At 46.7% G+C, this 71789-nt stretch overlaps 1 protein-coding gene and 1 long non-coding RNA gene across 3 annotated transcripts; one reads left to right on the top strand and one right to left on the bottom strand.

Moving 5' to 3' along the window:
- Nucleotides 1-25711: 25711 nt before the first annotated feature.
- LOC130212001 (uncharacterized) lies at nucleotides 25712-32025 on the bottom strand. 2 transcript variants are annotated; one of them, XM_056443080.1, is made up of 7 exons: nucleotides 31962-32025; nucleotides 27926-28471; nucleotides 27594-27843; nucleotides 26949-27506; nucleotides 26653-26831; nucleotides 26320-26568; nucleotides 25712-26220 (listed from the first exon to the last, which is right to left on the bottom strand). In XM_056443080.1, exons 4-7 carry the CDS (start codon nucleotides 27226-27228, stop codon nucleotides 25927-25929), a joined length of 1002 nt encoding a protein of 333 aa, XP_056299055.1. In that variant the 5' UTR covers nucleotides 27229-27506; nucleotides 27594-27843; nucleotides 27926-28471; nucleotides 31962-32025; the 3' UTR covers nucleotides 25712-25926. The 2 variants fall into 2 exon arrangements, with proteins under 2 accessions (XP_056299055.1, XP_056299056.1); XM_056443081.1 differs by lacking the exon at nucleotides 31962-32025 and having other exon boundaries at nucleotides 26949-27244; nucleotides 27926-31884.
- A 1179-nt stretch (nucleotides 32026-33204) lies between these two features.
- LOC130212003 (uncharacterized) lies at nucleotides 33205-33694 on the top strand. Its single transcript, XR_008835218.1, has 3 exons — nucleotides 33205-33323; nucleotides 33406-33592; nucleotides 33664-33694. It is a non-coding gene; the product is annotated as an uncharacterized LOC130212003 (long non-coding RNA).
- Nucleotides 33695-71789: the final 38095 nt, after the last annotated feature.

The raw sequence follows: 71789 nt of genomic DNA on the forward strand, positions 1-71789 counted from the left end.
GCCTCAAGCCCCTCCACCGCCCCAGTTCTTTGAAGGGGTGACGTTTACAAGGTCCGTAAGCTACTGGAGGTCCGTAATAGGGGGAGGGGCAAGCAATTCCTGGTAGACTGGAAGGGTTACGGTCCTGAGGCTAGAAGCTGGATAGCTGCTTCATTTATCGAGACAAGACTCTTATCCACGACTTTTACAATCAGCCTGGGCCATCACGAGTTGGCCCTAGAGCGCAGGGTACTGTTGTGCACCGACAGATATGCTAGAGAGGTTCATGACATTTATGTTCGCTTTCTCTCATTCCAGGCTTCCTGATTGTGTTCACCTGTCATCACACCTGTCTCCTATGCTCATCAGTGTCAGCCCGCCCTGATTGGTCCCACCTGTGTCTTGTTACCATGTGCTTAAATTCCCCTGTCTCCCAGTGTTCCTTGTCAGTTCGTCTGGTCTTTTGCCATGATCAGGTCGGGTTATGTTGTGCTCTTGAAAAGTTTTTGATCCCTCACTACGTGAGCGCTTTCATTTTGTTCACGGCAGAACCGAAAAATAAAGTACTTACAAATACTTTATCTCTGTCTCCCGGGTCGTGCAATTGGGTCCTACTTCCTAAGTGTCTGAGATCGTAACAATGTGTCTCTGCTAACAGGCCACGTACCACACTCCTTCAAGGTGGCTGTTATTAAACCTCTCCTGAAGAAGCCCACTCTGGATCCAGAGGTATTGGCTAACTACAGACCGATCTCTAACCTCCCCTTCCTCTCCAAGATCCTTGAGAAAGTGGTCGCAAATCAGTTGTGCGACTTTCTACAGCATAATAGTTTATTTGAGAAATTTCAATCAGGATTTAGAAAACACCACAGCACCGAGACGGCACTGGTGAAAATTACAAATGACCTCTTAATGGCAGCAGATAAAGGACTCCTCTCTGTCCTGGTCTTGTTAGACCTTAGTGCTGCATTCGACACCATTGACCATGACATCCTGTTACAGAGACTGGAGCAGTCGATTGGCATTTCAGGCACGGCACTAATTTGGTTTAAATCCTATTTATCAGATCGATCTCAGTTTGTATTTGTAAACGATGACGCCTCGATAACCACCAACGTTAATCACGGAGTTCCACAAGGTTCTGTGCTTGGACCAATTTTATTTACCTTATACATGCTTCCTTTGGGCAATATTATCAGGAAACACTCCATAAACTTTCATTGTTATGCAGATGACACTCAACTATATTTATCGATAAAACCAGAGGAGAGCAACCAACTCTGTAAAATTCAAGCATGTCTTAAAGACATAAAAACATGGATGACCTGCAACTTCTTGATGTTAAACTCAGACAAAACCGAAGTAATTTTAATCGGCCCTGAGCACCTCAGAGATCAATTATCTGGTGATGTGGATTCTGTAGACGGCATTGCCCTAGCATCCAACACCACTGTAAAGAATCTTGGCGTTATCTTTGATCGGGACTTGTCCTTTAACTCCCACGTAAAGCAAATCTCAAGGACTGCATTCTTTCATCTACGTAATATTTCAAAATCAGGCACATCTTGTCTCAAAAGATGCAGAAAAATTGGTTCACGTTCGTTACTTGAGACTGGATTACTGCAACTCCTTATTAGCAGGCTGCTCTAATAAATCTCTTAGGTCTCTCCAGTTGATCCAGAATGCTGCAGCTCGTGTTCTCACTAAAACTAAGAAAAGAGATCACATCACTCCTGCACTAGCTGCTCTGCACTGGCTCCCAGTAAAATCAAGAATCACTTTTAAAATTCTTCTCTTAACCTACAAAGCCTTGATTGGTGATGCTCCATCATATCTTAAGGAGCTTGTCGTACCATATTGCCCCACTAGAGCTACGCTCACTAAATGCGGGACTACTTGTAGTTCCTAGAGTCTTAAAAAGTAGAATGGGAGCCAGAGCCTTTAGTTATCAAGCTCCTCTTTTATGGAACCAGCTTCCAATTTCAGTCCGGGAGGCAGACACAGTCACCTCGTTTAAGAGTAGACTTAAGACCTTCCTCTTTGACAGAGCTTATAGTTAGGGCTGAATCAGGTTTGCCCTGGTCCAGCCCCTTGATATGCTGCTATAGGCTTATAGCTGCCGGGGACGTTTTAGGATGCACTGAGTACCTATCTCCTCTTTTTCTCTCCTTAAGGATGAATTTTCATCTCTCAATCACACGTTACTAACTCTGCTTTCTCCCGGAAGTCCTTTTGACTTTCGTCTCATGGGGTCATCGGACCCTATGAGACGGCATAGATCCTATCTGCCTGATGGATCGTCTGGGTCGTGGAATTCCTGCTCATGACTACGCCACTGTCCTGTTGAGACTCCGCCCTCCTCCTCCCCACCGCCATCTGCCTGATGGATCGTGGAGGTCTCCATCGTGGAATATGCCTACTATGAACTATTCATACACTCTGTCATATTCATTGAATGTATTTTAACTCTAAATCTGTCCTTCTGTACACATTACATCTATTGCATCTGTCCATCCTAGGAGAGGGATCCTCCTCTGTTGCTCTCCTCCAGGTTTCTTCCCTTTTTTTCCCCCTGAAGGGTTATTTGGGAGTTTTTCCTGGTCCGATGTGAGGTTTTGGGGCAGGGATGTCTATGTGTACAGATTGTAAAGCACTCCGAGACAAATTTGTAATTTGTGAAATTGGGCTATACAAATAAACTGAATTGAATTGAATTGAGGTGGTTCAGGTTCCGCCACTCCTTGGAGCACAGGACGGGGGAGATATTGATCATGGAAAGATGGACAACAGCCGAGGGGAAGGTGTCGAAGGTTATCCTATGAAGTTCCAATATGTCCCTGCCCACCTGGGCGTGATCCGTCGTCGACCTGTCATTAAGGCCGAAGTGTAATATAACTACCCTGACGTGTGGGGAGATGGGAGTTTTGTATTTTAGCAGGTGGGTAGCCTGGGCAATCTTTGCCCCCGGGAAGCAGTCCACTTGTACTCTCTTGTCGTCAATGGGTGGGAGACGGTCCATGTTCGAGGCTCCTAATATAAGTATCGGCCTCACTGGTGTGAGCGACCAGTTTCGAGCCTTGTCGCCCCGGTGCTCATGCCTTTGGAAAAGATTTTTTGGTATGGGGGGTTGGTGGTCCGGGATGGGAATCCCCGTCTTCGGGGGTGGTTTTGTGCGTTTGATGGGGCAGAGTCCGTATTTCATAAACGTATTGGTCACGGTAGGTTGGTTGTGGGAAGGTTTTAGTCTGGTTGTACCCTGGGCGGTTGCTTCTGCGTAGGTTCTTTTAAGTGTCGAGGGGAGGGGGGTACTGGGGGGAGGGGGGGGTGGGTGGTTGTAGGGGTGTCCTGTTGGGTCGTAGTCATTGAGGTAGGAGATGGTGGGTCGTGGGTCTTCTGGGGTGGTTTTGTGGGTAGTTTGGTCCGTTTGATGGGGCCGAGTCCGTGTCTCAGAGGCGTATTGGTCACGATAGAATGGTAGTGGGAGGGTTTTAGTCTGTTAGTACCCTGGGCGGTTGCTTCAGCGTAGGTTCCTTTATGTGTCGGGGGGAGGGGGGAGGGTCTTGAGGGTGTCCTGTTGGGTCATAGTCATTGAGGTAGGAGATGGTGGGTCGTGGGTGGGGGGTTGGTCCTGGTTCAAGGATGTCGCGGTAGGGGGTTGGTCCGTCGGTTTCATCTGGGGGTCCTCTTCAGTGCTGGTGTCAGGGAGAGGGGACCTGGACTCTGTAGTTGCTTCGGGGCGGGTTGTGGGTTGGGGTCGCTCCGTGGGCACTTCCGGCAGTGTCAGTAGGGGGGTCCCCTTAGGGACGTCCTGTCGTGTCGTGGTCACCGAGGTTGGGGAGGGTGGGTCGTGGGTAGGGGGTGGGTCCTGGTCAATGGGTGTCGTGGTAGAGGGTAGGTCGTTAGGGTCCATGGGTGTGATGGTGGAGGGTTGGTCGTCCGAGTTCCTCCGGGGGTCCCTCCTGGTGCTGGTGCTGGGGAGAGGGGACCTGGAAGTTGCTGCCCCTCTGGGTTTGTGGCGGGTCTTGGATAGGGGTCGCTCCATTGGTACATCCATCAGAGCCCGCAGGGGGGTCCCCTTGGGGACCTGGTAAATCCTCAGGCCCACGCCTCTGAGGTCGTCCATAACTCTGACCATAACCTCCTCGTTAATCCTATATTTGCCAACGGCCCAGCCAACCGCCACCTGCCAAGCTCGCTGGTGGTCGATCTTGACCGGACGGAGCAGGTTAGTTTTAACCCCCATGATCATATCCTCATAATGTTTTTCGAGTATCTGCAGGTTTACTTGGAGCCAATTGGAGGCGTTGCCCCGGAGTAGGGTTGCCGTGGAGGCTGTCGGAAGGGCTGGTGAGGCCACCTGCGCCAGGAAGTTCCGTATTCCCCTGAAAGATGGTGGAACCTCATTGGTCCTGGATCCTCTTCTCATTTGCATGAGATGGTGGTGTCCCCTGAGAAGGTTGAAAATCAGCCTGGTCCAGATCTGAAAGTCGGTCCTCGGGGTCTGCATGCTTGATCTCCTCGTATCCGTTCTGCGAATATAGATCTTAGTCTCATTCATATGTTCCATTGCTTCAAGGTTATCCCTTCGTCCATGATTTAGGCCTCCGATCTGTCTTCAGCCCCAATTACCCACTCCTTAATTTTGGTCTAGTTTCCGCATTTTGGTTTTTAAGTTGTGGGGGTGTTATGAGGTTGTGGTAATGGGGTTAGGGTATGTGTTTAGGTCTCCATGCCTAGGCCCTCTACAGTGCTTACGCACTGCCAGCTTCAGCGTATGATAGGAGACCCCGAATAATGCACGGGCCGACGCATGTCACTTAGTCTGCCCCTGCCGGTAGAACATTTAACCCAGGGTAGAGGATCGGGGTTGGATTCTCTAATTGGTTGAGCGTCAGGATTTAAGGGTTAGGGCCATTATGGAATAATCAGGAAGAAGAATTTTTAGGCCGATTCCCGGGTCCGAAGTTGTTGGAGTTAGTGATACAGTTTTTACGGTGAAGGTCTATGGTTAGGTTTAATTTTCGGGGGTAGAAGTCTACGGTTGTGGTTAGGATTTAAGATTAAGGGTTTGGGGTTAGGAAAAGGGGTAAAGTTAGGGGTTGAGGTAAGGTTTAGAGTTAAGGTAAAAGGTTAGGGTTAAGGTAAAGAGGTCTAAGGTTGTGGTTAGGATTTAAGATTAAGGGTTTGGGGTTAGGAAAGGGGTAAAGTCAGGGGTTGAGGTTAGGTTTAGAGTTAAGGTAAAAGGTTAGGGTTAAGGTAAAAGTTGAGGTTAAGTATGAGGGGTAAGGTGAAGAATTGGGGTTAGGTTTAGAGTTTTAGGGTTTAGAGTCGTGTTTAGGTTCTTCAGTTTGAGTTTTAAGATTGGTTCTTAAGGTTAGGGCAAAGGTCGAGCTCTAAGGACACGGTTAATGTGTTTTAAGGTTAGGTAAGGGTCAACGGGTAAAGTTGAGTTTAGGCGTGTATAGTATAACTGGTGGAGACTCGGAGGTTAAAGGTTAGGTGGATTGGTGTAACCAAGCAGGAAGCAGAACTGTAAGGGGGGGGTGTGGATACACCAAGAACCCTTACTCACCTGGATAGGCGAGTCTGCAAACCTACCCATCACTCCATTAAGTGGGAGTGTCAGGAGGTGGAGAGGCCTAATTCAAAATAAAAGTATAACTTAAAGGTAAATTGGAGGTAAGTATGAGGTAAGTAGCTCCTAGTCTCAACTTGAAAATGTATTCACGTTTGACTCTTGTGAGATTGCAGCGGTTAATTGTTCGGTAGGCGAGAAGGGAAAGGTTTTCTTTGAAATCTGTTTCCTGGTTTGAATGAGGCCTTTGGTCTATATGGCTTTGGATAATGTTCTAAAATTCAATATAATTGTATTGGACTGCGCTTTCGTTGAAAGGGAAATAGAGCGTATAGTTTGGGAAAGAGTTCTTACTAATTATATTTAAATAATGCCCGTAGTCAAATGATAGGAAATTGTGGTAGTTAAATAACTAAATACTTATTTATTTAATTATTAAATTATTAAATTAAATTTAATTTAATATTATTTTTATTTAATTGTAATTAATTTTTTTAATTAATTTTGGGCCGTCAGGAAGGGTTTGTCATCCATCAGACGATGTTTATGACAATAGGCCCTTATCACATCATTGGCCCCTAATTTTTAACCCCTTCAGACCCTCGGTTTTATCAATTATATCAATTCTTAGGGGAGATTAATGCTATTTTTAGTGAAGTACCGAGTCACGGAATTCTTCGGGGCTCAGTTAGTGGGTCTTGTTGCTGTCCTTTATTATGGGCATTTTGGCATGGACCAAGATGTCCTTCAGGTTAGGGTTTCTCTTGTAGGCCGAAACTATTCTCATGGTTCGTTTCGCCTGGGTGTTCTCCAAGATTCTCTCGAGGTTTGGTTTGGCCATTTTGTTAGTTTTTATGGCGAAGGAAGAGTAGGTGGCGACAAAAGGGATAACGGTTATCCCGTTGTCAGTCCTTGTGTGAACCTTTGGGTTTCTTGGTCTTCCCTGTGTCCTCCTCTGAATGTTCCTAAGAGTCGTCCTGTTGTAGCCCCTCTGTCTTAGGGCGTTAAAAAGGGTGAAGACCGCTTTTTCGTAGTCTGGTTTTTGGGAGCAAATTCTCTCAAAGCGGATTAATTGAGATTTTATTATTCCCTGGAATGTGTGTGTGGAGTGGAAGCTGGAGCGGTGCAAAAGTGCGTGTGAGTCTGTAGGTTTAAAATAAACCTTAGTGTCCAGTCTGCCTGTAGTGTTAAAGTCGGCCCCCTTGTAGGTGGTGACATCAAGGAAATCAATTTCCTTAAGGTTAGTCACTGCTTTAACCTTGATCGAGGGGTGGTGGTTGTTCAGTGTGTCCAGGAACATTAGAAACTCCGACTCTAAGTAAGGCCAGGTTCCCCATATGTCGTCCAGATAACGGAAGTAATGTGGGGGTCGCCTGGAACATTGGGGAAGAATAGTTTCTTCCCACGCGGCCATGTATATGTCCGCGTATGCGGGGGCAAACTTCTTGCCCATCGCTGTCCCTTTGGTCTGAAGATATTGTCTTCCGTTGAATTCGAAGTCATTTTTAGTCACTCAATTCCAGTAACCTGAGAATGTATTGGTCTGGTCGGGTCTTGTCTGGGAACTTGTTAAGGGTTTCCCTAATGGCTTTCATGCCCATCTCCGTGTCAATGTTTGTGTAGAGACTCCACGTCCATGGTGAAGAGCATGCAGGGTTCTTCCACAGAGATGGATTTGACCTTTTGTAGGAAGTCTTAAGTGTCCTTAAGGTAACTGTCGTGTTGGTTGGAGAGTGGGTTTAAGTAATAGTCTAATAATATCTAATAATCTAAGTATCTATTTGATAACTCTCACTACCACAATCTGATATTATTGGTCGTCCTGCAGGTGTTATGAATGGGACTGGCCAGGTTTCCGGGGCTTTGTGGATCTTTGGAAGAAGGTAGAATTGTCTTTTGCGCGGTTTTGGCGTGCTAAGGTAGCATCGTTGCTTTACCGTTATTACTTTGTCACGTACCATTGCGTTCAGGATTTGATTTACTTGTTTAGCTGTCTCCCCGTAGATTGGGGTTTCCAGCGGGATGTAGTGCCTGGTGTCATTGAGTTGTCTGAGGGCCTCCTGGATGTAATCACTCCTGTCGAGGATGACTGTCGAGCCGCCCTTGTCCGCTGGTTTGATGATTATGGATGTGTTTTTCTTAAGTGCTGCTAATGCATATATATAGTCTCAAAAAAAGTGTATATTTTATTACATTGTTTTATATATATATATTGCCATGATGTATATTCTATTACATTGTTTTATATATATATTGTTAATACTTTTTTTTTTTTTTTGTGTGGATATTGTATAGTTTATTCTCATTCTTATTCTTTTTTTAGTCTGCTACTGTTGTCGGGAGTTTTGCACATAAGAATTTCACGAACCGATTATACTTGTATAAAAGGGGATGTGACAATAAAAACTTGAAACTTGAAACTTGCCTGTCTTTCCTCTGGGCTCAGGTTATCCTTATCCTGTTGTCGAGGGATGTCCCTCATCGTGGAGCGGTCTGCCTCGATAAGGTAAAGGAGATCAAGAGGGAGCGTTGCTAATTCTGGTTCCCAGACTGACTGTGGTTGGAATGGTGGGGGTTTTGTTCTTGGTTGACCGCTAAAGAAGGTGTGAAGTTTAAGCCGGCGATGATACGTTTTTAGCTGGGTTAGTGACTCCTGTTCTTGTTTGGGATTATTCTTGGAGGTTGGGACAAATGAAAGGCCTTTTTCTAGTAGTTTTTGTTGTGCCGGGTTCAAATGGAATGAGGTTGAAAGATTAATGACTGAGTTGTGCATCGTTATGGTTGGAGCTGCGGCAAGAGGTGTTGCTTCTCCAATGCATCCAGATTTGTTTACCCGTCTGTTGAATTAGACAATTTACTAAAGCAATATGTAAATTAGGATTTACTAATATACCATAACTTCATACATGTTGTTATAGAATGTGTGTTATTGTTTAATAATTTACAATATTGTTTGGTAAGTGTCTGTGTATTATTACCTTCGCATTGAAAATGCCGGAAGGTTATGTTTTGATCGCCGTGTATTTATTTATTTATTTATTTGTATGCGTGTTATTCGCAAATCTCAAAAAGTATTGAACCGAATCGCATGAAATTTGGTGGGATGATTGTTTATTATCCGGGGACCAGTTGATTAGATTTTGGGATCGATCGGGTCAAAGGTCATGAACAGGTCAAAATCTTTCGCAGAACTCAAAAAGTATTGAACCGAATCGCATGAAATTTGGTGGGATGATTGTTTATTATCCGGGGACCAGTTGACTAGATTTTGGGATCGATCGGGTCAAAGGTCAAGGTCAAAGGTCATGAACAGGTCAAATGTTCTTGAATTGCCTGAAATTTGGTGGGATGATTGGTTATTATCCGGGGACCATTTGATTAGATTTTGGGATCAATCGGGTCAAAGGTCAAGGTCAAGGTCATGGAAAGGTCAAACTCTTTTTTTACCATAGCACGATACATTTTTGTCCAATTGGCATGCAACTAATGCCAAAATGTTCATAATTCAATGCCCAATCTTGTGATATGCGAAGGTATGCGCTCTACCGAGTGCCCATTCTAGTTGTTTAATGCATTGCTGTAACACACTGGTAAAGATGAATCTCTTTGTGTGCCAAGAAAACAGATCAGTGGCAGCAAGGAATCCCCCCCCCCCCCCGGCATGGAGAGAGCCCCTGAAGGAGACCCCATTCATGCAGTGGACCGCATGTCAGAGGGCAAATGGTGGCCGGAGTGATGACATCATGTGGATATGCAAATCTACCAACAGCCAGACGGCTCGGCCAATGAGCGAATTGGGGAAAGGTGTAACCAAGACAATGTATCCAATGAGAAGTGGATATTTCCCCTGGGGCCGGACGCCCGGGAAATACAAAATGAACTTTCGGATGCTGCCGAGACACTTTTTTAGGTGGAGCGAGAGACAGTTAACTACAATTGGTATAGCCAGGAGTGGTCTGTGGATTGTGAAGCCTTAGAAGTCCTCGGCCGAGAATTTATACTCTGTATCTGAACAGTTATTAGTTATTATCAACGATTGGTAATACTTTTTATTAAATACATTTTATTAGAACTTTTCGACTCCGGACATTTACTTCGGTTCAGCACCAGGGGGTTTCTGAATACTTAACAGTTTGGTGACTGCCCGACGTGATTCCTTGGTCTTTTGGACCGGGGAGGAACCGAGTTGAACATCTGGAAGGATCACTCTCCCCCACTCACACGAGGCCTCTTAAAAAGGGTAAGCAGAACCCATTGTTTCAAACTGAATTCTGCATAGTTTATCATAGACAACATTAGGTGTGAGTGGAGAAGAGGTGGTCTCGAAAGATAAATAAATTGTTAGTGTTAAAACTAAACGCATAAATCTTGAAATAACTGTTGATGATCGGAGTATAAACTGTTGCATGCTAGAGTCCTTTTTATAGGATAGAGTCCTTCTCGAGGGGATAGGGTGTCCTTTTTAGAGGATATGGTGACCTTTTTTTGAAAAGGATAGAGTGTCGTCGTCGAATGTACTCATTTATTAAACAGGGACATTAAGCCCCTGGTTTTGCTGAGTGGGTGTAACATAAAGCTTGAGAAGTCTGTGCGGGGAAGAGTTACGTTTTTTAAGACGACGGTCTGACTTATAGTCTCCTTAGAATCTGCATGGGTGACGAACGAGATAAAAACCACAACCCGAAGGAGCTGAGCTAGCATTAGCTGGCAAGACGCTATTGAAGCAGAATAGTTACCAGCGCTCTTCGCTGAGGAAAGAACGTGTAGTTAAAAAAAAAAAAAAAAAAAAAAAACCAGCATGGCGGAAAACAGGAAGTAGGACCGAGCGGTCGAGAGAGTACAGCACCTAGAATAGGAAATAGCGCCCCTGGGTGGTAGGGAGTACTTATTACAACGTACCCCCAGTGGGCTTAGAGAGTACTGCAGGGACTAACCCTCTATAGCACCATCGTGTGTCCACATTTTGAATTACAACAAGAGCGATAATTTGCACCACTGTGTCCAATTTAGGTATTACAACTTACCAGACTGTACTCAACTGTTTTTGCCATAGCTGACACACACACTTTAGCAACTAAACTGATGCTCACATACACCATCACATAAGCAGAGCAAGTTTGTTTGCATAAGCATATTTTAAGGTGCTTCTGTCAGAGAGTACAGAAACCCACTCACAGCTTTGGCCACACGCTTGATCTTGTTCTTACTTATGGCGTTGACATTGAGCATTTGAACGTCTTCCCACAGAATCCTCTTCTGTCAGACCACAACCTCATAACTTTTGAATTTATACTACCGGAGTGTACTCCGTTAGTCAAAAATTTCTACACCAGATGTCTAACTGACAGTGCTGTAGCTAAATTTAAAGAAGCGATTCCTTCTGTATTTGATTCGATACCACGTCTCAATATAACAGAGGACTCCTGGTCTAACTTTAGTCTGTCCCAGATTGATCATCTTGTTGACAGTGCCATAGGCTCTCTGAGAATGACACTGGACTCGATAGCCCCTCTGAAGAAGAAGACAGTGAGGAAGAGGAGGTTTGCTACCTGGTATAACCCTCAGACCCGCAAACTGAAGCAAGCGTCACGAGCTTGAACGCATATGGCGTTCAACTAATCTCGAAGAATCCCGCTTAGTTTGGCGAGATAGTCTTAAAACATATAAGAAGGCCCTCCGTAATGCCAGAGCAGCCTATTACTCAACAATAATAGAAAAAAATAAAAACAACCCCAGGTTTCTCTTCAGCACTGTAGCCAGGCTGACAGAGAGTCACAGCTCTGTGGAGCCGAGCATTCCTATAAACCTCAGTGGTAATGACTTTATGAACTTCTTTAATGAAAAGATTTTAACTATTAGGGACAAGATTAATATTCTCTTGCCCATAACCAGTGCCAATCTGTCCTCAAGTGGAATGGCCTTGGAAACCGCTGTATGCCCTGGTGTATATTTGGAGGGATTTTCTCCTATCAACCGTGACCAATTATTTTCAACGGTTTCTACTTCGAACACGTCTACCTGTCTCTTGGACCCCATCCCGACGAGGCTGCTTAAAGACGTTTTGCCTTTAATTGGCGGCTCTCTATTAGATATTATCAATGTGTCTCTGCGAACAGGCCACGTACCACACTCCTTCAAGGTGGCTGTTATTAAACCTCTCCTGAAGAAGCCCACTCTGGATCCAGAGGTATTGGCTAACTACAGACCGATCTCTAACCTCCCCTTCCTCTCCAAGATCCTTGAGAAAGTGGTCGCAAATCAGTTGTGCGACTTTCTACAGCAGAATAGTTTATTTGAGAAATTTCAATCAGGATTTAGAAAACACCACAGCACCGAGACGGCACTGGTGAAAATTACAAATGACCTCTTAATGGCAGCAGATAAAGGACTCCTCTCTGTCCTGGTCTTGTTAGACCTTAGTGCTGCATTCGACACCATTGACCATGACATCCTGTTACAGAGACTGGAGCAGTCGATTGGCATTTCAGGCACGGCACTAATTTGGTTTAAATCCTATTTATCAGATCGATCTCAGTTTGTATTTGTAAACGATGACGCCTCGATAACCACCAACGTTAATCACGGAGTTCCACAAGGTTCTGTGCTTGGACCAATTTTATTTACCTTATACATGCTTCCTTTGGGCAATATTATCAGGAAACACTCCATAAACTTTCATTGTTATGCAGATGACACTCAACTATATTTATCGATAAAACCAGAGGAGAGCAACCAACTCTGTAAAATTCAAGCATGTCTTAAAGACATAAAAACATGGATGACCTGCAACTTCTTGATGTTAAACTCAGACAAAACCGAAGTAATTTTAATCGGCCCTGAGCACCTCAGAGATCAATTATCTGGTGATGTGGATTCTGTAGACGGCATTGCCCTGGCATCCAACACCACTGTAAAGAATCTTGGCGTTATCTTTGATCAGGACTTGTCCTTTAACTCCCACGTAAAGCAAATCTCAAGGACTGCATTCTTTCATCTACGTAATATTTCAAAAATCAGGCACATCTTGTCTCAAAAGATGCAGAAAAATTGGTTCACGTTCGTTACTTGAGACTGGATTACTGCAACTCCTTATTAGCAGGCTGCTCTAATAAATCTCTTAGGTCCCTCCAGTTGATCCAGAATGCTGCAGCTCGTGTTCTCACTAAAACTAAGAAAAGAGATCACATCACTCCTGCACTAGCTGCTCTGCACTGGCTCCCAGTAAAATCAAGAATCACTTTTAAAATTCTTCTCTTAACCTACAAAGCCTTGATTGGTGATGCTCCATCATATCTTAAGGAGCTTGTCGTACCATATTGCCCCACTAGAGAGCTCGCTCACTAAATGCGGGACTACTTGTAGTTCCTAGAGTCTTAAAAAGTAGAATGGGAGCCAGAGCCTTTGGTTATCAAGCTCCTCTTTTATGGAACCAGCTTCCAATTTCAGTCCGGGAGGCAGACACAGTCACCTCGTTTAAGAGTAGACTTAAGACCTTCCTCTTTGACAGAGCTTATAGTTAGGGCTGAATCAGGTTTGCCCTGGTCCAGCCCCTTGATATGCTGCTATAGGCTTATAGCTGCCGGGGGACGTTTAGGATGCACTGAGTACCTATCTCCTCTTTTTACTCTCCTGAAGGATGAATTTTCATCTCTCAATCACACGTTACTAAGTCTACTTTCTCCCGGAAGTCCTTTTGACTTCCGTCTCATGGGGTCATCGGACCCTATGAGACGGCATAGATCCTATCTGCCTGATGGATCGTCTGGGTCGTGGAAATCCTGCTCATGACTACGCCACTGTCCTGTTGAGACTCTGCCCACTCCTCCTCCCCACCGCCATCTGCCTGATGGATCGTGGAGGTCTCCATCGTGGAATATGCCTACTATGAACTATTCATACACTCTGTCATATTCATTGAATGTATTTTAACTCTAAATCTGTCCTTCTGTACACATTACATCTATTGCATCTGTCCATCCTAGGAGAGGGATCCTCCTCTGTTGCTCTCCTGCAGGTTTCTTCCCTTTTTTTCTCCCTGAAGGGTTATTTGGGAGTTTTTCCTGGTCCGATGTGAGGTTTTGGGGCAGGGATGTCTATGTGTACAGATTGTAAAGCACTCCGAGACAAATTTGTAATTTGTGAAATTGGGCTATACAAATAAACTGAATTGAATTCACATAAAACCATTGAAGGTAGCGGCTGAGAACATTCATTTAAATAGGATTGTAACTTAATAGTTTGAATCATTTTTATCTAGCTTGGTGAATGACTTTGATTTGATTTTGGATGAATGAATGCTGGGTTGACTGCTGCATTTTGTTTGATGAATGTTTTTGATTGAGATAAAGTTTAAAACAACTTGATGCATTGATTTGTTTGTTGTTTGATTGAGAGATTGACGATCATTTTAACAACAATATAACTGAATTGCAGTGACTGTTGAATTGCACTGCACAACCTTTTTCCCCTTACCTAACCGTATTTTGTACAATCGCACCACATTTGCATTTTAGACACAGTGTAAAAAGGTTTCAATTTCCAAATTTTAATTTTTTAGAAGTTTTTATGCATTTACATCTCCTCATATTAAGTCTATCAGTACCTGATCTTCTCAACAATGCCGGAATCTGCTTCAACCGACACTCCAGGCACTTGGATCGAGAACGTCCTCCAGGCTGCTATGTATATGGTACAGCAATCAGACAGACCGAGTGACTACAAGACGCTGAGGAAGCACGTTCAGCAATGGCATGCAGAGGGTTTACTCGACATAACAACCCAGGACGGCCCAACAGAAGACCAACAGCTGATGTTTATGAAGGTGCTGAAGCTGCGACACAAAGCAGCGCAAGAACAGCAGAAGGAGAAAACTTGGTTCAAGTCCCGATCGACAGACGTCGCCAAGACTGGTGATGCTGTGGTCCAGGCGAGACGCCTGCTACATGAACTAACGGTGCAGGAGGACAGAAAAGCCAGGAAACAACAGGGCCTGCAGAAAGGAACAGCAGCCCCGAACGCTCTCAAAGAAGAAGCTCCCCCGACTGAGACCCTGCATAAAGAGGCAGCCCCGGAACCAAGGCCATCAAGCCCAGCCCCCACCCCCTCCATCTACCCCAATTTAGATCAGTACCCTCCCCCATACGCCACACCTAGGCGTGAAGCCCCCCACCTTATGGCCCCAGTAGTTGAACTCAAAGGAGGCAGAGTTGAGTTTGAGTACAGCACAGACCTTACTGCAGACAGCAAAGGAACCACAGACCTACTTAGCATGGTCACACAGCTGCAGAAGGATTTAGCTGAGTCCAGGGCAAGGGAGCGACAGCGAGAGGGAGAGGAGGAAAGAGTTAGACATCAGGAGGAGGAGAGATGGGAGTCTAGGCTTTTAGAGAGAAAGAGAGAAGAAGGAAGCCCAGAAAGATCATCTTATTGTGCCCTCCCCGACCAAGATCGTCCCCATAGACAAAACTGGGAAAGTGAAACCAGACCCCTCCCCAACTCTTTAATGCCACTAACCCAGCGCAAATGGAGTAATAGTGCCCCCTTTTCCCCACCTCCAGCTGCGACCCCCCTTCGCAAACACCCAGCCAACCTAGGCTACGCAGCAAGAGGGGGAGCCAGATCATCGATCCAGGCCCCTGCATCACCCCCCCCTCCACCTGAAGAAGATCGCCACCTGCTTAACTTTACTGGCAAAATAGCCCTACCTGAATGCTGGAGCAGAGACAAAGGCCCTCAAGGAACGCAAAGTAGGCTCCGGGGAAGATCTAACATCAAGTCCGGGACTACAAGTTCACATGCACAAAAGTCAGGCGAGGAAAGTGAAAAAGAGGAAAGCGAAGAAGAGGAAAATAAGACCCACTTACAGGCCCCAATCCTGACTCTGGCAGATGGACGGAAGCAATACCATCCATACACCCCAAAAGACATCCCCTTAGTGCTGGAAAAACTGCCCCCGTTGATGTCAGGAGGAGCCCCTTGGATAAGAGCCCTCAATGCAGCCACCATGGGCACGTCACTGGCTGTGGGTGACATGAGAGCCATCCTGGTTCAGTGTTCCAGCCTGTTAGAAATGCAGGATGTGCAGAGACAAGCTGGATGCGAGCGGCACCAAGATGGTGTGGAGATGGCAAATTTGGGACCAAACCTGTTTGACGCTATCAGAGCCAAATGGCCCTTTCATCCTGACCTCGCCAATTTAGACAGCATCAAACACATCCCAGGAGAAGAAGCTATGGTCTACCTAAAGAGAGCAGCAAACGCATGGGAAGCAGGCACAGGATCCAGACATGACCTGAACCCCGCCACCATGGCTCTATGGAAGAATGCCGTGGTTCAGGGATTACCAACACCTGCGATGATCAAGATGAGAGAAACAGCTGGACTAAAGAATGCCACTATAGAAGTCTGGCAAGAGCACATCACCCTCCAATTACAGCTCCAGCAGGAAAAATCTAAAGAGGATGAGGAAGGAAAATTAAAGATGGAGCTGAGGCTGTTGAAGATGCAGTTGGCAGAAAAGGATGATGCTGCAGCGAAGAAAAACGTTAAGCCCCATAAACAAATGTCAGCCATGGAAGACATCACACGAATTGAAGAAATAGTGGAAAGAGCTCTGGCAAAGAAAAACGATGCCAAGAAAGAAGACCAGCAACAAGAAGAACCTGTCCCTTGGACGCCAAGTGGACCACCCAGAAGAGGAGGCTTCCGAGGCAATGGAGATGAATACGACCAGACATGTTACAACTGTGGCAAAACGGGGCACTGGTCCAAGGAATGTTACCAGCCACCTCGACGAGGAAGAAGTTGACTGCAACATGCATCCACCTTGAGTTTTCTGAATCAAAGGTTGTTTCAGAAAAAGGAGGGATAGAAGAGATAGCTGAGGTGCTACAGCTCAAGGGGCGAGCAGGTTGCACAAGGCAACTGGGATCCCTGTAATGTGTCACGAGCTCGAGGTCAACACAGAACAAGGCGTTCACACATTTTTTGACCTCAAAGTACATTCTCCATGACGGCCACAAAAGATGGTCTCAAGTCAGAGATTGAAAGCAGAAGATGCAGAGACAGTTGTGACTGGTACCGAGATGTGGCGTTCGAGGAGTGATCAGGTCTGACTGGCACACAGCTTTGCAACCAAACACTTAACTCATTCAGAAACAAGTACCTACATGAAGAAATATATCTAGAGAACACATTCAGATTCACAGGAGCAGACTATCGCCCAGGGAGGGGATAGCAGAGTTCATGGTGTGGCTTTGGAGAATGTTTGGGAAATGAACTAACCAGAGTTAAGTTTTTCTTTGAGCAGGTAACCGGAGCCCCACCAGGAGCCAGTGGACTAAGTCCAGGCGAATGGGGTGCTCTGGGGTCATTGCAAGGACCTCAGAGCACCCTCGGTGTAAGTGGTCTCACAGTGACACCATTTCACATTTTTGTAAAAATGTTCATATTTTGTTTTATTCTGAGACATTAGAGCGAGAGTTAGGACTGCAACATAGGAAGATGTGTACAGACATCGACTCTCACTGCTCACTGTCTCCTGTCATTAATGGCACCTCGATGTGCAAATGTTTTGTTTTTTCCCCATAAGCTGTTTTAGGGGTTCGAGCACGAGAAAGGAGGGTGCTGGACAAATACCTGCCTGCTATCAGATCCTAGTAGGATTTGAATATTTCTATGCCCTAGTCAAGGGCCACATATAGGATCAATTACATTTATCATAACCAGTAAAGATAAATAAAGTTAGATTGGATAAGTAATTGAGACTCTGTTGGACGACGGATGGCCATTTAATAGATGATTCCTCCCACACGGGGTGAGAAGCTGTTCCTCCGACTCAGTTAAAGATTGCGAATTCAAGCCTAGAAAGTATTAGATACTTATTAAATATAGAAATTAAAATATAGACAATTTTTCATAGTCAAGTGTCACATTCTGTATAGAGCCGGCCTAGTGGCCGCTGTGTTGTGTTGTGTTTTCTCATTCCCTTCAACAGCTACACCTGACGCTCCAGCATCGTCCATCGTGTGCTGACTGCCTGCTGTGAGGACCTGCCATGAGGAGCTGCCCACAGGAGCATCAGACACCATCATCACCTGGCTCAGAGAGACTGAGGAGCAGACGGAGAGCCATCCTGAGGACCCCTGCGAGGCCATTCGGAGCAGAGGACAGAAGCAGAGGGTTCAGATACCTACTCGTGATGGTTGACAGATATACTCGATGGGTTGAAGCGATCCCCTGCAGGAAAGAGGATGCAAAGACTGTTGTGAAATGGCTAAAGAATGAGCTGATACCAAGATATGGTGTTCCGAGGAGAATCAGGTCTGACAATGGCCCCCAGGAAACCGTTCCAGGAGTCCGAGAGAAGAAGAGACCGCGGAGTCAGACATCCCAGATGTCAGACAGAGCCCAGAGTGGAAACCATACTTCATAATTCTCTTTCACAGCGACCTGCCTCTCCATTACCAACCTCCATCTGTACCTGCTGTGTTGGCCTCACCATCAGATGAGCTCCGCCCACACCGAAACAGGTAGTATGAACAAGATGCCATGCGACTAATAACTTGCTTGCTCTGATGTGTATTTCCAAGATAATTAAGGAACTGGAGACATGGAGGATGAGGACTGAGGAGAAGAACATTTTGGAAAGGAGAAGGACAAAGCAGAGACCGAAGCAGAAACTGGAGAAGGACACACACACACACACACTGAGATAATGCAGGACTGAAATCTGTTTTATAACTTGAAAAGTAGAAACATCTACCTCTGAGACTTTAGGATTGGAATTAAAACATTGAATTGAACCACAAAGAGAAAAATACTTCATTGTAATGATAAATAATAATTCACTACATAAGATGTTTACACTATGGAATAGTGTAAAAGGAGGGATTGTTGAATTAGACAATTTTCTAAAGCAATATGTACATTAGGATTTACTAATATACCATAACTTCATACATGTTGTTATAGAATGTGTGTTATTGTTTAATAATTTACAATATTGTTTGGTAAGTGTCTGTGTATTATTGTTTAATGCATTGCTGTAACACACTGGTAAAGATGAATCTCTTTGTGTGCCAAGAAAACAGATCAGTGGAAGCAAGGACCGGTTAGTGGTTCTACGGGAGGCAGGGGGCTGTTTAGGAGTCCCAGGGTCGATGTTAAGGCCCAGGATCCGTAGGTCCTCTGTGGAACTGCTAAAAACCTCTGGGTTGATCCTTTTGTACCTCCTGTTGTGGCAACCCGGGGGACTTGGAGGTGAGAGTCGGTATAAAATCAGGAGACTCAGAGACGTAGCGCAAAATAAAGTGTATTTTAATAAAACGTATAGGAGAAGGGGGAATGGGCATCTAACGGCAACAAAGGATTCTTCCCGGTCGGGGTCTTTGGTCTTAGGTCTCACACCTGGTGTGAGACGTTCCGATCTCCTGTATGGGCAGAGCAGAGGAGAGAGGTGAGAGGGTCCAGTTACCTCCGGTCTGTGGCATCCTCTCCTGAGGTTCCAACGTTCCTTCTTCTCTCCTGTTCATGCAGCTCTCCCCTGATGCCTTCCAGTGGAGGGTAGATATAGTCTGTGTCTCTCATCAGCTGATGGGCTGCAGGTGTGACCACTCCCATGTGCCAATTGGCTGTAGCACCTGCACTGGGAAGTACGCCCCGTGGATCACTTCCCCCAACCTGAGCTTTGGGATCCGCCTCCTGGGCCTTGTCTGCTCTCCTTTTCCCCCTGGTCTGCCATACACCCCCTCCACTAGCTCCAGGTGGCGGCGGGGAGCGTCAACCAAACAGCATTCATATCTCCTTGACAGGGCATCTGCATTTCCATGGGCTTTTCTGGACCTGTGCTCAACAGAAAAATTAAAGTTTTGCAACTCCAAGAACCACTGTGTAACCCGTGCATTAGTGTCCTTGGCTGTTGACATCCATCTTAATGGTGCATGATCCATTATCAGGGTGAATTTTCTGCCGAGGAGGTAATATTTTTGCTTGGTTAGCGCCCATTTAATTGCTAGACATTCTTTCTCAACGGTCGAATAGTTCCTTTCATGTTTCAGAAACTTACGGTTAATGTAAGTCACTGGGTGTTCCTCCCCTCCCTTGACCTGGGACAGCACAGCTCCAACCCCTGATCCTGAGGCATCTGCATGGACAACGAACGTGTCCCCAAAGCTTGGTGTACTTAAGACCGGCTCGGTGCACAAGGCTTTCTGAAGGGTTTCAAACGCTTCGTCCGCTTCAGCACTCCAGAGTACATGGTGCGGGTAGGCATCACATTTTGAGATTTCATTTACTTTCCTAAAATCGTTGCAGAATCTCTCAGTGCCGTCCGGTTTGGGGATTAGGACAATGGGGCTTGACCAGGCACTATGAGATTTCTCAATAATTCCCATTTCCAACATCTTTCTCACCTCTTCTTTGATGGTCTTCCTCTTTGCCTCTGGGATGCGATAGGGCCGAAGCCTCACCTTCTTTCCTGGCTCGGTGATTATGTCATGTTGGATCACATGGGTGCATCCCGGAAGGTCGGAGAACACATCCTGGAACTGACTGGTCAGCTCGAACATGTCTTGCCGGTGGGCCGGCCCCAACTGGGGGCCTAGAGGTACCTGTGAAGCAACAGGATTGGGGACTTCGACAGTAAATGTTGGTAGCGGAAACATTGTCAGGGGCGTGCCATTTCTTTAGCAGATTGATGTGATAGAGTTGGCAGGGTTTCCTTCTCCCAGGATGTCTCACCTTGTAGTTGACCTCGCTCACCTTTTCGACCACTTCATAGGGCTCATGCCACTTGGCAAGGAACTTGCAGTCGGCCGTTGGCACCAGGACCAGTACAAACTCACCGGGCTGGAACTCCCGCACTTGAGCTTTCCGGTTGTAGATTCGGGCTTGAGCCCGTTGTGCTTGCTGCATATGCTCCCGCACTATAGGCCATATTTTACCCATCCTGTCTTGCATCTGGTCCACATACTCAATCATAGAGCGGTGGGGTGATGGCTATTATTCCCAGGCTTCTTTAGCCAGATCCAGCAGGCCCCTGGGTTTCCGTCCATACAGCAGCTCAAATGGCGAAAACCCTGTGGAAGCTTGGGGGACTTCTCTGATTGAAAACAAGACATAGGGGATTAATTGGTCCCAGTTTTTTCCATCTGCATCAATAGTCTTTCGCAACATTTGTTTTAGGGTCTTATTGAAGCGTTCTACCAGGCCATCCGTCTGCGGGTGGTACACTGATGTTCTTATTTGGCTCACCTTCAACAGCTTGCACATTTCCTTCATTACCCTTGACATGAAGCAGCTTCCCTGGTCCGTTAGGACCTCTTTTACAATGCCTACTCGACTACACAGGAGGAATAGTTCTTTGGCGACAGCCTTAGCACTTGCGGTGCGTAACGGGAATGCCTCTGGGTAGCGGGTAGCATAGTCCACGATGACCAGGATGTAACGATGTCCCCTACTGGACTTCGGCAGGGGTCCTATGATATCCATGGCCACTCTCTGGAAGGGAACATCAAATAAAGGTAACGGGATCAAGGGATTCTGATATTGTACCTTTGGCGCAGTCTTCTGGCACTCCCGGCAGCTTCTGCAGTAATCCTGGACAGCCCTCTTCACGCCTGGCCAGTAGAAGCGGCCCAGGATTCTGTCATAGGTCTTCTCTACTCCCAGATGAGCTCCCAACAGGTGTGAATGGGCCAAGTACAACACTTTTGGAAGATAGCGTTTAGGGACCAACAACTGTTCAACAACAAGTTCCCCCAGCTTAGCTACCCTATATAGGAGTCCCTTTTTCACAGAGAAATGGGGGAAGGGGGTAACACTCACCCCTTCTGCAGGATTCCCCTCGATCACCGTCAGGTTCTGTCTGGCTTGTTCAAGGTTGGGGTCTTCCAACTGTGCGGTCCCAAACTGTCCTGGGCTGACAGCATTTTCCTCTTCGGCCATGGGGAACTCAGAAAACACTTCGTTTGATGAGGCCTCAGTCGGTGGTGGGTCCTCCCTTGCTGGGACCTCTGCTGGGGACTGGACTTCCTCGTCCGTTTGCTCTGCTGATGAATCAGTCGGGCTAGATGGTGCTGCACAGGCATGTAGCAATTTGGTATTCTGGGTGCTCCGAGGTCTGTTTTTTCGGTTTCTCCTGTTGCTCGTCATCCTGTCGGCCCACAAACGCCAGAAAATGGGGCAGCATTGGTACCGGCAAATTTTCTACCACTCCCGCCATGACTTCAAAAGTTCCCCTTGTGGTCTGAACCTTAATGTGGGTGGTGGGATAATTCCGCGAATCCCCATGGACACAGGAGACTGGAATAGGGGGCCCCCGGGTGCCAGTTGTCAGCCCGGGTCGTAAGAGAGTGACAGCACTCCCCGAGTCCAGTAGGGCTTCTGCATCCTGGTCCCCTATTCTGACGGGAAGTTTTGGGGCCCTTGCGCCCTCATGGGTCCAGCAAGTGGTTAGGTAGCTGCCGGCCCCTCTGGCCGTGAACCTCCTCTCGCCCCCTGCTCGTCACTGCCCCTTTGCTGGGGGAGGGACGGGCGGGCGCGCCCCTCTGTGCCCGTTTGTGCGGGCGCGGCTGCCGGTGGACTCGACCGTCTCCTGTGCTGCCCGCGTCAAGCGTCCGAGTTCATGGGAGCGTCTGTGGGGCCCTAGGTTGGTGATCGGGGGAGATCAGGGTGGGATTCGGCCGGGACCTTCTTCCGCCGCGTCGGGGTACCCGTCGAACAAGATACCGTGAGCCTCTGCTCTCTTTGCCGGAGCCAGAGCCACACTGCCGTCCTCCGGGGCAGCGCCTCATTCGACCACGACCTCAGATCAGACGAGACAACCCGCTGAATTTAAGCATATTACTAAGCGGAGGAGAAGAAACTAACAAGGATTCCCTCAGTAGCGGCGAGCGAAGAGGGAACAGCCCAGCGCCGCAACCCCGTCCGACGGGCGGATTGGGGACATGTGGCGTACGGAAGATCGCTTGCCCGGTGTCGCTCGGGGGCTTGAGTCCTTCTGATCGAGGCTCATCCCATGGACGGTGTGAGGCCGTCGCGCCGGGGGCCGGTCTTCTCGGAGTCGGGTTGCTTGGGAATGCAGCCCAAAGTGGGTGGTAAACTCCATCTAAGGCTAAATACCGGCACGAGACCGATAGTCGACAAGTACCTTAAGGGAAAGTTGAAAAGAACTTTGAAGAGAGAGTTCAACAGGGCGTGAAACCGTTGAGAGGTAAACGGGTGGGGCCCGCGCAGTCTGCTCGGGGGATTCAACTCGGCGAGTCAGGGACGCCGCTCGGTGCTTGGGAATCCCCTCGTGGGACCTCTGCACTCTGCTGGCTGGCCCTCGCCGGGCGCATTTTCTCCGGTACTTTTAATGACATTTTGCCTGTTGTGTACCCAGGAAAGGTGGCTCAAGTCCTGGGTACTTGCATAGTAAAGTGACAATGGTGCTCCTGGTACTTTTAGTGACATTTCACCTGTGTTGTACCCAGGAAAGGTGGTTCTAGTCCTGGGTACTTGCAGAGTAAAGTGACCATGGTGCGCTTCTATTGTCCCTGGTACTTTTAGTGACATTTTACCTGTTTTGTACCCAGGAAAGGTGGCTCAAGTCCTGGGTACTTGCATAGTAAAGTGACCATGGTGCTCATTGTCTTCTATTGACCCTGGTACTTTTAGTGACATTTTACCTGTTTTCTACCCAGGAAAGGTGGTTCAAGTCCTGGGTACTTGCATACAGGGTGTCTACAGGAATAAACCAGTGAAATTTAAGACTTTTTAAGACTTTTTAAGACCACGTCTAAATAAAATTTAAGACCTAATTTACGATGGAAATATACATTAATCTAAATTAATTAATTCAAAGTAAACACACTGATGTCTGTTCAAAATTAACAGTATGGTGTAATGCAAAAGGATAACACAAATGTCATTGCTGTTGTAAATTATATTTATTAATACATTTTCAGAACATTTAAGTCCCATGAACAAATGTCTCTAAAATTAAGTAAATATATTTAAAAAATACATGCAACATAGTTCCTTTTGAACAAAAAAATCCATAAAATAACAAATAACATTTCCAGCTGCTTTTAAAATGCAAATTAATTTACATAATAGAATATATGTGTGTGTGGGTGAGTGAGTGTGAGTTCTCATGTCTCTATGTGATGGATGTTTGTGCACAGGTTCATGTCTACTCCTGAGCTTTTGTGAATATACTAGGAAAACAATCCTTTTCAAACTGTATTGATATAAAATCTTCCAGTTGACATTTGGTCCATTCTCCTGGAAAAAAGAAAGAAAAAAGGCAGACATTAGCCAAACAACAGTCACCACATCTCTTATGACACCACTTCAGATTAATGTCAGACTGGATAAATAGGAATGAATACTATTTTTACAAATTAAGCAACGTGAGCCATCCCTTGAGCCTAGTGAACACTATGTAGACATATTGACAGGTAAACACCACTCTACTTACTACCATTCTATAACTATTTTTAATTCGTCTAATTAATGTGTAGTGCGCCTATGCATAGCTGTTATTAACTTGACACATGAGTAAAGCTTAACTATATGAAACACATACTCATATACAAGAGGATAGTTAATACATATATTTATGTTAGACTTACTTTGAGGTGCTGAAGTAGGTCCTGGGCGGTGTCATGGCCCATGAGCTCCACAGGATCCTGACTGGACGTGGTCATTTAACCAATAACGCACATGAAGTCCAGCTGTCTGCTCGCAGTGGTCTGGTCCAGAGTCTCGTGGAACAGAATGAAGAATGCACTGCAGCGTTGGTCTTCGGTGATGAGCTCTTTGTTGCAAGGCGCAGGATTTCCTCCGGTGACCTCCAGCGTTGTAGTTGACGTCGTTGCCGGCGGCGGAGCAGGAGCTAGCGGCGGAGCTGGAGCTAGCGGCGGAGCAGCAGCTAGCCCCGCGGGCTGCTGGCAGCCTTCGCTAGTCTCTGCTTCTTGCTCTGCACGTGAGATTCCACCGCTGGAAAGTCTCGCGACACATAATGCAGATTCAGAAGCATTTCACCCACCGGGATCAGAAACACTCGTTCTTTTCAAGCCGTTGTTGAACTTGCATCCTGCCATGTTTTCTAAAGTAGCCGATGCGTCACGTTGTAGGGGATTGATAGGACCGAATATGCGGTGCTCACCCGTGTGCGCGCATCACGGCAGAGCTTCGATGCCGGCGCGCGCATCGCTCTGTCGCGCGAGCTGAGAATTGTTTGCGGGGGGGGGGGGGGGGGGGATTTCACCCTGTTATAGGGGAAACACTGGAGTTGATACGCGTGTCTTCTTGTCTGATCAATACGCAACTGTGAGGTGCGCGAATGGACCGAGCGGACAGCTGCTGATCACTCAACAGCCCGACCTGCACAAATAGACGGTGCTTGAGCACGCCAACATATTTTTTGGGAGCACCGAAGACCCATTTTGACCCAGGAAAACACCTGGACATGACACCCAAAAAATTTAAGACCAATCCAATCTGAATTTAAGACTTTTTAAGACTTTTTAAGGACCCGCGGACACCCTGTGCATAGTTAAGTGACCATGGTCCTCATAGTCTTATATTGACTATTACAGTGAATGTACAGCAGGTGTCACTCAGTCTTCTATTGACCCTGGTACTTTTAGTGACATTTTACCTGTTTTGTACCCAGGAAAGGTGGTTCAAGTCCTGGGTACTTGCATAGTTAAGTGACCATGGTGCTCAGTCTTCTATTGACTATTACAGCGAATGTACAGCAGGTGTCACTCATTGTCTTCTATTGACCCTGGTACTTTTAGTGACATTTCACCTGTGTTGTACCCAGGAAAGGTGCTTCAAGTCCTGGGTACTTTTATAGTTATGTGACCATGGTGCTCAGTCTTCTTTTGACTATTACAGCGAATGTACAGCAGGTGTCACTCATACACTCAGTCTTATATTGACTATTACAGAGAATGTACAGCAGGTGTCACTCATAGTCTTCTATTGACTATTACAGTGAATGTACATACATAAATAACTGGATTATAGTTTACACCAGAGGACTCTCATATCGTCTAAACAGTAATTGTGTATGAATAATCATGAGGACAGGTGATTGATTACAAGACATCTTTTACATTAATTCAAAACACACATTTATTTCAATATATACATATAAAACACACCACACACAATATAACACATTAACAATAACACTATGTAAAATTTAAATACATATAAAACACACACAATATAACACATTAACAATAAAACTATGTAAAAAAAAAGGAAGAGATGAAAATTAACTCTTTATCTCTTCCGTTTTCTTTGATTATTTGTCCATTTCACCCTTGCCCGTTGAAGGGGACTTATTAAAACAACAAGCTTCCTCGCCATTCTCATTGGCTGGACCTCTTCCTCCTCCTCCTCCTCGTCAGTGGAGTCCCGATTGCTGTCTGTTGTGCAGGTGTCCCCCGGCCTCCGGGACCCTCTGTGCCTCGCCAGGCCAGTGGCATGTGGAAAGGAGGAGGAGGGGGGGAGGAGGTGGCAGTCACCTTCGCAAATTGTTCCCTCATCTGCCTGGCTTGCTTTCTGTCCAGCATGAAGGCATAATACCGGTCGGCCGTTGCCGTATCATGGCACATGAATCGGGCCAACCGGTTCCGCGAGCCTTTGTTGAGGATGTTTTTTGCCTGGAAACAGTAAAAGAGACAGAAACAATGTGTCAGTCAAGCAAGGCAATTGTTTTTGTACTACAGCATCACAGAGAGAGACTGGAAAACTACACTTACATGTCCCGACACCGCAGTTCGGATGTCAGTAAACGTTGGCCTTCCAGGCAAGCCCATCTGGGCCCAGGCTGTCTGAAAGTACCGGACCAGATTTTTGACTGGCCCGGCACCCTTGGTCACAAACACCCTTTGATTTTTCGGGCCCAGATTCTTTCTGACTTGGATCCACTTCTCCAGCCAGGAGAACGCATCACAAGTCAGAAAGATCTGGGCCCCTCCAACATCTTTATTTGTTTTGTGCTCGTCGATCTATAACACACACAAAAAAACATGAAACATTTTTCCAATAAAACATAGTTGATGAGGCACTTCATTGTAGAGCTTGGTACGTACAGTGATGACGAAGCCAGTTTCGGTAGGGAGAAGAGGAGCCTGCCTTGCTGCCTCAACCTCAGGGACGGTCATATTCGTGAGTACCCCCGGCCTGTGTCCATAAATGGACATTACGAAGGCCGAGAAGTACCCGTAAAAATCGTCCCTGAGGTTGTAATTCCCCTCTGTCATCATCTGGGCTGAAATGAGGATAGTGCGAGAGAGAGAGAAGGGGAAGGAAACAGTTTCAGAACTCTGTAGGGAGACACATTTATTTACGTCGTCGATATATGATTTAGGTATGAAAACGTTCTTACTCAGCAACTCCGGGATGACCCGCCTGGCCCTCTCCTGGCACCTCCTCAGGCTCTGCCGGGAGACAATGCTCTCCATCTTCCTGGCCTTCACTTTCAGTTGATGGGTCACAATTGAACAGGCCAAACTACTGACCTGCTTCTGGACCATCCTGAGAACAGATTTAAATTGGCCCCTCCGCAACCTACACTGCTTTGGCGGGGTGTCCTCAAGATACCTGAGGAACTGGATGATGTTCCTCAGGTAAAAGCTTATTGTTGTTATTTCTTTGCCCTCTGCCATGAGTTGATCAGTGTATCTGTAAAAAGAAACACTGTAATTTAGTCACCGTTCACATCATGCATGTGTAATAGCCACTTAATTTGCATGTGAAAATGACACTTACTTCTGGATGCCAGGCAAGTCGTCCAAAAAAAGCCAGTCGGCGAGGTCGCTCTTCCCCACAGTGAGGTAAAAGAGAAACAACCTCACACGACTGGCTTTTGAGACAGCGTTCTCTGTTTGTTTAAGTATTGGGTGAGTCCCTTCCTGGAAGTTTTGATAATTGTCCAGAAATAATTCTGTTCAAAGAAAAATCATTTTTAATAATTTACCATTGAAATAAAATCTTAAAACAGACACACACACGATGCACTTTCCCCTCTTACCAATACTGGGAGGGAGGACCAGGTGCCTCATCACAGCCCCTCTGCCAGTCCCCTTAAAGGTGGCCCGCTGCTGTGCCACCTGATGGTCCTCCGGGTGCTCCTCTGGCCCGTGGCTTGGCCCTGCCTCCTCCACGTGCTCCTCTGGCTCGTGGCTTGGCCCTGCCTCTTCCACCTCCTCCAGCCGCTCCTCCACCACATCCACCTCCATCGCCACCTCCTCTCCCCGGCTGCCAGCAGCACCTTCCTTCATCTATGGAAATAAAGAAAAGAGTGATTAATATTATTTGGACAACCAATATGATGCTGGTCAACTTCCAGCCAGGCGCACTCACCTCTTTCACAATCCTCTCATAGCGGCGGAGTTTTCGGGACTTTATTTTGATCGTTTTGACGCGGATGAGAGCTTCCCTCTCAAGCCTCTCTATGGTGGCAAAGGCCACCTGGAGCTCCGCCCTCCCAGCCACACATTCTGGTCAGAGGCAGACCACACCCGGGTCGACACCCTGCAGCTCCTCATGGTCCCTCGAGTTAATGTCGAAGTCCGACACCATGCCAACCTGAGGGTTTGTGGCCCTCAGGTTGGCAAGGAGCTGGACCAACATTGTCCTCTTGGCCACTTGCTCCTCAATTATCATCCAGTTTCGGGTCAGCTCCGGGTGGCCATCCTTAAGATGTTTGTCCAGTCTTGTGCTGCAGTAGTTGCAGCCCAAGACTGGACAAGGGGCCGTGCGGATGTTGACCCGTCCGGAGGACAAATTGAGGAGCAACCTCCTCATCTGTATTGCGAACGAAATGCACCCTCCTCAAATGTTGAGACAATGCCTTGTATGCACCAAGGCACAAAGGGCACAGCGTACTCTCCTGTGGGGGACTCATTTCTGAAAGAAAAAAGAAAATAAACATCTTAAGTTAAACAAGTAGGAAATTATGCATTAGGCATGACGTAGGAGTGGAAAATTACCAGTCAGGTCATGGGTCAATTGGCCCATACAGATGGCCTTGCAGGGAATGTCCACCAGGTGTCACTCACTGGCCCACAATTTTCCCTGGTACTTTTAATGAGATTTTACCTGTTGTGTACCCAGTAAAGGTGGCTCAAGTCCTGGGTACTTTTCTTGCAAATTGACCATTGTAGCAAAATCGCTAATTAGCCACATGCTAAACCGAAAAGACCCCTTCCGTAGGGTCTACAGCTTAGTGCTTTTAGTATGTTAGTCACGCCACCCTGGGCAATCTGGCGTTTCAATTTCAAGCATTTTGGACCATGTAGCAAAATCGCTAATTAGCCACATGCTAACTTGTAGCCAGCCTTCTAAAGTGAATATTGAGAATAAAAAGACGGGGCCAAGGACCATGGCCTCACAGCTTTGACTGATGTGTACCCAGGAGATGTGGCCCAGATCCTGGGTACTTTTCTTGCAAATTGACCATTTTCCTCCCATAAAAAGCACTATAATTAGCAATCAGGACGGGGACATTTGCCATACACGGCCGGCCCATACAGTGGTTTTGTAAATGTCCGAGAATAATTCCAAGGGAAGTTTCTCAAATCGGGACATTTGCTAACCACTTGCACGGGCCGGCCGAGTATGACAAATCAGAATTGTATTTGTTTACACCTACCTGGAATTTGTTCTGGTGTATAGGTGCATACAGTGAACATAAAATGAACATAAAACAGAACATACAAACACAATAAGTACTACAATACAAAACAAAAAGCAGGGCAGGAGTGCAAAAGTGCATGTGCAATGTACAGTGTGCAAAGTAGTGTGTGCATAACACAGGCTTGAGGTGTGGGGGAGGGGAGGTGACCACGTCAGGTGGGGGTCCGGGCCTTGTTCATGAGGCCAACGGCAGCCGGGAAGAAGCTGGTTTTGTGGCGTGAGGTTTTGGTCCTGATGGACCGCAGCCTCCTGCCGGAGGGAAGGACCTCAAAGAGTTTGTGACCCGGGTGGGAGGGATCGGCCACAATCTTACCTGCCCGCCTCAGGGTCCTAGAGGCGAACAAGTCCTGTAGAGATGGCAGATTGCAGCCAATCACCTTCTCGGCAGAACGGATGACACGCTGCAGTCTGCCTTTGTCACTGGCAGTGGCAGCAGCGTACCAGATGGTGATGCAGGAGGAGAGGATGGACTCAATGATGCAGGTGTAGAAGTGCACCATTATTGTCTTTGGCAGGTTGAACTTCTTTAGCTGCCGCAGAAAGTACATCCTCTGTTGAGCTCTTTTGGTGAGGGAGCTCCCACTTGAGGTCCTGGGAGATGATGGTGCCCAGGAAGCGGAAGGACTCTGCAGTGTCGACTGGGGAGTCCCTCAGGGTGATGGGGGTGGGTGGGGCTGGGTTCCTTCTGAAGTCTACGACCATCTCCACTGTCTTCAGAGCATTTAGCTCCAGGTTGTTCTGCCCGCACCAGGTCACCAGATGATCAATCTCCCACCTGTAAGCGGACTCATCCCCCCCAGAGATGAGCCCAATGAGGGTGGTGTCGTCCGCGAACTTCAGGAGCTTGACGGACTGGTGACTGGAGGTGCAGCTGTTGGTATACAGGGAGAAGAGTAGAGGGGAAAGAACGCAGCCCTGAGGGGAACCGGTGCTTCTAGTCCTGGAGTCAGAGACGTGCTTCCCCAGCCTCACGCGTTGCCTCCTGTCAGACAGGAAGTCGGTGATCCACCTGCAGGTGGAGTCAGGCACGCTCAGTTGGAAGAGCTTGTCCTGAAGCAGAGCCGGAATGAGTGTTGAAGGCAGAGCTGAAGTCAACAAACAGGATCCTGGCGTCGGTTCCTGAGGAGTCCAGGTGCTGGAGGATGAAGTGTAGGGCCATGTTGACTGCATCGTCTACAGACCTGTTGGCTCTGGAGGCAAACTGCAGGGGGTCCAGGAGAGGGTCAGTGATGGCTTTGAGGTGAACCAGCACCAGACGCTCAAATGCCTTCATAACCACAGAGGTCAGGGCGACGGGTCTGTAGTCGTTGAGTCCAGTGACTTGTTTTTTTGGGGACGGGGATGATGGTGGAGGACTTGAAGCAGGCTGGTACGTGGCATGTCTCCAGTGAGGTGTTAAAAATGTCTGAACACCGGAGACAGCTGATCAGCACAGTGCTTCAGGATTGATGGAGAGACAGAGTCTGGCCCGGCTGCTTTGCGGGGGTTCTGTCTCAAAAAGTCTGTTGACGTCTCTCTCAAGGATGGAGAGTCGTCACTGTGGAGGGGGGTGGGCAGTTGATGGGCTGGGGCTGGAGGGAGGTGTCACGGGGGAAGGTGTCAGGACTGCTCCATTGTCCATCAAAGCGACAGTAGAACTCATTCAAGCTGTTGGCCAGGCGTGAGTCGTTAGTGGAGTGGGAGGTTCTAGGCTTACAATTGGTGATCAGCCTAAGCCCTTTCCATACAGAGGCAGAGTCGTTGGCTGATAACTGGTGTTCAAGTTTCTTCGAATACTCACGTTTAGCATCTCTCACCTCCTTCCTAAACCGGTATTCCGCCTCTACATATCCGTCTCTATTCCCACTCCTGAACGCCTCTTCCTTCTCAAGTCTCAACTTCTTGAGTTTCACTGTGAACCAGGGTTTGTCATTGTTGTAACTCACCCTGGTGCGTGATGGAACACAGCTGTCCTCACAGAAGCTGATGTAAGAAGTCACAGCCTCCGTGTACTCGTCCAAGCTGTCTGAAGCAGTCCTGAACACCTCCCAGTCTGTGCAGTCCAAGCACGCCTGAAGATCCTCCACAGCCTCACTGGTCCACTGCTTTGAAGTCCTGACAACAGGTTTGCAGAGTTTAAGTTTCTGCCTGTATGCAGGAATCAAATGGACCATGACGTGGTCCGAGAGTCCCAGTGCAGCGCGGGGGACGGCGTGGTAGGCTCTGCTTACTGAGGTGTAGCAGTGATCCAGAATGTTCTCCTCTCTGGTCGGGCATTTTATAAATTGTTTGTATTTGGGGAGAGATTTCCCTTGTTAAAGTCGCCGAGGACAATAACTAGGGAGTCCGGGTTAGTCCGTTCCACACATAGTATCCGGTCGGCGAGCATGCGTTGTGCCTCTTGCACGTTCGCTTGCGGTAGAATGTAAACACCGACCAGAATGAATGAGGCGAACTTGCGGGGGGAGTAGAAGGGTTTGCAATTGATGATAAAATATTCCAGATCAGGAGAACAGTATTGTTGGATCGCTGTCACGTCATTGCACCAGCCACAGTTAATATAGAAGCAGATTCCTCCGCCTTTCGTCTTTCCGGAGAGTTCCGTGTGTCGGTCCGCTCTGAAAAGTTGGAAGCCAGCCAACTGCAGCGCGGAGTCTGGTATCGAACCACACAGCCTCCGTGAAGCACAGTATGGAAGATAAGGAGAAGTCTCTGTTCTTACCAACTAGTAGCTGGAGTTCGTCCAGCTTGTTACCCAGTGAACGCACGTTGGAGAGGAATATTCCTGGCAGCGGTGTGCGAAGTCCACGCCGGCGGAGATGCACCAGCACGTTCCCCCCTCCTCCGTCGTTTCACTGTATGTACAAAGGTACAAAGGTCACCTTTGACCAGAATGTCCAAAATTTCGGCAGATGAGGCGATAAAAGTCGGTAATAAGTTCTCAGGGGTTATGACCCTGATGTTCATGAGCATGAGGGGGACTATCCATGTGGTGGGTATTTTGTGGTTCAATGTTAATTACTCATTAACTAACATATTTGCCTGGTTAATAATAAGTAAATAAATAATTTTTAAATGCCATTTTTTGGGTTAATATACAATGCTTTCTATTTAATTAAATGACTTATTTTTTAAATTGAAGTGTGTTATATGTAAAGCCAGAAAAATGCACATTTCTAAAAACACACGAGGGAGGACCACGGAGCTTCTTCCGCTAGTTTTTGCTAATTCCAATTCAGCTAAATAATTTTGCTATTAAATATGTACATTTCTGTTCCATTTTAAAATGATTCACGGAACAATTAGATATAAATCGTTGAAATAGGGTGTTTAAATGAGAAAAGTTGTTCTGAGGAGAGGGGGGGCTATTCCGTGGTGGGTAGAAGACAAGATGGCGGAGCGAAGATTCCATGTGGTGGGTTTTAGACAAGATGGATACTTGTTTAAATTAAGATGTTTATTTTCTTTCAGTTTTTAAATTAAAATGTTTTATATGTGAAATAATTTCCTACTTGTTTAAGTTAAGATGTTTATTTTCTTCTTCTTTCAGAAATGACTCCCACAATCGATTCTTCAATTTGCCCGATGTGCCTTAACAGCAACTGAGGAGGGCACATTTGATAAAGAATGTAGAGGAGCGAAAACTCCTACTTAACATGGCAGGCGGGCGGGTCAATATCCGCTTCGCCCATTGTCCAGTCGTGGGCTGCAAATACCGCAGCTCAAGACTGGACAAGCACCTCCAGGAAGGCCACCCGGAGCTGACCCGAACCCGGATGGCCATGGAAGTAGTCGCTGCCAGGAGGGCGGTGCCGGTCAGCTTCTTGGCTGTCTGAGGGCCACAAACCCTCAGATAGCCATGATCTCAGATTTTGACCTGGAGGTAAGCCAAGATGACGACATGCAGGGAGTTGATGACGTTGACCCGGGGCTGGTCTGCCACAGAGCAGAATGCGTGGCTGTGAGGGCGGAGCTCCAGGACACATTTGCGACAATTGAGAGGAAGGAGAGGCAATCTCTCCTTATCAGCAAAATAAAGGTTCTGACCAGAAAACTCCGCCGATATCAGAAGGTGGTCAAAGAGGTGAGTGCAGCTGGATGGAAGTTGAACAGCATCATGCCGGTTTTCCAAATAATATTAATCATACACTTCTTTTTTTTCTCAGATGAAGGAAGGTGCAGCCGGGGAGTGGAGGAGGTGGAGGAGCGGGATGAGCGTTTGGAGGAGGATGAGCGGGTGGAGGCCGGGCCAAGCAGGGAGGTCGATGAACAGAGGGCAACCTTCAAGGGGATGGGGAGAGGTGCGGCCATGCGGCATCTGGTCCTCCCTCCCAGTATTGGGAAATGGAAAAAGTACATTGTGTGTGTATTACGATTATATTTCAATGTTAAATTATTACAAATGTTTTTCTTTCTTTGAATAGACTCTTTTGTGGGGGCATACCAATCCTTCCACGAAGGAAGCCACCGAACAAATAAACAACTGGAAAATGCACTATCAAAAGCCAGTCGGGTGAGGTCGTTTTTATTCCACCTCTCTGTGGGTAAGAGCGACCTCGCCTCCTGGCTTTTCTTAGATATGCCCGGCATTCAGAAGTAAGCGACATTTTCATATGCAAATTAAGTGGCTATTAAACAAGCATGATGTGAACGGTGACTAAATTGCAGTGTTTCTTTTTACAGATACACAGCTGAACTGATGCAAGAGGGCAAAGAGGTCACCACAATAAACTATTACCTCTGCAATATCCTGCAGTTTTTGACATACCTGCAGGAGACCCCACCAAAGTCATGCAGGTTGAGGAGGGCCCAGATCAGCGCGATAACAAGGGCGGTCCAAAAGGCTCTCCAAAACCTTGCAAGGCCAATTGTATCGCATCAGCTGAAGGTCAAGGCTGCTAAGATGAAAAAGATTGTATCCAGGGCTAGCCTGAGGAGGTGCCAGGAGCAGGCCAGGCTGGTCATCCCCGAGCTGCTGAGTAAGACAGTTTTCATACCTAAATTATATATAGACATAAATAAATGTGTGTGTCTCTCCAGAGTTCTGAAATTGTTTTGTTCCCCTTCTCTCTCTCTCTTGCACTATCCTCATTTCAGCCAGGATGGAGACAGAGGCCGACTACAACCTCAGGGACGATTTCTATGGGTACTTCTCGGCCTTCGTCATGTCCATTTTTGGACACAGCCCGGGGGTCCTGACGAATATGACCGTCCCTGAGGTTGAGGCGGCCAAACAAGATCCTCTGCTCCCGACCGACACCGGCTACGTCATCACTGTACGTACCAAGCTCTACAATGAAGTGCCTCATCAACTGTTTTATTTTAAATGTTTCATGTTTTTTTCCGTGTATTATAGATTGACGAACATAAGACCAATACAGATTTTGGGGGGGCTCAGATCTTCCTGACATTCGAGGAGTTCTCCTGGCTGGAGAGGTGGCTCGAAATCAGGAAGCATCTGAGCCCCAAAAATCTGGTGTTCGTCACTAGGTGACGGGCGGTGAAGAACCTGGTTAGGAATTTACAAACGGCCTGGGCCCAGATGGGCCTGCCTGGACGGCCCACCTTTACTGACATCAGGACGGCGGTGTCTGCACATGTAAGTGTAATTTTCTAGTCACCCTCTGTGATGCTGTCGTACAAAAACAATTGGCTTGCTTGACTGACAGGTTTTTACTGTCTCTTTTTCTGTTTCCAGGCCAAAAACGTCCATGATAAGTGCACCCGAAACCGGTTGGCAACCTTTATGTGCCATAACACAGCAACTGCTGACCGGTTCTATGCGCTTGTCATGGACCGCAGCCAGGCGAGGGAATTGAGGGGAACATTTGAGGAGGTGACAGCCTCCTCCTCCTCCCATGCCACCAGCAAGGGGGGGGCACCGAGCGCTGCAGCAACGGTACCAGAAGGCGGCCGACACCTCAAGCGGGCACAGTGGCGAATCGGCTGCAGGGCAGGAGGAGCCCACCGCCAAGCGGCAACAGCTTGAGAGTCAGGCAGAGGAGGAAGAGGACCAGCAAGTTGTAAGGAAATATTCCTGCTATGAGGCTCTATAACAGATCACCTCTTGCCAGATCATAGTGCAATAACTATAATAATAATAACAACTTCATATCCACACTATGTTGATCTGCACTTCACACATTTCATTTGTTTGCACTACACACACATATACACACTGCATTTTGCACACTGTCTATATTTAATATTTTTTAATTTGATTTGATATGTCATTGATGTTGTGTGTTGTGTATGCATGTGTGTTGTATATGTACATATATTTTGTTTTGTTTACTTTGTATGCTTCTATATCTTTTATCCCTGTTTTATATTTGTGTTTTGTTTTTATTCTTGTGTGTGGTTTATTGGTGCTGCTACTTGTAACGACAAATTTCCCCTTGGGGATTAATAAAGTATCTATCTATCTATATGCAGTCTTTAAATAAAAGTGAATCAGTTGTGTGAAAACAAGCCTGAATGTGGTTTTGTTTGTGCTTCAACAGATACCCAAGGGATTAAAAAAATTTGGTGGTCATGATAAGCCCCCTGCAACGGGCAAAAGAAAAAAGGAGAAAAATTCCAAAAAGGAAGAGATGAACATTTAATCATCTCTTCCTTTTTGTATTGTAAATACTATTATATTGTGTGTTTATTTTATATATATTTGTTTAAATGTGTGTTTTCAATAAATGTAAAATATATCACCTGTCTTCATGATTATTCGTACACAATTGATGTTTAGACGATATGAGAGATGTTTTTAGTGGTCACCTTAATAAGCATGTACCTATGATTTGGGCTACCTTTCCTGGGTACTCAAGTGAAATCCACCTGGGGAAATTACCAGGAGGATTGGATTACAGAGAATGTCATCAGACAGACTGACTACCACCTGCTGGACATTACCTGCAATGCCGGCCCAGGAGTGACTACTTGGGTACATGTTAGTCAAATCCACCTGGGGAAAGTACCAGGAGGATTGGAGTACAGTGACTGTCACCAGGCAGACATTCCATCCTAGGCCGGACCAGGAGTGACTATCCTTGGGTACATGTTAGTCAAATCCCCCTGGGGAAAGTACCAGGAGGATTGGAGCACACATTCCATACAAGGCCGGACCAGTTTGGGCGGAGGGGCCTTCCGACCGGCGCGGAAGGACGGGCTGCAGTTCCACAGAAGGAGAAAGCCTTAAGAACCGCACTCGGTTGGGAGTCTTGAAAGCGGGTGGCCTACCCACTATACAGATCCCTTGGCCATCCCCATGCCAATCTAAAGAAAGGTGTGGACGGTGTAACCAAGTGGGAAGTCTGACGAGGGATGGCGAACCAGTGCCTGGGCCAAGTGGATGTGGGTGCCCAGGCATGTCATCAACTCGGCCTGTTCACGGTAGCTCTGTGGGAAATATCGCGGACCATGACTTTCCGAGAGCCATGAAGGCTCCACTCCACCTACCGACTAAGACAAAAGATACGTGTAGTACCCCCCTTCCAGTGTTCCCCTAGCAATGGCAGTACACCAGATCTAAGCACCTCAAAAATGTTCAAATGTTGTATCTGTGCGCATGAGTTCAGAAAGCAAGTGGGTCTGTCTCTGCATGAGCGAAGCAAACACTTGGGGGCATACGGGGTGAGAGTCGGAGAGGAGAGTAGGAGACGAAGTGGAAGCAGGAGAGCCCTCTGGTCGTCAGACGAGATCAGCAAGCTATCTGCCCTAGGCCTGGAGGTATCAAGACAGCAATCTCTCCATATTGCTCGGGTCTTAGGTACGGGCAAAACAAGTGAACAGGTAAGGACAAAGTGCAGATTACTGTATAAGGCCACCCAGGATGAGGAAAGGAGTAGACTGTCTGCGACTGCACTGGGTCGAACTTCGGTTGTGACACCTAGGGCAGAGAGCCCACCTTCACCACAGAGCTCAGTCAAATCTACGCTCGTGGAAATGATGAATCTCCCTGGACGAACAGGTGGTCAGGCATCGAAACTCCAAGTTTCTTTAACTGAGGATGATTGCTCTGAGGAGGCGATTACATCTGCAGCCTCAGCCCTGATTTGAGATTGGGAGGAAGGGTAGACACGGTTCGGCCGCTGGCCTGCACGATTAGAAATCCTCTCCAGAGCGGGTAGTCGTAGTACAAGTAGGAGGACCTTACGAAGGTTTCTGTACCATCTACGTGGTGCTGACAAATCAAAGTTTGCCAAGTTTGTCCTGGACGGGCAGCTTGGATCACTTTGTCCCATACCAGTTCCCGAAGTAACAGCGGTGTTCAGGGAAAGATGGGGTTCCGTCAGGCCGTTCCTGGGGCTGGATGACTTTGAGGGCTGTCGACAACCATCCGTTAGCCCATCTGATTACCCCCTCTGAAGTCTTGGCAAACTTCAAGAAAACCGCTAACCGAACCTCCCCAAGTCCTGACGGTATAACGAAGGAGAGGCTTCTCCAATGGGACAGGAGTTGATCAGGAACTCCGACAAGGAATGTGTTACGCTGATAAAATGTCAGGAAGGCAGGACTTCTGACATTAAGGTCAAGGTAGGAGTGAAGCAAGGCGATCCGATGTCCCCGCTTCTATTCAATATTGCCCTGGATCCACGGATCCAAAACTTGAAAATGAGGGTCGAGGGTTTGCCACCGATTCGGTTACTACGATGGCTTTTGCGGACGATCTCGTGATATTGAGCAGATCACTGGAGGGCATGTCGCACAACCTGGCGATCCTGGAGAGGTTTTCTGAGCTTACTGGAATGCAAGTGCAGCCCGGTAAGTGCCACTCGTTTTTCATCAATGCCAGCGGTGGTAGTGTCTCCATAAACAACTGTCTACCTTGGAGGTTGGCGGGGAGGCCTATCCATATGATCGGGCCTACAGAGTCGGTCCGATACCTTGAATTGAGATAAACCCGTGGCGGGGATCTTCTCCCAGGACTGGGTTGCAAATCCAAAAGCTGGATTGAGGTAATAGGAAGCGCGCCTGATCCCATCGAGAAGGTGTCGTTACTATGGGATTATGCCCTGCCTAGGATGATCTTTGGAGCGGATCACTGTATGGCCACTGTGAAGACTCCGACAGAAGTGGACAGGAATGTGAAGAAAGCGGTGAAAAGGTGGCTACACCTGCCTAGGTGTACCACTGATGGCCTGATATATGCGGGGATGCGGGATGGCGGTCTAAGCGTCCCAGCTTGCAGTAACAATTCCAGCCATACAAGCCCGGAGGATCCAAAAGCTGTTTCACTCAGATGAGGAGACAGTTAGATGGAAACTATGGCTCAATGCGGGAGGGTCACTGAGCGAAGTTCCCAGCCTAAGCGCCCCGGAGGTGGGGAATAGAGGGGAACAGAGTGAGGTGTCAGACTCCCCTGTGGGGGGGAGTGCGGAGCGATTGCCGCAAGACCCTAATGCAAGGTCGAGGGGGCGTCTAGTGCCATGCAAATGGCGCCAGGTCGAGTTCCGCAGGTGGACGGAGATGAGGTCTCAGGGCAAGGGTATACAGTCGTTTTGTGGTGACAAAATCAGCAACTGCTGGCTTTATGGTCACGGCCAAATCGGTTTAAGCCAGGACAGTTTTCTGCAGCCCTACAGCTAAGGGCCAACATGTACCCTACGAGAGATCTCCTTGGCAGAGGGAGAAGGGACACTGTCGATGTTTCTTGCTGGTACTGTCGGGGTCCTCCCGAGACCTGCTCGCACATATTGGGGGTCTGCCCGAAAGTCGGATCAAGAGGCACCACTCGTGTGAGCTCCTCACTGTCGAGGGAATCCTTGGTTCCTCCAGAGTCAGGGCCCTTCAGGCTTCTGTCAAGCCCAGAACAGTGCAGTCTTTAAATGAAAGAATAATTACTTCCCAAGCACTCAGAAACCTGGGTTCTTTTTCTAGATTAAGAGGGAAGTCTCACCATGAATACCCGCAAGTTTGGAAGCAGTGGCCCCAGGGAAAGGCCCCTAAAACGGGGTATGAAAGTCAAAATGCGGCTTCCGTTCCCTTGTACCTCACTTCCGGACATCCAGCCAATCACCGTTCATTTCCTCCCATAAAAGCCACATCCGTTTCCGTGTTATTTCTTTTCAACCGGTGCTCTTCGAACACAGAAGGTAAGGACTAATGCCCAGTATTGCAACGTATTTTCTGGAGGAGAAATGCACTTCCACACCAGCAAAGCAATTTGCCCGTCAGCCATGTGCATTTCAGTGGTGGTGTTTGTGGAAAAAAAGTTACGGACTAAAACTAACTAAATCGTTTAAACAGTTTCTTTTCTCTTTTCTTTCAGTAATGACTCCTCCACATGAGAGCTCCATCTGCCCTCTCTGCCTCCGTGTCTATTAGGCACTAACACAACACCTAAAGCGGGCACATGTTGTCTTCAATGTGCATGAGAGGAAGCTGTTGCTTAGCATGGCCTCCGGACGGGTGAATATCCGGCGGTGCCCTTGTCCAGTCTCGGGCTGCAACTACCACAGCACCTCCAGGATGGCTACCCGGAGCTGAGCCGAAACCGGTTGTTGAGCGAGGAGCAAGCCGTCAGAAAGGCGGCGACAGTACAGCTTATTGGCTGCTTGAGGGCCACAAACCCTCGGGTAGCCATGGTCTCAGCGTTTGACTTGGTTGAGAGCTTACCTGACGAGCTGCAGGTTGTCGACCCGGGGGTGGTGGTCTGCCAGATGCCAGACTGTGAATATGAGGGCGGAGCTCCAGGAGAAAACTGTCACCATCCAGCGGCAGGAGAGGGAGTCTATCCTGCGTCTCCAAAAAATCAAGGTGCAGACCCGGAAGCTCCGCCGCTACCAGGTGCTAGTCAGAGGGGTGAGTGTTGACTGTGAACATATTTCTTAGTGCTGAACTTCTGACTCAGATGAATGAAGGTGCAGCGGGCAGCCGGGGAAAGGAGAAGGAGGTGGATGAGCGGGCGGAGGAGGAGGAGCGAGTGGAGGAGATTGAGCAGCGAGCAGAGGAGGTCGAGGCCGGGCCAAGCAGGTAGCTGCGACTGCAGAGGACCACCTTCAAGGGGAGGGGGAGAGGTTCAGCCATGAGGCACCTGGCCCTCCCTCCCGGTATTGGTAAGAGGAGAAAGCACACTGTTTTAAGACCCTATTCCAATGTTAAATAATGTTTCCTCTCTCTGTACAGAAAAGTTTTTGGCCGGATATACGGCATATCAACAGGGCATTCAGCCCACTCCGAAGCAGGTGGAGAACGCCACCTCCAAGGTCAGTCAGATGAGGTCCTTCCTGTTTCACCTATCGGCGGGGAAGAGTAACCTCGCCTCGTGGCTCTTTCTAAACGACATGCCTGCGGTAACAAAGTAAGCGTCCGTTTCACATGCACATTGAGCGGCCTGATGTGAACGGTGACTCGATGGCTGTGGTTCTTTGCACAGGTATGCAGCACATCTGTTGAGGGAGGGCAAGGAGGTCACAACGGCCAGCTTTTACCTCCGGAACATCATCCAGTTCCTTTAGTACCTGAAGGACACCCCACCCGTGGCCTGCAGGTTGCGGAGGGCCCAAATCCACGGGGTAATCAGAGCGGTCCACATGGCCCATAGTGACACACCAGCTGAAGGTGAAGGCCGACATCGTGTCCAGGGAGAGCCTGAGGAGGTGCCAGGAGCAGGCCAGGGTGGTGATCCCAGAGCTGTTGAGTAAGTCATTTAGCTCCAGAGACCGGGTCTTTCAGTCGGTTGTCATGCCCAAAAGAGTGCATGTTTTGCGGGTTCTGAAATTGTTTTTCTCCCTCCCTTTCAGCCAGGATGGAGGACGGCGTCTGTTACAACCTCAGAGACGACTTCACGGGTACCTCTCGGCCTTTGTCATCTCCATCTATGGACACAGGCCGGGAGTACTCACCAACATGACCGTCTCTGAGGTTGAGGCGCTAAGCGGACCGTCACTGTAGGTACCGAGCTCCAAACTAAAGTGCCTCATCGACTGCTTTATTTTTCAATGTTTCACGGTTCTCTCTGTGTGTTGTAGATCAACGAGCACAAAACCAACACATGACGCGTTGGTGGAGCCCAGATTTTCCTGACCTTCTAGGAGTTCTCCTGGCTGGAGAGGTGGCTCGAGGTCAGGAAACATATGGGCTCCAAGAGCCAGAGGGTGTTCATCACCAGAGGTGGCGGGTTGCTGAAAAACATGGTCCGATACATGCAGACGGTCTGGGCCCACATGGGCCTGCCTGGACGGCCTACGTTCACGGACCTGAGGACGGCGGTGTCTGGTCACGCAAGTGCAGTCCCCCAGCCACCCTTTGTGCGATGCTGCATCGGCCTGCTCGACGGTCACTTTTACCGTTTCCAGGCAAAAAACATCCACAATGAAACCACCAGGGACTAGCTCGCCCGGTTCATGTGTCATAACACCTCGACCGCCGACCGCTTCTACACCTATACGATTAAAGTGTTGTGAAGAGAAGCATTTTAAGATTGAGAAGGCAAAAAGTGATTATTGTCTGTCGTTCAGGGTCATGTAGCCTAAAATAGTCAATGAATACATGACCCTATAGAATACTGAATACAGAACATAAAGTGGAGGCTTTTTCTAACGTATGTATATTTTTTTTATTTCAGAATGTTGAAATCCATCATTTCTACAAGGCCCCAGGTGCCATATTTTAAACCGCCAGCACAGGGTCATAAATTGGGATTTTGAGGCAGCAGGTGCGACAGCATGAGCCACCAAATTAAATTCGGTGATGGCCATCTCCGACGGGCACTCTGTGGCCAAAGTGACCCTCTACGAGGAGTACAGGGCTAAAGTGAGAGGGGGGGGTGCTTCGTGATCCGGGGATATGGATTACGGGGCGCATCTCCCCCGTATCAAATAAACATTAATAAAGAAACCAAATTTTATCAGAGCAGCGAAATAATTTTAAATGCAGAGCTGTGAAACGAGGCAGAAGCCCTGGTTAATCCGCGCTCAGCTCTGACCCCCCTCAGCACCAGCAGGGAGTCCGTGGGTCTCCTCACCGTTGAGGGTGAGGTGGTGGAGGTAAGTCATGTTCTGTCCAACAGGACTGCGATGTGGAAACAAATGTAGTACATTCTTGGAGAATACATACAAATATTCAAGTTTTTTTATGAAATGTGAAAATTCACATACAAATCCACCATGTTCAGGTTTCTTCTGCTAAGAAGGTGGTGGTGGCGAGGGACACGGTCCCTCTGCGGAACGTCACCCTGAAGCAGGTAGGCTATTTAATAAAGACCCATGGGTTAATATGCATAGTCAGCCTTGTAAAATCCTATTTTTGTATTTACAGGGGGACACACGGGTGCCACTGTGTTTGTGGAGGGAGGCAGCCATCCACAATCTAAAGGGGGGGAAAAAGAGGAAAAAATCCCGTCGACAAAAGGGGGTTTTTTCAATAAAATACCCCCTGGAATCCATCTTCCTGGCATTTCCTTTTTACGGAACCTCACGGTATGGACACCTTTCCCTTGGATTTCGGCGCAGAGCCCAAAAACGGTAAGGGGGGGGGCACCTGTTTTGGAATGAGGGGGGTGCCATCCGGGGGTAAGGGCGCTTCTCCCGAACATTAACTTTTGGGACCCCAAATTTGCCGAAATTATCCCCCTTGGGGGGGGTTACTCGCTAGGCCCCCACCCCCCCCTTTTTTTCCTAAAAAGTGGGATTTCACAGGGTATTTAAAACCAATTAAAAAGTTCCAACCTTATAAATCTCTCCCCAAAAGGAAAAATAAAACCTGGCTGGATGCTTCTGGAAAACACCCATCCCCTTCCCCCCCTTATAGGGGCCCCCAAAAAAATTTTCCCTTGGGGGAAACTCGGAAAGGACTTGGGGGTGGTCCGGGAGGCAAACGACGCCCTTTTGAGAAACGGATATTCTGTGGGCCGGGGGAAACAAGGTGCTCAGGAAAACTGTTTTAAAAACCCCCCAAACCGGTGTCCGCCCCCAACCCAAAAAGCCCTGGTAAAGGGCCCTTTTGGGGAAAAAGCTCTTTCAGGTCGGGAAGGGGCTGGGGCCCGAACCTAAGGTAATCAAAAAGGGGATTAAGGAAAGCTGGAGGCCCCCCAAAAAGGGAGGGGGGGGGAAAAAAAGGAAATCGGGGAGGGGCACCGGGGGCTCCGGGAAAGGGGCCAAACACTGAACTGTTTTTCAAAGGTTCTTTCCCGCCCCCCCGCCCCCCAAACCCCCCCCAAAACCCCCCCCCTTCGCCCCGGGACTGCACTCCCCCCCCTAATAAAATTCCATTTTTTGGGAACTGACCTGGGGCACTAAAACTAAAAGGAGACGGGGGGATATCAGCCCCATCCAAAGATCCCCCCCACTTTGGTGTTGCAGGCCTTTCCCCCCAGGAGGCTAAGCCCGGCGGGACCCTCCCGGGTCCCGCCCAGAATCGCAACGGCCTCCCCTACCGAGCCCCACCCCCAATAAAGGGTCTGGAGGCTTTTCCCACCCCCGGGGTTTTTATTAATTTGTTAAGTAGGGGGAGTCCCAATTATCTACTCAGGCACCTGGAGGGGTTTCGGAGAGATTTTTGATTTTCCCAGTGTTTTTAACACCCCCAGACGTGCTGGTGAGCCCCGGGGGGCCCGGGGGCCCCCCCTGGTACTGTCCCCGGGTTTTAAATGTTGTTTGGGAAGGTTTCAGGATTTGGGAGCCCCCGGGAATTTCTGCCCTTCCTTTACCCGACCCCATGATTCCGAAACACGGAGTTATTCAAAATATTGTTTTCGCGGGGTGGGGTTTTGGGGAGGGAGGGGGGGGTACAGGGGGGGGGGAGCGTTTGTAAAGTGGGCAAGCCAGGTAACTGGCCCCAGAGAGAGGGGGACCAGGGGGGAAGTTAAACCCTCGGGTGCCTAGGGACAGGGGGGGAAATACCCGCCCCAACCCCCGAACAAAGGGCCAACCCAAAACGTTTGGAAAAAAGGGGGGGTTCCTTTTTTTAGAAAGCTTGATCCTTCAACGGGGAGCAAGATGTAGAAAAGTCGGTTTGCCAGGGCGATTTAGCGCTGGGGGGGGCCGGTGAAAGGGTTTAACAAAGGTTAAAGGGATCTGGCCCAGCGGAGCACCTAAGGGGAGGGGAGGTGGAAAAAACGGGCCTTTGGGCAACCCGGACCACCCCCCCCCCCAAGGGACAGGGATACCCAGACCCCAGCCCCCCAAAAAAATAAGGAAAATTTCCTGGACACTTGATTAAAACATTATTTGAATTAATTTTATATTTTTTTTTTTTTTTTTCGGGGTTTCTGATATGAAAATTTCCCTTGGGTTAATAAAGTAATACATCATTATCTTTTATCTTTTTTTAAACTTTTTTCCAAATGTGAACCGGGCTAAAAATTTCGGGAAAAGATTTTTAAATAAATTTTTTTAAAAAAAAAAAATGCGATTGGGAAACCGAAAATTTTCTTCACTAGTTCCAAAGGAATCTAACGAAGGCCCCGACCCCACTCACCATGAAACCGGTTGGGGTGTGGCTAAAGGCATTTTTTTTTCTATGTTTCTTGCTTTTTCTAGAATTCTTAAACTCCTTTTGCAGTAATAGGTCTTTCAAGTGTTGTTGTTGAATCCAGTTTTTTCGGCCTGGCCCAAACCTTTTCCTGTGAACCCCAAAGGTTTGAGGGGCCCTTTTTGGGGGGTTCTTTCCCCTTTTTTTTTAAAAAATTTCCAAAAAACCCTGTGTTTCAAGCTTCTAATTTCAAAAAGGAAAAGGCCTTGAACTAAAATTCTTCCTTTTCCCTCCTTTTCTAACCTTCTGGTACCAAAAAATTTTCCCTTTTTTGGAAATTGAAAATTTCCCTCCCCCCCTTGCCCCGGGAACAGGTTTGTCTGGGGTTTTGGGTTTAAATCACACGCTCCAAGTTGTCCTTAAGGCCTGCCCTGGACCAGGTGCACGGGGTTTCCTTTGGGGGCTTCGGTTTAGACAGGCACAAAAAAAGTAAAATAATAAAAAATTTTTTTTGCAAAGTATTTTTTCAAAAGAATAGCCTGAAAGCACTTTTTCGGGGTTTCCCTGAGTTTAAAAAAATTTAAAAAAAACCTGACCCTGCTCCAAAAATTTTTAGGCCCCAAAACAGGGGTCCCAAACAGTCCCCCTTGGGGTTTATGGTGTCCATTTTCCCTGAGCATTCTTTGCCAGAGGAATGTGTAAAACGAGAGCTTAAACGGCCTGGCCAAGCACCTGCGCCCAAGAGGAAGGGAAGGCCGGTTTGGGGGCCCCCCAAAAACATCATGCAGGAAGCATTTCTGGATCCGGCGGGAAAAGGTTTTTGGAGGAAAAAAATAGAAGAGTTGAATTTTTTTTCCATGATTTCTGGGTTGGGTTCGGAAAGGGATGAAATTCGGAAAATCGGGGTTACATGTGCCTAAAGGGAGGGGGGCCCCATCCGTGGAAACCCGGGAACCACCAGTTGGTTTTGGGGGGGTTTTGTCATTTTACTTGATTTAACCAGGTTGCGCAGGATTCGGAACATTTGGTGCCGAAGTTGATACCCCCGGGCCGGTTTTCCCAAATTTGTTAACCGTTCGACCCCCTTTTGGTACCGCCTCCCTTTTGGCTGGCTTTTCTGTCATGTGGGGACAGGCCGGGGTAAAAGGCCCCCCTTCCAGGGCCAAACCCCCAAAGGTTGGAAAATTTCAGGCTTTGTTGACCCCAAAAAAGGGAAAAGTCAAGTGCTAGACCATTTCCCCCCCAAAACCCAGAAAAACCCCCAGTAAAGGAAATGGAGTACCTCTAAAGGGGGAACCATTACCCTTTCCAACTGGAGCCCAGGAAAAAGGGAAGGTGTAGGTTCAGGGAGAGAACAGGATCTAAATAAAGCCACAAGGGTGGCGGGAAAGGGCGATGGAGGGTAAAAGGGCTCCCCGGGCAGGGGCAAATAAAAAACCCAGGGTGGAAAAATGAGGGGGTTAAATAAAGGGGGAAGGGGAGGGGCTGAGGGCGCTGGGAATGACCTCAGGGACAAGGAAGAAAAACCAAAAAAAGTTTTTCTGCAGGGGAAAAAAGTTAATTTTGGACAATAAATGAAAACCTAGTTCAAATTTGTCAAAGAAAGGATTTTTGTTAAAATTTTTTTTTCGAAAAAATCCCCTTAATTTTCCCAAAATAAAATTTCATGTTTTTTGGAGTTAAAGGGGGTTAATAAATAATCAATACATTTACAAGATGCTCAAAAGAAAAATGTGAAAACTGAAAAATTTTTCCCCAGAATGGGTTAGTAAAAAAATATTTTGGGGGAAATAAACCCTTTTTTTGGGGAAACCCTCACCCTTTAAAAGGCACCTTTTTACTAGTAAAAAATCAAAAAAGTCATTATCCCGGGTAAATGGATAAAAACAAGCCCCCATAGACCCAGGCGGAAAAGGGGTCCCCCCAGGGTGGTGTTTTTTTAGGAGAATGAGAATTGTAAGAGTTTCCTGGAAAAGTTACCTCACAGCCCTTAGAGAAAGCCCCAAAGGGTTCCCCTGGCCGTGAGGTTTTTTGCGTTTTTCCTGGTACGAAATCAGGGTTTTTTTTTTCTTTCTTTTGCCTGGTCCACCTGTTTTGTTTTGCCTCAAAACCAAAAACACGGGGTGTTTGAAATCAAAATAAAACCTTCTTTGTTTCTTGGAAAAAAGCAATGTAAAGAAAAAATAAAAACCGGGATATTTTAACGTGAAAAATAAGGGTAATTTAAAGAAAAAATTTTAGAATTAAAAAATGAAAAAAACCGGTAGTTGGGAATTATAGGAATTTAAATTATTAAACGAATATTTCCACAATGTGTTTTAATTTTATTTTCCCGAAACTCACTTCGTGAGGGAAAAAGGTTGGGACCCTGGATTAATTAAACTTTTGGAAAGTTAAAAAAACATTAAGGGGTTTTCCCCTTTTCCCCCTTCCCCCTTGGCTCCCCTTGGCCCCTCCCTTCCATAAAACTTTTTAAAAACCGTTTTTTTTTCCACTCCCCGGGTAAAAGTCATTTCCCGGTCCAGTCGCTTTCAAAAAAGGGTTTTTTTTTGTTAAAACTTTCACAATAAAAGTCCGTCTTGTTATTGCCCGCTTTAAAAGTCACTTTCCAAAAAAACCCCCCCCCCTCAATCTATAATTAACATACAGTCACTCATAAATACATTTTTTCCCTTTACATTTGCAAGAGTAAAAATTTTTTCATAATACATTAATAACAATATCAATATTTTCCCCCTATTTTCTTTATAATATCTTTCTATATTTTTAATTTAAAACATAAGACCTCTGCAATGTTATCAAAATAAACTATTACAATTTTAAAAAATGCAACACAGTTCCTAATATAGATTAATCAAAAATGTTTCTGTGCAGAGTTGTTGCTGTTTTATATTTATATTTCCCCAAAGTAAATTCCCTTTATACCACTAGATGGCAGTATACCTGTTATTGATAATATGATTTTCCGTTTTTTTTTATTTTAATTTTGGTTAATTTAAAAATTGTAAAATTTATTTTTTTTATTTTCATTTTTGGAATAAAATTCCCAAAGGGGAAAGGGGGATCATAACAAAAATAACAATTGTTAAACAGTTAGTTTTCAAAGCACCTTGTTCACCCGTACCCCATTCTTTACCTTAACCTTATTTAAAAATTTTTAAGGGTTAAAGGGGGTTTTGTTTTTTTTTGTTTATATGTTTTGTGTTTTGTTATATTATATTTTTATATGATTTTGATAGTTTATGTGTTTAAATAATTTATTTTTTTAAAAAAGTTTTTCAGAGTACAAAAACTGATTTTTTTATATTTACCCAAATGAAACTACAAAAAAATACTTGGAGATTTGCTCCAAAATGAACCCAAAAAAATTTTTTTTTTTCCCCAAAATTAATTTTCTAGAGCATTGGGCCAACCCCCCGTCTTTCCCCTCAAGTAAGAGGGGCCTTTTTTCTTTCCCAATAATTAAAGGTTTCATTTCTCCCCCTTTCCCTTTTTTAAGGTTTTCACCGGCACAACTTCCTTTATTAGATTTCTTCCCTTTTCAATCCCAATTCCCTATGCCTTATCCCCCTCTTTTATTTTCACCGGTCCCCACCCCTTTTCATGCCCCATTCATTTTTCCCCCCCTATTTTTCCCCCCCTTTGTCCCTCATTTTTTTGTTTTCGCCCCCTTGGGGGTCCCTTTTGGTTTTTATTCTCTGTCCTTTTTGCCTTTAAAAAAATCTTTGGCTTATATGCTCCTACTCTGGGGGTCGGGTGTCCAAACACTTGCCCCCCGGGGTGCCGCTTCCTCTTACCGCCCCTTTTAACCTGCCAAAGAGCCTATGGGCCCCGGTTGCTGGAGAAAGGGGGTTAAATTCAATAAAATGCTCCCCCTGTTCCCGCAGCCCCACTCTTTCAAGGGGGGGGGACCCCCCAAAAAAAAATTGAGGGCGGCCTGTGGGGGACGGGTAAAAACCCAAAGGGCCCCCCGCTTTTGCGAGAAGGTAGGAGGGTCCCCAAACCCCCCGGGGGCGGAACGTGAGGGGACCGAAATTCGTTTGCCCCGGGTTCCGTTTAAGGTTGAGGGTAGGGCCAGGAGGGCTTGCGGAACAATTATTCACGGATGAACCCCTCTTTTGTTTGCTGAAATTGGAGGTAATGAACGCCCCAGGGAAAACCATCCGGGGTGCAGGGGGAGGGGGCAATCCGCGTTTTGGCACTGTGAACTAAGATACCCGGGGGATCAACCCTGGGGTGGGCCCCAGTTTACCCCGGGGGGGGGGGGCCCCGTCGGGGGGGGCTTTGCCTTTTTGGCCGGGGGCCCCATGGGTCCATAAAGGCGGGTCAAGAGGGAATTAAGGGGCCCAACCACAAGACTTTCCCCCCAAAAAACCCCCCAGTAATCTCTTAACCCCGTTTTTCATTACCGGGCGGGAAACCTTATTTGGGCCGAAAGTGGGGAAGCAGGTACCCCCATGCCCTTTGGAACGTGGGGCCCCCTCTGGGACATGCCACCCCAGCCGTGTTGCTCCGCCTTTTTATCCTGCTCATGCATCCACCATCCCCATCTAAACCCCCTTTGGGCCGAGCCTCCTTTGGGGGATTTGTCCTATCTGCCGAAAACTCTTTCCCCCGAGTTTGCCCCCCCCCCATTGGACCCGAGGGTACCTTGGTCCAAAATTTAAAAGGGTTTTGCAAATCAAGGTCATGCTGGAATACCATATGTGCCCATTAACCGAACCAAAAGGGGGCCCCTTTTTCCTTTTCCCCTAGGAGGGGCCAGGAGGCCACTTCCCCCCTTTCCCCTTTTTTAAAGGGGGGGGTTCCTTTTAGGGGAAAGAAATCACGGGTTCTTCTCAGGGGACTAAAAAATTCCAAAAAAAAACCCCTAACCTTTTGTTGAGTTTTTGGGGGCTACCCTCTTCAAAAGTGACTGGATCCTTATCCGGCCGGGGGAAAAGGGGAAGCTTTCCCCCCCTGGCATTTAAAAACCCTGCCCTTCTCTTCTTCCCCTTTTTTTCCCGGCCCTTAAGGTTCTCAAGGCAGAAAACTTTTTACCTAAAAATTCTTTTTTCCAGGGCCCGGGCAATTTGTCCAAAACCTTAATGTCTTTAGGAAATTTTCTGTTCTTAAAAAAATTAATTAGTTTTTTTCCCTTTGGGATTTGGGGAAACGTGAAGGTTGAATAGGAAAGTCCTGGCCCCCCCCTGTCCAAAGTAACACCTTTTCCCAAACGGAGGGACCGCGGGCAGTGGCCCCCCCCCAAGGCCCTTCCCATTTAAAGGGCCCGGGTGGCACCCCCGGGGGGCTTCCAGGGCTTGGCTTTTTGAATAATTTACCAAAATTTTTGGGGGATTTTGGGGTTTTTTCCGCCCATGAAGAAGTTACCCATGGCCTTCCTTCACCCTTTAGGGAATATGATTTTAACCAAAAGGTGCTTAACGGCCCGGGAAATCACATGGCTTGAGGGGGACTCCATTTTGTTTGGTTCCGAAACAAATTAACCAAAACTCAATCTAACCAGATTTCGTTTTTTTTCCCCCCCGTCAAAACCCCCACCTGCCCTAATTAGTTATTTTCCCACCCCCAGTTTTTCAATTTATTACCCTATATTTTTCCCCCCCCTTCCCCTTTTTAATTTTTTTTTTAACCAACCCTTGAGTTATTTTTTTGTTTATTCATCTTTTTTTAAAAATTTAAAAAAATCAAGGCATTATTTCCCGATGTTTGGGTAAATGGAAAATTGGAAACTAAGCTTGATGAGACTGCCTCAAAAAAAAGTTTGATAACCCAAAAACCCTCCGGACGTGAAGACATTTTGGGGGGTGTAAACCAAAAAAGGCCCCAACCCTAAATTTTCAGAGGAAGCTTACTCAGAGGAACTGTCCCGACCGCCCTCTGGGCCCCCGTAGCTTCATTTTTTTTTTTAAAAAGATTAAATTTTTAAAAACAAAATCAAGTTCTGTTGGAATGGGCGATGCCGCCAGTTTTTCCCGTGGCTAAGGAATAGCCCTTTGCTTTTCAAAATGAGGTTTGTGCATAAAGCCGAGATGGGCCCAAATAAGGCCCCCAAACCCCTCCACATTTGGCCCGCCCTAACGGAATAAGAACTCTTCTCGCTTTGCTCTCTCTTCTCTCTCCGGGGTGAAATTCTCACAATAACTCAAATAAATGCCCCGTCGGATATTAACACATTTGGGGGGACTTGATGACCGAGAGACTAACTTTTATTCTTAAATACGGATGAATGAAAAAAGTGGGCTCCAGCAAAAAGGGCCCTTTACTCATCCAGGTCAAAGGGGAGGAGCTTGAGCACCACTAGGGCTCTACCTGTGCACGTGCCTGCCCATACCTGATGTGTTTCAAGTTTCAAGTTTTTATTGTCACATCCCCTTTTATACAAGTATAATCGGTTCGTGAAATTCTTATGTGCAAAACACCCAACAGCAGTAGCAGACTAAAAAAAGAATAAGAATGAGAATAAACTATACAATATCCACACAAAAAAAAGAAGAAAGTATTAACAATATATATATAAAACAATGTAATAGAATATACATCATGGCAATATATATATATATAAAACTATGTAATAAAATATACACTTTTTTTGAGACTATATATGTATATACATACAATATATATATATATAAACAATGTAATAAAATATACACCATGGCCATAGATATTCACAGAATATGTTCTGGTGTGTAGTGTTAATGAGGGTCTCAGTCCTTGTTCAGCAGCCTGATGGCCTGACTGAAGAAGCTGTCCCTCAGTCTGTTTGTGCGGCACTTGATACTGCGGTATCGCCTGCCTGACGGTAGAAGGGTGAACAGTTTGTGGCCGGGGTGGTTATTGTCTTTCATCATCCGCTTGGCCCTGGCCACTCACCGCTTGGTGTATATGTCCAGGATGGAGGAAGCTCACCTCCAACGATGTACTGTGCCGACCGCACCACCCTCTGTAGTGCCCTACGCTCCAGGGCGGTGCAGTTCCCGTACCAGACGGTGATGCAACCTGTCAGAACACTCTCGATGGTACTGGTGTAGAATGTTCTGAGGATGCGTCGGGCCATGTTGAATTTCCTCAGTCGCCTAAGGAAATACAGGCGTTGTTGGGCCCTTTTCACCACGTGAGTGGTGTGCGTGGTCCATGTGAGGTCCTCGGAGATGTGCACGCCGAGGAACTTGAAGCTGCTGACCCTCTCTGCAACTCCGTCTATGGAGATGGGGTGTGCTCTCCTCCGCTTCCTGTAGTCCACGATCAGCTCCTTGGTCTTCTTGACGCTGAGGACGAGGCTGTTCTCCTGGCACCACTGTACCAGTGATCCAACCTCCTCCCTCTAGGCTGTCTCGTCGTCGCCGGTGATCAGCCCCAACACTGTTGTGTCGCCAGCAAACTTGATGATGACGTTGGAGCTGTGCATGGCCGTGCAGTCGTGGGTGTACAGGAGTAGAGGAGAGGGCTCAACACGCATCCCTGAGGGGCTCCCGTGTTGAGGGTCAGCGGCTCTGAGGTGGTACTGCCCATCCTCACCACCTGGCGGCCCGACAGGAAGTCCAGTATCCAGCTGCACATGGTAGAGTGCAGGCCTAGACCTCTGAGCTTGGTGTCGAGCTTGGCGGGAACAATAGTGTTGAACGCTGAGCTGTAGTCCACAACCAGCATTCGCACACAACAGTTCCTCCTCCAGGTGGGAAAGGGCGGTGTGAAGTGCCATGGCAATTGCGTCGTCGGTGGATCTGTTTTGACGATATGCAAATTGCCATGGGTCCAGCGTGGCAGGCAACATGGAACAAATGAAGTCCTTGACCAACCTCTCAAGCATTTACTGACAATCGAGGTGAGGGCTACGGGTCTCCAGTCATTCAGGCAGGTTACCTTGGGGTGTTTGGGGACAGGCACAATGGTGGACATCTTGAAGCTCTCAGGAACAACAGCCTGGGACAGGAGAGGTTGAAGATGTCTGCGAAGACTCCTGCCAACTGGTCTGCACATGCTCTGAGGGCGCGCCCCGGGATGTGGTCGGGACCTGCCGCCTTCCGGATGTCCACCCGCTTGAAGGCTCTGCGCCGTCAGCCTCTGAGATGATCAGCAGGCTGGTCTCCTCGGCAGCGCTGCCTTCGCGGCTGCCGTTCACGCCGAACCGAGCAAAGAATGTATTTAGCTCGCCTGGGAGGGAGGTAGAGGAGTTCTCTTCACCGCTGGTTTTCCCTCTGAAGTCCGTGATTGTCTGTAGCCCCTTCCACACACCTCTCACGTCATGGCTCTTGAGCTTTTCCTCCACCTTGTTCCTGAACTCCCGCTTGGCAGAGCCGATGGTCTTCTGGAGGTCGTGGCGGGCTCTTTGTATTCCGCCATATTCCCGGAGTCAAAGGCGGTGTTACGCGCGAGTGCAGCGAACATCGCCATTTATCCACGGTTTCTGGTTGGGATAAATCCGAACCGACTTGGTAGGAACAACGTCATCTATGCATTTCTTGATGAACCCGGTGACTGAGGACGCGTACTCACTGACGTTGTTGTCCGACGCGACCTGAACACATCCCAGTCAGCACGTTCAAAACAGTCCTGTAGCATAGACTCCGATTGGTCCGACCAGCGTTGCACTTCCTTCACAGCGATTGGTTGCTGCTTCAGCCTCTGCCTGTAGGCGGGGAGTAGTTGGATGGAGCGGTGGTCCGATTTGCCGAACGGTGGGCGGAGGAGGGCTTTGTATCCATCCATGATGTGATTGATCTGGTTCTGACCAACACATTCAATAACACTGCAGTTGAGCAGCTGAGCGGCACAAATTAGATTTACATAATTGTATTCAGAATCAGTCATCCAGTCAGAGCTGTGTGTGTTATAACAACCAGTCAGTCAGAGCTGTGTGTGTTATAACAACCAGTCAGTCAGAGCTGTGTGTGTTATAGTAACCAGTCAGTCAGAGCTGTGTGTTATAACAACCAGTCAGTCAGAGCTGTGTGTGTTATAACAACCAGTCAGAGCTGTGTGTGTTATAGTAACCAGTCAGTCAGAGCTGTGTGTGTTATAACAACAGTCAGTCAGAGCTGTGTGTGTTATAACAACCAACGTGTTACTCAGTCACAAGAATAAACAAATGACTCTAAATGAAATGCAGGGCAAGTTAAGGTCAAATAATAAACTGTTCAAACGCATTTATTGAACATGTAACACAATAACACAAGGAACTCGAACGATAAAGAAACAGAACCATTTATAAAAATACAAAAAATTAATTTCCGATGGTGTCCCGGAACACATCCACCACTTCCCTCATCCCTGTGATGGCAAAATACTTGGAGGGAAATGTCTCATCCCTGCACTTGGGGCAGTGTGTGTTGGTGGCGGACCACCGGTCAACGCACACCCTGCACCCAATGAGGCTTCGGGTCGACATGACATCTGCAAGATGAACCATTTTAGTGAATTCATGGAATGAAAGTCGAAAGCACTTTTTCATGAAAGAGATCTTTATCTGTTGACGCTGCTAAGTAAAACATTTATGTTTTCCCATCTACTGTTTTAACGGAATATGATGAAATATTAGGGGTCCATTTTCAAAAGGCAAACATGTTATTTTGACAATTCTTTCCCTTATTATTGTTATTCTTGTTTGCATGATAACAATATTATCTGACTTTAATTGAATATATTGATACACATTGTGTCTGCGGCTGCGGCTTCATTGATAGATATAAATATATCTGACCAAAGCTTGGCAGTGCGAAGTTGGTTTGTAAGAATGAACCCACTAGTGGGACTGGGCAGTTAGAAGCGGGTAAAGCAAAGACTTTAATTTAATGCTGCAGAATATGGCTTATACAGAAATAATGTCAAAGTCACAAACCTCGACATATCAGTCACCTGGGGGTCAGTCAGGGCCACCGTGTTGACTTTGTTAGCCCGGACATATTCCCCGAGCTCCTTCAGCGTCTGCGTGATCGCTGGCAGCGCTTCTGCTGCCCGCAACAGCTTCTCCACGTTTTGACGTGTTCATTGTCTATGCATCTGGGAGATGAGGGAGATAGATATATAAAAACTGAGTTTAGAAAATACAAAGTTCAGGTTGTCACATACTAAGGAACATCATTTTTTTTAAATAATTAGGACTGCACCTTAAAAACAAAGGAAAGCATTTTAGTTTATCACACTCATCCCCTCTTCACAAAAATACATGTTCATAATTGATCCCATTAATGTGTATTCAGCATGGGTTACCATGACGCCATCGGACTGATTTATGACTTCTATGACTTCTGGGTGAAACACTGGCCTTGCAAACTGTTAGTAGCTCTGAATGTGGAGGTCTCTGTCACTGCTTGTGTTGTCAGTCAGCTGGTGTTCAAAAGCACATGGTGACGTAAGAAGAGCTCATTCTACATTGTTGTTCCCCTTTCCTCTTCTTCTTGTGCTCGATCAGCTCCCTGTAGGAGCTGTCCAGCAGGGCAGTCATGTGGCGGGCATTCTGCTTCCAAAACATTCGACCTTAAAGGGGACATATCATGAAAATTACACTTTTTTAAGTGCTTCTATACGTTAATTTGGGTATCTGGCATGTCTCCCAACACAAAAACACTGGGAAACAAAAACAACTCACGCGGCTTGTTGTGGTTCCTCTGTCAGAAACGATATGCTTGAGTGCGTCAAATGGGATCACCACCAACGTCTACGTAGATTTTGAAGCACGCCCATGTAGGGAGTCTGGCTACATGGCCTTGGACCGCCCCCCACCACAACTTTGCAGGTAAAGTTTATTTGAAAGTTGTGTTCATATTACAGACATAAGTCATAAGTCATCAAATACAACGATGTAATAAGTAAACAAGGTTTAAACGCTAATTAATGGAGGTAAAAACGTTCCCCCCGCCCCTGCTTGGTCACTTACTGTTGTCAGATAACACTTTAGTTTACAGATGGAACTTTACTCATGGAGCATTTATATCTTCATGGCGTTCCTGTTACTTGCATTTACACAAACACTTTCACAAACAGTAACTTACATAAACACACTGTATTTGCTACTCATACATGCACAAACTATTCACGTACTCGAATCTCTAGCACCACTATGCTCTCAAAACCGCTCACAAGACTGAGACCTTAGCCAATGTACAAACAAAAAGACATGTAGAAGTGACATTCAGAAACGTCCTGTTGAGCCCTAACTTCTGGAACTTGTTCGGGAGCCTCTTCTTGTTCAGGGTCTCTGGTTCAAAACGATATGGTTGCACGACGCTATCTTCATCTGCAGGAGGCAGGCAGCAGCTAGGCGAGCGCATCTCGTGGAGGAGGGGGGAGGGGGGGCTGGCTCATTAGCATTTAAAGGAACAGGCACTCAAAACAGGTTAATCTGTGGGGAGGTGTTTTTGACAGGGTAAAAAGGGTGCTGTTTGAAATGATTCTTGTGGTATTTTGACCAAAATGTTACAAACATTTCATTAAGACCCCAAGGAACCATATCAACTTGTGGAAAAATGGGCATAGTATGGGTCCTTTAAGAAAAAAACTTAAAATTTCAATTTCAAATGTATTACTTTGTAAATGATTAGGTTATATATAATCATCATCCAAGGTGAGCAAATCCGACAAGAATCAAACAATAATTGACATACAAGATACACTTAAGTAGGAATGAAGCTTTTCCAAGAACATACCAGTCGTCCCCGGCCCATCGAGCAGACGGTTGCCCGTGCCGTCACAGAGGACCACCTGTTCCTGTGCCCAGGTTGTGCTTCACCTTTTCAGCCATTGAGGTTAAATGGGCCTCCTGCTCATTAAAATTAATGTACAGGGTACCCCCATCTGCTCTGAGAGCACCCCCACACTCTAAGAAATGGAATTGCCATGTTGTTCAAATTGTGTGACTTTGTTATGTTAAAATTACTATAATTATTACGTTTTTATAGAATAAATAAGAAGGTTTCATTGGAATAACGTAATAGTTTGAGATTTCAAGGCTACAAAACAGAGTCAATTGAAACTAACGTAACCTTCTCACTTCCTTGTCTCATTTGCATATCTGAGACTGCGCTGCGCATGCGTCTCAGACATGCGCAGTAACGACGAAGCTCAAAGGTTTCAACCGTTGGCATTTGCGCGCAATTTGCTTGGGAGTTCAGACATCATCCTTAAAAGATTTGGTAAGTACAAAAGTGTCTTATACTATGTGAAACTAAGTGTCAGCTGACAATAAGTGTTTTTCTTTCATTTTTAATTTTATTGCACTCGTAAATTATAATGATAATTTGGAAAACGGTCTTTGCTAACCTTAACGTTAGCTTAAATCTCACACACGCACATAGTTTGTAGGCTAAGTATTTTTTAAAGATAATATAAAAAATATATAAATTTTGAAGGACAATTGTCTATTAGTGTTTTCAATGGACAATAAATAACAGGCACGCGCTAGAAATTAAGCCATATTGGCTTAAATAATTGCAAAAATGCAAGTTAGTCTGGTTCAATTAAGTGTATTCTCCCTATACTAGCTAACGTTACGTAACGCTTTGTCATGGTTAATAAGTGCTTCTTTCGACGTGGGTAAATCCGGAAAATAATAGGTCATAGCTACTAGAAGAGTTTTATCACGCTGGTCGGACAGGACTCAAAACCAGCGATGCTAGCTTGCAAAGGGAGTCTGTCAGCCATCACGCATTCTGGTAAAACTGCCCGTCGTTGCTGTAATATATTGATGGTTGGCGGTCACTGGCGTCCTTGAGCGCTGTGGTGTTTTCGGTTAGACAGAAGAAGCTGGGCGGTTGACAAGTGGGGGGTCTGTTTAGTGTCTGCCACGTGGAAAGTCTCAGCGGTTCAGCTGGCACGGAGCGCAGCGCGTGGGGCACCGGAGGCTCCGCGAGCTCCGTGGCACTGCTGGGTCACACGGGGCGTCTCGGGCTCGCGACAACAGTTCGACCCGGGAGGGACACAGGAGTAACGGGGGACCCCCTGCGCGAACCCGCTGGCCGGAGGAACCGCCCACCAGAACACCGGCACAAGGCCGGCCGGCGGAGGCCCTACGATGACGGGTCACGTTTGCAAATAGGTCCAAATGTATGTAAGCTAACTCTAGCTTACATGCTATTACACAGCATAGACACGCATCCACCCGCAAAGCAGACGGTCGCTCCGCTGTTACAGCCCTCGTCCTGGTAGCAGCTGATGATACCGATCCGTTGAGTTACGTGAAGATGCGTTCAAGCTCTATTCAGTAAAAATGGATATTGGGCGAAGGTGAATTAAGACGTTATCATGATGTGTTCAAATTTAATCTGTATTTAGCAGATCATTCTGCAACTGTTTTAAGTGTAAGACTTGCATAACTGTTATTGCTTGAATTATTAAATAACCAGATGATTTTCTTTTGTTCCAGCTCATACTGAATCCCTTCAATCAGTTTGTCAACTAAAATACCAAACACAAAGCTTGGGGAGCTCTGGTGGGTTTACTCTTTTTTTTAAATTCACATTTTAAATTTCATATTGTATTATATTAATCATTTTAGAGTGATACTAAATAGTTAATTATAATATGTTTGCCTTGTTTTCCATGAGAGGTTTTTGTTTGTTTGCTGATTGCCATAAATTGTCTGGATTTCACATTCATCAGCAAGTTTTTCACCTGATAACCTAAATCCATTAATTGCTATTGGTAGAAATATATATATACAGGTCTGATCCAATATCTAACTGTTATTTACATTTAAACAGTACTAATGTTGACAGCTGAAGGGATTACTAATCTCTGACTCTTCTTTTTAGGCCCTGAATGTGGAGGTGCAAACAGTGCCCTGAGACGATGTACAAGGTACTGTTGGAGTTGGACAGGATCACACCACCTGGACGGTACTCACTGGAAGAAATAGCGGTAGACTTTTACTTTAACTCTATAAAGCGTTTATTCAAAATCAGGATACAAACAGACAATCATGCGCATGGACCCCAATCCAGAGCTGTCACCAATGGCCCCAGCGCTGGAGAAAGGATGCCTGAGCAGAGCGAGCGGCCATTGAAATAGCCCTCAGGGACAGTTCTGATTGGTCAGGAGGAAAAGAGGGCGGTGTCTTCTCATTGGGTCTTGTTCCTCTGCTTCCGCCGTTGTCGCTCCTTCATTGGTTCTAGTGGCCAGCCAATGAGAGCATATGTTGTGAAAGTGTGAGAAAGGAAGATGGAATTCACATGTAGCTTCCTTGACTGAGCTGGGGAATTTTCTAAGATAGTCTTATCTCTTCCTAGGTGGGATGCGCTGTGGCGAGAAGGTCGTTCCCAGGATATTTACAAAGGGCCTGTGTGTGTGTGCCTGTGTGCCTGTGTGCCTGTGTGTGTGTGTGTGTGTGTGTGTGTGTGTGTGTGTGTGTGTGTGTGTGTGTGTGTGTGTGTGTGTGTGTGTGTGTGTGTGTGTGTGTGTGTGTGTGTGTGTGTGTGTGTGTGTGTGTGTGTGTGTGTGTGTGTGTGTGTGTTGAACCGGATATTAATTGTCAAAGCTGGACCTTTCCTTATCTTATCTGCGCTCAGTAGTTGTCTCTGTGGCTCTCCTGTTCATGAGTGTTGCTTTGTTCTATTCAAATCTAGGGTGAGCGTTGGTGCATAAAGTTCTTTCGTGTGTCACTGTTATCTTCTTTGATCAGTTCAGGCGCCGGAATGCCCTGCTGATGTTTCTAACTCTCGTCCAGTGTTTTTCCACTTTACACATAACATTTATGCACAATACACTACTAGGCTATGCTAAGCTATAATATATATTCTTTACAGTACCAGTTACTAAAACATTATAAATAGAAGCACGGCCATTTTGGTCAGAGACACTCATATCCATGTACATACTATGAATGCCCATGCTCATTTAAAACATGGAATGCTTTGACAACTCATCTCAGTCGATGTCATGTTGATGTGTTGCATAGAAGTAAAGAAATAGGAGTTTTTACATGTATTTTGTGCCCTGGAAGTGAAATCTCATCAAGTAGAGAGTACTTTTCTCACATCTATAACCATCCGAAACATTATGAAACAGTAAGTTGTGTGTTTCAGAATTGTACGTTTCAAACTAATATATATACTACTTACAAATCACACAAGAGTAGGAGGCATCCACATTGCACAGTTAACGACTTTAAAGCGGAAGTAGTGAAAGGTGGTAATGTCAAAGTCTTTATAGATGTAATTGTTTTGATCCAGGTGAATTCACAAAATTCCATGCATGTGGTCAATCTGTCTGTATTACAATGCACAGTATATTAGCATAAATGCAAACCATTAAATCACCACTTAAACAGTGATAGCCAATAACAGGCTTATGTTTACTTTTCCACAATATGTGACCAGTTGAAAGTGTGAGATCATTTTTAGTTTCATGTGAGATTCTGTTTCAATCTGTTGCAGCTAAATGCAGAGTTCACCCGCATTACCACAATCCCCCTGCTGTCAACCTTTATGGCCCAACTGGATCATTACTCCAGCCAACTGATGAAGGTTTTCAAAAAGAAGGGCGGAGCAGCAGGACGCAGTATCAGCCAGATCATGGCAGCTATGGATCAGGTGTGTGTTTCTCACTTTAACTATGAACCCTCAGATTGTAACTCCTAACTTAAATAAGCTTTTTGGTACCGTTTAACTCTTTCCCTCTTGTTATTATTATTATTAGGTCTTTCACTTTGAATCAAGTTCAAATATGCTTTAGAGCCATATCATAATCAAATATAGTATTATAAAAGCATGAACCCATGAGTATCTATCATTAACACAATTTTAAATTATATTTCATTAATGTATATCTATTCCTTAGTTGGTCACTAATGTTAAAAATTCAAATTCTGAAAGCATTAATCTTTTTTTTAAAAGTTCAGTAAACATCTGTTTTTGGTCTCCCACAGAATCCAGGCATTGAAGTGGCGGGAATGCATCCTAAAGGGTTATGCTTATACTTAAATGAAGATCCTGACAACCTTGTTAAGAAGTGCATGGTAAGTTATGACACTGTTGATCCCATAGCTTTTGATATAACTAATTCATATAGAAAATGCAATATTAAACTGTTTTCATATCGTCGTTTCATAAATCTTTCATTAATAAGATTGCTTGCACTCCAATTTTCTTTCTTATATTATTTTTTATTATTTTCTATGACAATTGAGCATCACATTTTCCAAATTGACACAACCATTAACCAAAGTTTTTGAAGCTGTTTCTACACACCATGGTACAATAGAGTTCTGTGGCACCAGCAAGTACTTCCTAATAGGATAATGTAGATTCCTTGAGTATCTTGACCTTTTTCAGATTTTTTTGACAAGAAAAACACAATTACCAGTCTTATTCTCGAAAGACACTTGCACATATTCATTCATATACAGATGTTTGACTAATACTGTTTCTTTCTGACCGTTTCAGGATGTTGATTTTGCTGGACTAGAGAAAGTGGTTTTGGGCATCTACGTTGTGGAACAGGAGGGAGCAGAGGCAACAGATGCACCTGAGGATGTCGGCATCATCATTGAAGGCTGTCCAGTGCTGCAAGACCTGCGAGATGTGGCAAATGGCTGCGCAGCCCTGTTTGGCCTGATCTACAGTTTGAACCTGAGCTATCCCAAAAATTAAGCTGTTGTACCTGCCGTGTTCCGCCAGCAGATGGAGGCACAGAAAAAGATAAAGCTGCTGTACCTGCCGTGTTCCGCCAGCAGATGGAGGCACACGCACACGCACACGCACACTGAGAACCTCGGTGTGTTGGTGCGCGATGTTTTTTGTTGTTTTCGTTTTAAATACTGTTTTCTGCTGGGATTCCCAGAGCTCTTTCACCAGAGAAGAGCTCTTGAACATCAGGGGAACAACTCCAGCGGATTTACTTCCAACGTTTTTAACTTCTGTGGAGTTACTGGACATTTTTGTAAAAGGTGTGCTCACCTTCGCCATCGGTGAGACGCGGCGGAGAGGGAAGCGCTCAGGGGCGCTTGTGCGGCTACGGAACGGGATCTCGTACAGCGCTGCCGGGCATATTTCTCTCCAACGTCCGCTCACTGTGCAACAAACTGGACGAACTCCAGCTGCTGGTGGGGAGAGACAGAGACTTCTCCTCATCCTCCGTTCTGTGCTTCACGGAATCATGGCTTAGTGGCTCGATACCAGACTCTGCGCTCCAGCTCGCTGGCTTCCAGCTGTTCCGGCGGACGGGTCACGGAGCTCTCCGGAAAAAAAGGGTGGAGGAATCTGCTTTTACCTCAACAACGGCTGGTGCAACGACGTACGGTGATTCTACAGCACTGTTCGCCGGACCTGGAATCTTTATCATTCACTGCAAACCCTTCTACTCCCACGTGAGTTCGCTTCATTCATCCTGGCCGAGTTTACATGCCGCCGGGGAACGTGAACGAGGCACAACAGACCCTCGCCGAACAGATACGGTGTGTGGGCGGACCTTCCCGGACTCTTTAGTTATTGTACTGGGATTTTAACAAAGGAAACCTCAGCCACGAACTCCTAAATATAGACAGTTAATTAAATGCCCTACCAGAGAGAAGAGCATTCTGGACCACTGCTACACAACAATCAGCAGGGCCTATCACGCCGTCCCTCGAGCTGCACTGGGAAACTCTGACCACGTCATGGTTCATCTGATTCCCTCATACAGGCAGAGACTAAAGCTCTGCAAACCTGTGGTGAGGAAGTTCAAGAAGTGGACCAGTGAGGCTCTGGAGGATCTACGGGCGTGCTTGGACTGTACTGACTGGGATGTCTTCAGGACTGCTACCAACAGCCTGGATGAGTACACAGAGGCTGTAACTTCCTACATCAGCTTCTGTGAGGACAGCTGTATTCCATCCAGCTCCAGGGTGAGTTATAACAACGACAAACCCTGGTTCACAGCGGAGCTCAGGAAGCTAAGACTGCAGAAGGACCAGGCATTCAGGAGTGGGGACAAGGACCTGTACACAGAGTCCAAATACAGGTTTAGCAAGGCGGTGAGAGATGCTAACGACTGTACTCTGAGAAACTGCAACAGCAGCTCTCAGCAAACGACTCTGCTTCTGTCTGGAGAGGGCTCAGGCAGATCACCAACTACAAGCCCAAATCACCCCACTCCATGAACAATGTGCTTCTGGCAGACGAGCTAAATGAGTTCTACTGCCGCTTTGAAAGACAATGGAGCAGTCCTGAGACAATCCCCACAGCCCCACCAACAAGCCACAGACCATCAGCCCACCCTCCCCAGCCCATCAGGGCTCACACCTCTGGAGCACCTCCATCAACTCAGCGACGCCTCGTCATCCTGGAGAGAGTCAACAGGCTGTTTAAAAGCAGAACCCCAAAGCAGCGGGCCCGGACTCCGTCTCCCCTCCACCCTGAAGCACTGTGCTGACCAGCTGTCTCCGGTGTTCACCGACATCTTCAACACCTCCCTGGAGACATGCCACGTTCCAGCCTGCTTCAAGGCCTCCACCATCATCCCGTCCCCAAAAACCCAAGATCACAGGACTCAATGACTACAGGCCCGTCGCCTGACCTCTGTGGTCATGAAGTCCTTGAACGCTGGTCCTGTCACACCTCAAGACCATCACCGACCCACTCCTGGAGCGCCCCTGCAGTTCGCCTACAGAGCCAACAGGTCTGCAGACGATGCAGTCAACATGGCCCCTCACTACATCCTCCAGCATCTGGACTCCCGAGGAACCTCGCCAGGATCCTGTTTGTGGACTTCAGCTCTGCCTTCAATACAATCATCCGTCCCTGCTGCAGGACAAGCTCTCCCAGCTGCACGTGCCCGACTCCACCTGCAGGTGGATCACAGACTTCCTGACCGACAGGAAGCAGCACGTGAGGCTGGGGAAACACGTCTCAGGCTCCGGACCACCAGCACGGGTTCCCCAAGGCTGTGTTCTCTCCTCTGCTGTTCTCCCTGTACACCAACAGCTGCACCTCCAGTCACCAGTCCGTCAAGCTCCTAAAGTTCGCGGATGACACCACCCTCATTGGACTCATCTCTGGTGGGGCGAGACCGCCCACAGGTGGGAGACTGACCACCTGGTGACCTGGTGCAGCCAGAACAACCTGGAGCTCAACGCTCTGAAGACAGTGGAGATGGTTGTGGATTTCAGGAGGAATGCAGCCCCACCCGCCCCTCTCATCCTGTGTGACTCCCCCGTCGACGCTGTGGAGTCCTACCGCTTCCTGGGCTCCATCATCTCCCAGGACCTCAAGTGGGAGCTGAACATCGGCTCCATCTCCAAGAAGGCCCAGCAGAGGATGTTCTTCCTGAGGCAGCTGAGGAAATTCAACCTGCCAGGCAGATGATGGTACAGTTCTACACGGCCATCGTTGAGTCCATCATCTGCTCCTCCATCACCGTCTGGCACCCTGCAGCCACAGCCAAAGACAAGCGCAGGCTGCAGAGCATCATCCGCTCGGCCGAGAGGGTTATCGGCTGCAATCTGCCTTCCTCCAGGTCCTGTTCACTTCCAGGTCACTGAAGCGGGCCAGAAAGATTGTCGCCGACCCTCCCACCCTGGACACTCCTGTTCGAGTCCCTCCCTCGGGAGGAGGCTGCGGTCCATCATGACCAAGACCACCCGCCACACCAAAAGCTTTTTCCCGTCGGCGGTCGGGCTCATGAATGGACCCCGGGACTGACTGACTGTCACCCCCAGGACTACCACCTCTTCTTCCACCTTCCTCTCCTCCTTCTTCCCGCTCCTTCCTCTTCCTCCTCCTCCCTCTTCCTCCCACTCCTCCTCCCTCCTCCTTCTTCTTCCCTCCTCCACACACGTCACTTTAACATGCACTTTAACTAAAACACACCACTTGAAGCACACACCCAAACACTCTCACATTATTTGTTGTCTTTCCGTCGCGTTGTTTGTTTGTCATGTCCAAATGTTGCACCTTCCACCAAAAAAAATTCCTCGTTTGTTTGTGAAAACATTCTTTGGCAATGAACCTGTTTCTGATTCTGATTCTGATAAAAAGCTGATGTAAAACCTCATGCTGTAAAACTATTTCCCTCCACACAACCTTTTCCCTTGATGTTTGAAACCCGTCTGTTTCCTTTTGCAGAGCATGTCAGCCCCCTGCAGCTGTGTCTACACGTAATGAATGTAACATCATGTAAGATGTTGGGCGAGCTAGAGAGAGGCCAGTAGAATGTGATGACATCACATTCTGTAGAACAGTTCGCGATCGACCGGTCGATCTCGGAGACGTTCCCTGTCGATCTCCAAAATAAAATGAAAATAAATTCAGAAACACATTGTTCCTTGTTTTCGAACATTTTCTGAGGTGTCTTCTGAAATGTTTTCTTTCTGACTGGAAGATTGAGGTCAGAAAAGATCTCCGCCTGATTCATGAACGCCTGAAAACGGGTTCGCTTACACAGCCGTGTTGTCAGCTGTGCGCCCGGAGAGGGGCGTACCACAACAGGTGGGCGCGGGGAAATGGAGAAACACCGATATTGATAACTTCACATATTACACAAGCTCAAAGTACACCGACATAAAACTAAGTCATCAATAAATAAATGTTGAAATGCCTGTACCTTCGTGTACATGTTTACGTTACGGCATTAACAGGTTACGCCTGCGCATGCGCGACAGCCGAGATTCTTGGCGACTTGCCAGGTCTTACCTCCGTGAGTTGGGCTTTTCTGCTGTTGTCCTTCAAAACAAAAGCTCAACATTGAGCTTTTTTTCTTGTCTGATGGAGCAATCTGGTTTACTTGAAAGTGATTGCAATTGCATTTCTTCTATTATTTGAAAAGGGACAGATGCAGGAGTCACAAATGGTGATTCTCATATGTATTATTATGAAAATTATTTAAATCTGAGGATGTCTGTAGAGCTGATGTGAACGTAATCACCAACGGTCTGACTTCAGAACCAGTCCCAGATGAGAAAACTTTCATGAATACCAATTTTGCCCCGAAAAACTCGGCAGTGGAGTTGAGAAAATCACCAAATCAAAGACCAGGAGCTGGATTACTGACAGCAGCTCACAGACAGCCTCAGACTGTCTGTCTGTGATTATGAACTAACTACAAGCTCACAGACAGAGTTCAGTCACAGCCGTCACACTGACTGGAGTCACATGGCTTGATGGCATTATGATGAGAGCTGAACTTACATGAGTTGCACTGACTGATCATGTTGTCAGTGTTGTGTTGTAACTGGATTGGATTCAATTTATTGTCATTGCTAGAGTACAGGTACAGAGGCAACGAAATGTAAATAAATACAACATTTATATTGGTAGTTCATCCAGCTGCTCATTGAAATGTGTTTTTTCTTGTTCATATTGTGTGCGGTTAACAAATATCTTACTTGTTATATTACACTTAAATTCTGTGTACCTGGTCTCATCAATTTGAACGCTGGACCAAAATGACAATTAGGCCAAATAAAAAGTCATAAATCCAGTCTGGACTGTCGTTTTCTCTCAACGCCTCAAAGGTAGATCTTGCCGGTCATGAAGGCGGAGGTCAGGGATCTTGGGCTCAAAAAGGTTGGTGACCACTGTCCTACACAATACTACACTGATTTATAATATTTCTACTTTATACATTTAGTATAAAATGATAAAATGTTTTGAGTAGAATGTTGGAGAAAACAAAGCTTTATTTCAAGAAAACACCGTGCTCAACACTGTCCAATAATAACTATGTCACGAATTCCCCACCTTCCTAGTTAAATTCATCCTGCTTACATGTTTAATGAACTCTCCTGTCATTCCAGATCCTGATTGTCCCTCATTCCCTTCACCTGGTCCTCACGCCCTTCTCACCTGCAGCCCCTCCCCTCATTAGTCCCTCATTCCCTTCACCTGGTCCTCACGCCCTTCTCACCTGCCTCTGATCACCTCGTTAGTCCCTCATTCCCTTCACCTGGTCCTCAGGCCCTTCTCACCTGCAGCCCCTCCCCTCATTAGTCCCTCATTCCCTTCACCTGGTCCTCACGCCCTTCTCACCTGCAGCCCCTCCCCTCATTAGTCCCTCATTCCCTTCACCTGGTCCTCACGCCCTTCTCACCTGCAGCCCTCCCCTCATTAGTCCCTCATTCCCCTCACCTGGTCCTCACGCCCTTCTCACCTGCAGCCCCTCCCCTCGTTAGTCCCTCATTCCCTTCACCTGGTCCTCACGCCCTTCTCACCTGCAGCCCCTCCCCTCGTTAGTCCCTCATTCCCTTCACCTGGTCCTCACGCCTTCTCACCTGCAGCCCCTCCCCTCATTAGTCCCTCATTCCCTTCACCTGGTCCTCACGCCCTTCTCACCTGCAGCCCCTCCCCTCATTTGTCCCTCATTCCCTTCACCTGGTCCTCACGCCCTTCTCACCTGCCTCTGATCACCTCATTAGTCCCTCATTCCCTTCACCTGGTCCTCACGCCCTTCTCACCTGCCTCTGATCACCTCGTTAGTCCCTCATTCCCTTCACCTGGTCCTCACGCCCTTCTCACCTGCAGCCCCTCCCCTCATTAGTCCCTCATTCCCTTCACCTGGTCCTCACGCCCTTCTCACCTGCCTCTGATCACCTCGTTAGTCCCTCATTCCCTTCACCTGGTCCTCACGCCCTTCTCACCTGCAGCCCCTCCCCTCATTAGTCCCTCATTCCCTTCACCTGGTCCTCACGCCCTTCTCACCTGCCTCTGATCACCTCGTTAGTCCCTCATTCCCTTCACCTGGTCCTCACGCCCTTCTCACCTGCAGCCCCTCCCCTCATTAGTCCCTCATTCCCTTCACCTGGTCCTCACGCCCTTCTCACCTGCCCCTCCCTCATTAGTCCCTCATTCCCTTCACCTGGTCCTCACGCCCTTCTCACCTGCAGCCCCTCCCCTCATTAGTCCCTCATTCCCCTCACCTGGTCCTCACGCCCTTCTCACCTGCAGCCCCTCCCCTCGTTAGTCCCTCATTCCCTTCACCTGGTCCTCACGCCCTTCTCACCTGCAGCCCCTCCCCTCATTAGTCCCTCATTCCCTTCACCTGGTCCTCACGCCTTCCTCACCTGCAGCCCCTCCCCGTTAGTCCTCATTCCCTTCCTGGTCCTCACGCCCTTCTCACCTGCAGCCCCTCCCTCATTAGTCCCTCATTCCTTCACCTGGTCCTCACGCCCTTCTCACCTGCAGCCCTCCCCTCATTGTCCCTCATTGTTCACCTGTCCTCGCCCTGCAATCTCTCCAGTGATTAGTCCTAGTTCCCTTCACCTGATCTGCCTTTCCTGCAGCCCCTGTTTGCCTCATTAACCCTTCACTGGTCTTCGCCCTTTTGGATGCATTGCCCTGTTGGACGGACCTCCCGGTTCTGACCTGCCTGAAACATTCGGTAAAGAGCCTCCTCCTGCATTCCTGTGTTTGTCGTGCTTTTGGGTTCCAGTTCCTGTAACCATGACAGGATCTCGTGAGACCAGCAGCCACACGAGGTCCACCAACAGCTGCAGAGGCGGCTTGAGGCCGGCACCGCCTCCAGCTGCCTTCATACACTACTATGTTATATGATTACATATAATATGTATCATAATAATACATATATTATGAATCATTATCCACTCCATATGTAATACACGGTTATTATATATACTATCTATAATAATACATATACTATATATACATATTACTAGATATGTTACCCACTGTATATGTAATATTGTTATTATATAGATATACTAATACATATATTATTGTATACATATTCTATTATTTATCTTACCCACTGTATATTTAATACACTGTTATTATATACAAATACTATCTGTAAAAGTACATATCATATTTTATATATTTATATTGGATATTATGTTACCCACTGTATATGTAATACACTATTATGATGTATTATTATATATACTATCTATAAGGTTCCGTTCTGGCTCCGTTCCTCTTCATCATCTCCGCCTCGGACTTCAAGCACAACTCTGGCAACGTCTGCAAACGACTCTGCAGCCGCCGGCCTCGTCTCTGCCGACGATGACGGGGAGCCCGGAGAACTGGACCGGGACCTTTGGGAACGGTGCCAGCGGAACCGCCTCCTCATCAACTCCAGTCAGACCGAGGAGCCGGTGGTGGACTTCATCAACGCTCTCCTCCGGTACCAGTGAGCATCCAGGGACTGGACTTTGAGATTGTAACATGGTATAAGTACCTGGGCGTTCACCTGAACAACAAGCCGGACTGGGCTGACTACGCCCACTTTCTAAAAGGGCCGGAGCAGACACTTCCTGTGAGGAGGCGGGGGTCCTCTGCAGTGCAGGGAGCCCTCCTGAAGACCTTTGACCCCATGGTGGCATCAGCCATCTTCTCTGGAGTCTCCTGGAGCAGCAGCATGGCTGACAGGAAGAGGCTGACCACGCTGATGAAGACGAGGAAGAAGGAAGAACCAAAAAAAAGGGCACCCAATGCCAAAAAAACATTCTGACAGAGTTGAAGCATAAGCAGCAATACACTGATGAAGCTGTCCTCGACCTGCGTTTCCTCTGGCAGCATCAGACCGCTCGCTTACATTTTCTTTATGAATAAAGATGAATTATTATATAGCAACAACAGAACAAGTGTTCTGATTGGCTAATGGGTCGTCATGCCAGCCACGTATTGCCCTCCTGGTCTGATACGGATCCGTATTGCCCTCTTACGTCATTTTCAAAATGAGCTATATTGATAGACATCAACAGCCAAGAGCAGCGGTCCTCAAACTAAGGCCCGCAGGCCGGATACGGCCCCCCTCCACATTTGGCCCGGCCCTCTGAACAAGAGAGGCCTTATGATTTTTTTTTCAGTCTGGCCACGCAAATCCTAGACTAGCCCGTTAAATAGAACGGAATAAGAATTCTCTCTCTCTTTCTCTCTTCTCTCTCGTCTCTCTCTTTCTCGTCTCTCTCTCCTCTATTCTCTAAACATAACTAACGTCAGCTGGACGAGGCTTTGAAATCACAGTTTGTTTGTTTATTTGTTTAGGAAACGTCGGACCAGTTGTGACGTCATGTTTTCAGCAGCGCTAATGTTGTGGTTGATTTATCACAAAACAACGTCAGGGGACAAACACCGTCATGACCTGTTATCAGGGCTCTCAAGTGTCACGCATTTCGGTCTTAAGTCACGCACTCCCGCCACACATCGTATTTCTCACGCTGAAAAAACTCTCGGCTATCTGATGTTTTAATGTGCCGCATGAATGAAAAAAGTGGGCTCCAGCAAAAAGGGCACCTTTCTCATCCAGGGCAAAGGGGCTGGTGCTTGAGCACCACTAGGGCTCTATCTGTGCACGTGCCTGTGTATAGATATATAGAGATAGAGAGCAGCCTGATCTCTCTCTCTATCTATATAGAGAGAGAGAGCAGCCTGATCTCGGCAGGAATTTTTAAAATGCTCCGCTGGCTCTGACGTCTCCGTAGCGGCTAAACATGAGATATAATTCGGTTTGGAGGATCTAACGAGCACAAAGAGTTTATTATTTATTCACAGATAACATTACATCAGTTTGACTGAGGGTTAAGATTCATAACTTAATGTTTTAATTACATTTTAACGTTGAACTCATGGTGTCTTTTTACTTTTGACCGAATTGTTTGCAATTACATGTGTAATATAACTATATACATACAAATATATATATATATATAAATATTAGGGCTGTCAATCGATTTAAAAAAATTAACTAATTAATCGCACATTGTGAAATTGCGATTAATTACAAACTTTTAATCGCGATTAATCGCAATTGAAAGTTTATTCCTTCTTTTTAAAGACAAAACTGCTTCTCTGACTGACAGGCTGCTATAGAGCCTCACATGTGTGGTGGGAGGTCCTTGTGATTTACTGAGTGATCATTGGTTGTTTTTTTCGCAAAATGTTGACAGACAAACGGATTGACCAATCACGTTGAAGGTTTCGTGTGACGAGTTCTTTCCGCGCCGCGTCACCCGACACGTCGCCCTCCGTTCCTCTGTGTATCAGAGGGGGAGACGGGAGGAAGGAGGAGCAGGAGGAAACCCGACTGATTCATCCACGAGTTAAACTGATTTCTGCTCCTTATTTTTGCGGAGAAATAATTGTTTTAAAAACGGAAACAGTGTCAAACCGTACTCGTCTCTGGAGTGTAACTACTTCAACGAACACCGGAAGCAAGTCGAAGTGTCCTTGAGCAAGGCACTGAACCCCCAGTTGCTTCCCGGGCGCATCACTGCAGCCCACTGCTCCTTAATAACTAAGGATGGGTTAAATGCAGAGAACTAATTTCCCCTTGTGGATTAATAAAGTATATTAAAAAAATAAAAATAAATGTATTTTAAAAAAAAAAATTGCGTTAATTGCGTTAAAATATTTTAGTGCGTTAAGGCGTCCAAATTAATCGCATAGATTAACGCTGACAGCCCTAATAAATATACATGTATGTATATAACATATTTATTATATATACATATTTAATCTAAATATGTATAAACAATATAAATACATATTTTTATTTTGTACACAATATTAATACAATTATATGTGCATGATTATTTTATTTTTAGTTGTGTGTATATAAATATATATACACATCTATATACAGGACTGTCTCAGAAAATTAGAATATTGTGATGAAGTTCTTTATTTTCTGTAATGCAATTAAAAAAACAAAAATGTCATGCATTCTGGATTCATTACAAATCAACTGAAATATTGCAAGCCTTTTATTCTTTTAATATTGCTGATTATGGCTTACAGCTTAAGAAAACTCAAATATCCTATCTCTAAATATTAGAATATCATGAAAAAGTATACTAGTAGGGTATTAAACAAATCACTTGAATTGTCTAATTAACTCGAAACACCTGCAAGGGTTTCCTGAGCCTTGACAAACACTCAGCTGTTATAAATCTTTTTTTTTACTTGGTCTGAGGAAATATTAAAATTTTATGAGATAGGATTTTAGAGTTTTCTTAAGCTGTAAGCCATAATCAGCAATATTAAAAGAATAAAAGGCTTGCAATATTTCAGTTGATTTGTAATGAATCCAGAATGCATGACATTTTTGTTTTTTTAATTGCATTACAGAAAATAAAGAACTTTATCACAATATTCTAATTTTCTGAGACAGTCCTGTATATATACACATACATAATTCAAAATAAAATAATAATATTTAAATTAAAGAAAAAAGCAGGGTTGTCATATTTTTTTGGACTGTAAAAAATAATTGACAG

Source organism: Pseudoliparis swirei, chromosome 21 (genome assembly GCF_029220125.1).
Source record: "Pseudoliparis swirei isolate HS2019 ecotype Mariana Trench chromosome 21, NWPU_hadal_v1, whole genome shotgun sequence".
In the NCBI taxonomy this organism is placed as follows: domain Eukaryota; kingdom Metazoa; phylum Chordata; class Actinopteri; order Perciformes; family Liparidae; genus Pseudoliparis; species Pseudoliparis swirei.

Bases quoted from the DNA above. Each gene is read 5' to 3' on its own strand.
- LOC130212001 (XM_056443080.1), bottom strand. From the start codon at position 27,228: ATGGCAGAGGGCAAAGAAATAACAACAATAAGCTTTTACCTGAGGAAC. The intron at 26,832-26,948 runs GTAAGAACGTTT...TCCTCATTTCAG, and splicing joins GGTCATCCCGGAGTTGCTGA to CCCAGATGATGACAGAGGGG. The intron at 26,221-26,319 runs GTAAGTGTAGTT...TACTGTTTCCAG, and splicing joins GAACTGCGGTGTCGGGACAT to GCAAAAAACATCCTCAACAA.